Raw genomic sequence first — 51,263 nt, forward strand, 5'->3', positions numbered from 1 at the left:
ACTCCCAAGGAAAATAATACAAATAATACTACAGGCGTGTGCTGCCGTGGAAACAGGTGCATCCCCTCAGGTCTGGCTTGCTCAAATGGACGGCTGATAGTCAAAGACGGGAAAGTCGCAGCTGTTAGCCTATCAACCTAAGACAGGAGCCAAGTAAAAAGAAGGACTTGGTGATCCCATGATGGGTAAGAAAACTAATGAGATTGGAGACACCTAAGACAGGCACAGTCGATCTGATATGATGGTAGCCCCACATATCCTAGGTTTTTCTTTTTTCTAAAATAAAGATGGGGGAGATGCTGGGAGCCAAGTAACGCTATGTTTAACTTTGAGCTACATCATCAGTATTGTGAATCACTTTCTGCTGAGAGGCAGGGCAACACGCAAGAGGCAAGGGGCAAGAGACAAGGCAAGGCACAAGAGGCAGGGCACAAGACTTGATTACCATTGGTTACAGATGTGTTATTGTTTATCACTCTCTGCTGGGACCTACAGTGAGGGCATATTAACTGGAGGGACTTCCTCAAGAAATTGGGGTTAGAATTCCTGCCTTGACGGGTCTCCCTGACATGTCTGTTTGTCCTCCAGGGAAGGAGGACTGGGTGTGGGTGGTCAGTGGGCCCTCTCCTCTCTTGGCTCCTCCTGGTCGGGGCATGTTCTCCCTATCCCTCCTGCTGGTCTAGAGGGAGCGGGGATGAAAGACCCCGACAGGATTTGAACTCGGGACCTGTGCTTGCTAGGTAGACATTGTACCTCTTAAGGCATACCTCCAGCCCTTTTTTTTGCCTTAGTTATCTTTTGGATAGGGTCTCTGTCTCTTTTTTATGGTGTTTGTGATAATTCCCTTCCTCTTCTTTTGTGCCTCCCCCTCTTTCTAATGGAATTTGAATTCAGAAGCAGCTGTCTATTTGAGCATCTCTGTCAGCCCTTTTGGGTTGGTTATATTTTGAGACAAGGACTTGCTTTATGCCTCAAGTTCCCCCAATCTCTGCCTCCTAAGAAACCTGGGATTACAGGCATGAGCCACCATACCCACTTTGTCCTCTTCTCCTGATGAATTGTTTCTTTCATAGTAGCATGTGGCTTTCTTTGTCTCTTCTGACTGATTCATCATGGTTAGAAGTCTGTTTCATCAGACTTTCTACTTGCTTTCCAGGTCCATTTGGAATTTTTTTTCCCAAAGACAGCTGATGTCTGTCTTTGTCAGTGAGATGGTATGTATGTATGTATGTATGTATGTATGTATTTATTTATTTATTGGTCCCTTGTGGGGCTTGAACTCTGGGCCTGGGCACTGTCCCTGAGCTCTTCAGCTCAAGGCTAAAGCTTTACTGCTTTGAGCCACAGCACCACTTTGGCTTTTTCTGAGTAGTTGGTTGGAGATGAGAGTCTCCCCCAAACAGCCAGAGTCCCTTGTCCACGTCTGTGCTTCTAGCACTATGGAGGAACCCTTCTTTGTGTTCTGGGCTCTGTGGATTGTTGAAAGTTTATACTACTGTGGGCTAGTGATGCCACGTGCTCCACGTGCCTCTTGGCTGGACCCCTGTGAGGATGATCAGGAGCAGACAGGACAGAATTCTGCAGCCCTGATGGAGAACGGAGGAGCCTGTGTGCTGGGTTCAGCCCCTGCAGACTCCGGGGGCAGTGGACGGCCTATGGGAGGGGAGCAGCAGTGCAAATGACACACACTCTGCATGTCAGCACATGCATCCCCGAATCAAGTTCCTGGGAACACTCAGGGCTTTGGTCCTCGCTGGACACTGACTGCCCAGCTGAAGGAAAGGGCTGTGGGGTTGGGTGATCCAGAGCATGGGCCCCGGCCCGTCCCTCAGCAGGCAGCACAGGCAGCCTGGAGCCTGAGCCTGGATCCTAAGCCAGCCATGGCTTCAGCATCTTCTTTCTGCTCTACCCGCCTGCAAGCAAGAGGACTCCCTCCAGGCCAGGTGTGGTGTGGTCTCCAATTCTGACTGTACCCTACACTGCTGGTGTTGGGGACCGACTGTGGGGTCAATGACCTTGGACCTGACCTTGGACCTACACAACTGTATACACAAGGAAGTAACTCTTATCATGATGACTTTAAGCAATGTCAATCAGTTCTTATCATGATGACTTTAAGCAATGTCAATCAGTTCTTATCATGAGGACTTTAAGCAATGTCAATCAGTTCTTATCATGATGACTTTAAGCAATGTCAATCAGTTCTTATCATGATGACTTTAAGCAATGTTAATCCTTTCTCAATTATCCTATATGTGATTTGTTTACTATTTTGTATGAATGTAGCCTCTGGCAGTTCCCTAGTTTTAAGAAGAGTATTTAAGGTCGGAACTTAAAATAAACGACACAGTCTTAGGCAGCAGTCTGGAGCTCACAGACTTCTTGGACCACTGACTTGGGCTGTAGTCCTCCCGAACTCCATCTGTTTGTCTCTCTTCTATTTTTTCCTAGTCCTTGCCCCTATTTCAGGAATCCCAATCCACGAACCCTGGTTTGCTGCCGGCTGGCCCCGGCAACTGGCGCCCGAACAGGGACCCTGAAAATCTGGGACGAAGGCGGAGGACCCCGCTGTGGAAGAAAATGATGCCCGCTGGCTGCCTGAACGCTATGTTCGGATTGTGGAGAGTGACAGTGGTCATCCAAGCAGCGACCCACTGGACCTTCACCCCCAACCCTCCAGTAATGCATCCAGTAATGCGGAAAAGATCTGAATTCATGTTTTTGTGTTAAGTGTAAAAGTCTCTGTTTCTTTGTCTTGTTCATGTTACATATTTTTTCTTGTCCAGTTTTGTCTTTGAAATTGGTACCAGTTTTAAATATGGATCCTTATGTTTTTTCTAAAGTTTTGTTTTGAACCTGGTTCTCACCTGCAAGAGTAAAATTGGCAAAGCTCTCTTGACACAAACTTCCGGAAAATGAATGGCCAATATTAATTTTGTGCACTTTAAAATCTTTGAGTATGAATGTGTGTGAATGAGTGAGTGAACATGTTCAAGGTTTAATCAAGAAAATCATTTAGGTTTGAATTATTGCATTGTTTTAAAGAGGGGGGAGAATGGAATGTTAGATAAAAAAAAATGAACTTGATGCTTGTATGACAACTCTTAAGTCCCATTTAGAAGGTCGAATCAGTAGATTGGAGAGAGAACTCCGAGAGCATCAAGGGAGGCACTTAGAGCCGAAAAAAGAGCCTCAAGAACCTACTAGTAAGGTCCCAGAACAGCAGAGACAGATCACGTTGAAAACTACTGCAGCTTCTGAAGAATGAGGAATTGCCAGCACTTCAGATCCACCAACAGCCAATATCAAGCCAACTGCTGTTGTTTCTACTCCAAGTAAAGTGACAACTGAAGCTATGGTTGGGAACAAATCAACACCTATGGCCAGTAGCCGTCCAATGGTCACATCTGCAACAGTCACCAATCGAACAACTCCGCAGATCTAAGCCCCAGATGGATGAATCCCCCCCCCCCCCCCCCCGAGAGGAATCGCAGTCAAGGATGGGATAAGAGGGGACGCTCTCTGACCAACCTAAGACAGGGCCTTCAGCTTGATCTGAAGAAGTTCCCCATGACGGGTAAGGCAGAGTCAGCGATCCACCCAACCTAAGACAAGCAAGTCGCATCTTTTAAAAGAAAGACGGGGGAGATGTTGGGGACCGACTGTGGGGTCAATGACCTTGGACCTGACCTTGGACCTACACAACTGTATACACAAGGAAGTAACTCTTATCATGATGACTTTAAGCAATGTCAATCAGTTCTTATCATGATGACTTTAAGCAATGTCAATCAGTTCTTATCATGATGACTTTAAGCTATGTCAATCAGTTCTTATCATGATGACTTTAAGCAATGTTAATCCTTTCTCAATTATCCTATATGTGATTTGTTTACTATTTTGTATGAATGTAGCCTCTGGCAGTTCCCTAGTTTTAAGAAGAGTATTTAAGGTCGGAACTTAAAATAAACGACACAGTCTTAGGCAGCAGTCTGGAGCTCACAGACTTCTTGGACCGCTGACTTGGGCTGTAGTCCTCCCGAACTCCATCTGTTTGTCTCTCTTCTATTTTTTCCTAGTCCTTGCCCCTATTTCAGGAATCCCAATCCACGAACCCTGGTTTGCTGCCGGCTGGCTCCGGCATGCTGGTGCCATGGTTCACATCTTGTTCTCCTTGTTAGGGCTATTTCTTTATCATTTGTTGTTGTTATGTACGTGCACAAAGGGGTTACAATTCCCTAAGTCAGGTTTTGAGTACACGGCTTCTTCGTGTCATCTTTTTCCCCTTTCCTGTCCCTACCTTCAAGTTACATATTTCTAGTCCTCTGCATCTCCTTCATCCTCTCTTGTGGCTATCTCCCAATCAGACTCCACAATGGAGGCGCAGAAGCCTCCCTGAGCTGTGAGTGTTTCCAGAGTCCCAACAGCACATCCCTTCTTAAGGTGGCACCCCACTGCTGCAGTAAAGGGACTGACAGGATAGCTTTCTTCACTGAGTCTGGCTTTCCACATTAGAGCGGTCACTGCCTCACAAATCTGTACACTGGGTTTAAGGCTTACAGAAGGCATAGGCTTATCTTGTAGCTACAAATGGCTGTCTGTCACCAGAGCCACCTATTTTACCTTGTGACAATGTCTTTAGCATCTCTTCACCTGCCTAGGAAAGCCCAAACAACTCCAAACTCTTGTTTTTTTCCTTGTTGCCTCAGTTTCTCTTTTGCTGCAAGCCTGTTCTCTCTTTTGTGATTCCTGATGTGTGTTCTCTCCCTCCCTCTCTCCCTCCCTCTCTTTCTCTCTCAGAACATCCTGTGTCACTTTACTCTGCTCATTCATAAAGTCCTCTATCTTGCCCTGCCTCAAAAATCAGCTTTTGTTTGCATGTTGTGTAGTGTGTGTGTGTGTGTGTGTGTGTGTGTGTGTGTGTGTGTGTGTGCTGGTACTGGGGCTTGAAGTCAAGAGCCAGGGCACTCTACCTGAGCTTTTTCAATCATGACTAATACTTTATTACTTGAGTGATCTCTACTTCCAGCTTTTTGCTGGTTAATTGGAGATAGGAGTCTTTTAGACTTATCTAACCACTGGCTTTGAACCAAGATCCTCGATCTCAGCCTCCTGAGTAGCTAGGATAACAAGCATGAGTCTCTGGTAACTGGCTAAGAGTTTTAAGGTTTTTTTTCTCTTCTTTTCTTCTTTGCCTGTCCGGGAGCTTGAAAATTGTGCCTGGGCTCCTTTTGCTCAAGGCTAGTGTTCTACCGCCTGAGCCACAGTGCCCCTTCCAGCTTTTTCCTGTGGTTAATGGGAGATAAGAGTCTCACAGACTTTCCTGCTCAGGTTGGCTCTGAAGCGTGATCCTCAGACCTCAGCCTCCTGACTTGTGAGGCTCACAGACACCAGCCATCGGCATCTGGCTGAAGGTTTTAAACTATGTATTAGATTATCAAGGCTTAGGATAAAATTATGCTGACCTTTGCATTTCCACTGTGACTTGTGGATGGGATCTACGATGGGATAAAAATACAAAATAAGCTGTGCAGGTCTTCATCATACTGGAGGAAAAATGGAGGAAGAGAAAGACTGGATGAGGGAAGCTGGCCTCTCTTACGATCTTGGTCTAAGACCTGTGCTGACATGTCTGCAAAATCAGGCTGTGTCCCTTCCCTGCCTGACTCAGGAAGCCTACACACTAATCAGTAGCAATTAAAAGTTTCACTGGGCACTATTAAAAGTTTCAAAGTCAATGAGCTGGAGTCGCAGTAGCAAATGAGTGGCAGTGGGGGTTGTTAAATTGTTAAATAGTCACTGTTTGCAAGACACATCAGCCGTAGGAGTGTGCAAATTAAAAGATTTCTCCTGCGACACCGAGTCACTATGAAACTCATTTAATCACATCCCTAAATAATTAGAAGCTCGGTGCATTCATTAAGAACCAAAAATAAGTGCTTGCTCCATGTACAGGTAAATGACAACGGGGACGTGCAAAAGTTGTTTTCTAGTTCAGGCTCAGGCAAAAAAAAAAGTGTCATTTTTATGGGTGGGAGAAAAAAATTCCCTGTAATAATTTTGTGATTATGCACTCGTTAGGAATCACAAGAGAACTCAAGAAGCCCAGAGCTCTCATAAAGTATCCTGCTATTTCCATCTCCTCCTCAATAGTTTTATGGCAAAACTAACATAATGAGACTCAGTACTCTCTAGGCTTTCTATCTGGGTTCACAGTGACACTGTACATACTAAGGTGAAAATGAAACTTGTACCAAGATATAAGGTGACTGGTGATCTGTACAACTGACACTGGCCAGATTTTCAAAGAAGTGGAGAATAATGAGGACAGAAAAGGAAAGGAAATGTGTCCCTTATAGCCATTCTTTCATAAGAAGGGACAGTTAGCCTAACAGTGTCACTTGGTTGGGAGGCTATGACACACTGATTTCCAAGCTGTCTTGACCACAGCTTCAGGTTGAGTAGAAGCAGGAAGAGGAGACTCATTCTTGTTACAGATGCAAAAGCAGGTCGGCATGGTGGCTTACCTGTGAGCCATTCAGGAGGCTGAGATCTGAAGATCATAGGTTAGAAGTCAAAGCCAGCCCAGGCAAGAAAGCCAGTCTCCATTTAATTACCTAAATGCTGGAAGTGAAATTGTGGCTCAAGGGTAGCATTTAAGTGGCAGAATGCTACCTTTGAGCAAAAAAGAAAAGCTCAGGAATAGTGCTCAAGCCCTGTGTTCAAGGACCAATATAGAAAGAAAAGAAAAGATTTTCAGAGCTTTTATTATGTACCAGACTATTCCTATATTTTATTACTTCTTCTTTTCTTTCTTTCCTTTATTGCCTTCTTTCCCTTCCCTTTCTTTTTTTCCCTTCCCTTTCTTTTCTTCCTCCCTCCCTCCCCCCCCTCTCTCTCCTTCCCTCCTTTCCTTTCATCCTTCCTTCCTTTTCCAGGGCCTATGCACTGTCCCTAGACTTTTTTGCTCAAGCTAATACTCTACCAATTGAGCCACAGCACCACTTTCAGCTTCTGGGTGGTTAATTGGAAGATGAGGACCAAGGGCTTCACAGCCCAGGCTGGCTTTCAAAAGGCAATCCTCAGATCTCAGCCTCCTGAGGAGCTAGAAATACAGGCACAGTTTGACCAATTTAAATCTGATTTCTCTTGGAAAGAGGTTTCTGCTTGAGCCTGTGAGATGGCAAGACTGGGGGAAAGCTGAGTGGGGCAAGAGGGCTTTGACTTGCTTCTAGAGGTCAACTCTGCTTTATATCTGAAGCCAGCACGGCCCATCCGACAGGTCCACTTGCTGACTTTGGCACCCGTGAGCTCCTTTGGGGAATATGGCAGCTGTGTTATGGCTTACGACTGAGCTTTACTTTCATGCAGTCTGAGAAAGCAATATTTTAAAATGTCAAGATAAGAATCGACTGAGCATAAACAATGAAACAGGCATGACTGTGCCTACTAATGAATTTTGAAAACGTCCACTCATACTAAATCTTCAATTTAGGACTTCTTATAGAATAATAAAAATGCTTCACTTTCCATCATGCTTCAGTTTCACAGAGAAGTACTTTTTTTGTGGTGGACTTGAACTTGGCCTCACCCTCTCCCTTAGCTTTTTCTCTCAATGCCAGCACCCTCATTTGAGCCACACCTCCACTTCTAGCTTTAGTCTACCAGATTTGTCTGTCTGGGATCAGCCTTAAACCTCGATCCTCAGAGCTCAGCCTGCTGGGTAGCTAGGATTACAGGCGTGAACCACTGTGCCTGGCTCATAAGCATTCCTGTTCAAGCATTGGCACATTGTTTGTGCAAGGAGTGTTGATGATCCCCAGGTGTGTCTGAGGTCTACCTACATCATGTATTTCCTTCACCAACATCACACCCAGGATAATACCTCCAGCCTGTTTCCTTTACTTCTTGCCAGGCCACTGAGCTTCTGGGAATTAGCCCCAGCCCCGCTCCCAGGGTCCACTCTGTGCACGCTTTTCCCTCCTCTGTTGGGCTCTCACTGCTGTCGGTCTCTTTACCAGCCTATCACTGAGTGGCTGATATGTTCTTTAGGAAATCTATTCTAATTTGTTTCCAGATGCCTTAAAAGCCTCTTCTCCCTCTATCCCTCCTTCCCCAGGCCCACACTCTCCTTAGCAGAGGGTGAACTGAACCCTGCCTTCAAGTGATATTCTCCCTGGTTCCCACCAGAGAGACCCGGTTTCCATGGTAACTACTGCCATGCTTCGGTTCATTTCCTCAGAAACCCCAACTAAGAGATGGTTGAATTGGCTGGCACGTGCGCGCGTGACCGTGTGTGTGTGTGTGTGTGTGTGTGTGTGTGTGTGTGTAGGGTAATTTCCAGAAACTTTAGGTACTGGGAGCAGAAATCTTTGAAAAAACCATTTTTTTTCTTTTTTTGGTATTATAAGGGTGATGTACAGAGAGATTACTGGCTACGTAAGTCCCGTCAATAGTATATTTCCTTCTGGACGTCACCCCTCCCCTAGCTCTCTTCCAGTTTTTCCCTCCCACATGGTGTCTAGTTCATTTTCCACACGGTGTCTATGTCTAGTGGATACCACGGCTGTATTTGTTCATCCTTTCGGGAGCTGAAATCCTAATGATAGCTCTAAGTTTAAATGACCAGAAGAAAGGTGATCCATAAGCATAAAGAAGAAAAGTCTAGAAACTGAAACCTGTCCAGATAGCTGCTGTGGGGCTTACGGATCCCACGAACACAACAGGCAACAGAGATGACCGTATTTTGGTTAGGGTTATTTACAGGCACTGTTAGCTCATGCCCATAACCCTAACTACTCACAAGGCTGAGCTCTACAGATCATGGTTCAGTCAGCTCAGGCAGAAGTCTGTTGCATTAAGCTATGATTAACCACCTCCCTGCCTCCTCAAAAAAAAAAAAGAGAAAAGAAAAAAAAAGCTAGAAGTAGAGCTGTGGCTCAAGTGGTAGAGTGCCAGACTTGAGCAGAAAAGCCAAGTATGAACACAAGGCCCTGAGTTCAAGCCCAGGTACTGGAATAACATCAAAAATTAAAAATAACTGAAAGCAACAGTACATAGAAATGAGAACCCAGAGAAGAGGGAAACAAATGCTAGAAGCTAATTCCCTTATAACTTCACAAGCTTTTGTCTAGGCTTGCCAAAAGATCTTCGCATGGTTATGGGTTTAATAGTTTTTATTTTTTAAGACAGTCTGAGCTAGAGCTCTATTCTTCCTTTATCCCAGAAGGCAGCAGGCAGTCACTCGTCTCCTCTCCTCATCCCTTAAGCGTACATGACTTAATTTCTTTTTTTTTCTCATTAAATTAGAATAAAAAAAATCTCTTTATTAGTTTCCTCAAAGGAGTTTTGGGAAGATAAAGGAAACCATTAAGTCTTAAGAGTGTCATAAACCTTGGGGACACACATGGCCCTCAAATACTAGAGATGATAGCTAATGATACCATTTTTTAAAATGTCTTTCATTATTTTGTCTTGTCTTGAAATCCCATAAAAGTGTTAACAGAAATGAGTTTGGGAATTTTACTAAATTAAAAATGTGTAAAGAAGAAGGAAAAGGGATGATGGCTTCCTCAATCTTCATTATTGTTCACTCCAAATGCCAGGAAAATTAAAATAGTCATCCATTGGCACATTTGAAGGCATTTATATACTAGAAGTCATGGCTGAGTAAACCAGAAGTCAGTAATCAGTATCTTAAGTTTCTCATTGCCAATACTGCCCAAAATATCTTCCTAGGACTCCACCCATGAGAGTTAGGGTCATTAACATTGCTAATGTGGGCATGGTGGCTCATGCCTGTAATCTTAGCTACTCAGGAGGCTGAGATCGGAGGATCTCAAGTTCAAAAGGCCAGCCCAGATGGACAAATCCAAGAGACTTTTATCTTCAATTAACCAGCACAAAACCAGAGCGGTGGCATGGCTCAAGTAGTACAGTGCTAGCCTTGAATAGAAAAATCCAAAGTAAGATCACAGGCTGTGAGTTCAAGCCTCGGTACCCACACAAGGGAAAAAAATGCTAGAAGCTCTTTAGAAGTCTGGCCTATGGCTGGGCACTGGTGGTTCCAGTCCTAGCTACCCAGAAGGCTGAGATCTGAGACCGGCCATATGAAGATAGCCCAGGCAAGTCTGTGAGACTCTTATCTCTAATTAACCACCCCAAAACTGGAAGTGGAGTTGTGACTCAAAAAGTGTTAGAGCGCTATCCTTGAGCACAAAAGCTCAGGGACAGTGTCCAGGCACTGAGTTCAAGCCCCAAGACCGACCAAAAAAAAAAAGTCTGACCTACTGTCTAATAAGACATGTAGGCTATCATGGTAAAGTGGAAGGGGCTGGGTACCAATTCCTTTGATGACAAGAAACCAAGAGAGCACAGAGGGGTGCTTTGTCTTAAGACATTTAAAAGGCAGATTGGAAATGACAGCTAGACTCAAGTTTGGTTCAGCCCAGAGAATACTGTCACTTCATTCACTGACACCAAAATATTTGCCTGCATCTACAACAATTATTTTTCCCCCTTAGTTCAGCCTTAGAGATAACACTAACGGTTAGCGGTGATGGAAGTGAGAGCCAAGCTTAATCACCATAATTGACAATTAAGTTGGGTAACAACACAGAGACAGGTGATTTCACACAAGGCTAATGAAAATGGGCTATTAAAATCCACACACGTTTGGCAGTTATGAGCTCCTGGAGCCATTTGCTTTGAAATGTGCACATTTCACAGGCGGCTGCCTGCCAACAAGACAACTCTAAGCAGGACCAAGAAAGAGGAAGCGAGAGCTGCCTGCAAATGTCATTTCTTTTTAGTGGCTTGCCGAATGCTTCGTGACTGATAGCTTAAAGCTGAAGAAATGCAAAGTTCACAGCTCTAGAGAATGACACCCCGTTTTCCTCCTGAACCACGATGGGATGGCTGAGGTCAAGGAAACACATGCAGAACAGAGGGAGGGAAGCTCAGGAACCAGTACTGGACTGCATTGACAGAGGGTCAGATTTCCTGTACACCTGAAGGCACTTGACGAGTGGCACAAAAAATGGAAGTGGCAATGAATCTCTGCTTTCTAAGGAAGACAGATCAGTTAAACGAGTTCAGGATTTTAAAGCAGTTGCCCTAAAGTGCTGGTGGTCCATGCCTGTAATCCCAGCCACCAGGAGGCTGGGATCTGAGAATCATGGATCGTGGCTTGGGGCCAGCCAGGGTAGATAACTGTGTAGGACCCTTATCTTCTATTAACTACCAAAAAGAGCCTGAAGTGGGGCTATGGCTCCAATGGAAGAGTGCCAGCCTTGAGCAAAACAGCTTAGGGACAGCACCCAGTTCCCTCCCCACCTCCAAATTAGGAGAAAAATGAAAGGAATCATGAATCTGAAGTATAAGATCTTCAGTACAGAGGCTAAATTGCTGAAATGGGTGGGGGTGGAGGAATGGAGGGAGTCCAGCAGAACCATACAAGCCGAGGGCTAAAGGGATTGGAATACCTTCCTCATCAAGCCCCACCCTGGGGCTGCTGAAGAGACTCACACACTTGAGTGTTGTAAACATTTGAGACTTCATATACCAGTGTGAACGGCTACCACTTACCTGATTCTCCTTGAAGGTTCTTGGTCTTCTCCAGGGTCTCTATTACAAGTCCTTTGGATACAGGCTAAACTGGATTTGGTCAGTGGGAAAAGATCTTCCATTTTCTCTGATTTCACACCGACAGTCTCTAAGGCTAGGCTACTATGGCCTGAGGCTAGCAGTGGGAGGGGGAAAAAAGGGCAGACACTCTGCATGTCTGAATCAGCTGGGCGCTGGTGGCTCACACTTGTTAATCCTAGCTACTTGGTAGGCTGAGATTTGAGGATCATATTTGAAGCTAGCTAGGGCAGGAAAATCCATGAGACTGATCTCCGATGGATCAGCAAAATACAAGAAGTGGAGCTGTGGCTTAAGGGGTAGAGTGCTAGTCTTGAGCAAAAAAGTCAAGCAAGAGTGCAAGGACCTGAGTTCAAACTACCAGCACAAAAATAATGTTACTTCGGAAGGCATGATTCAACCTGAAGGGGATCCTCTTCTGTTCTATTGGTTTTCTCATCTCCTTAATCCAGGCCACCTCTCCACTGAAGAAATCACTTTTATTTAGGAAGCTGAGATCTGAACCACGGTTCAAAGCCAGCCTGCAGGAAAGTTCATGAGATTATCACCAACAGACCAGAAAAAAGCTGGAAGGGAAGATGTGGCTCAAGTGGTAGAGTGCCAACCTTGATCAAAAAGAAGCTAAAGGACAATACCTAGGTCCTGAGTTCAAGTTGCTGGCACCTAAGTTCAGTACACATGAACACACACACACACACACACACACATGCATACACACTTAGCCTATTCAAGGGTAAGAAAACTAGAAATAGGGGAAAGAAAGCACCAAAACTAGTTGAGATAGAAAATTTATTATTACACCAAGTTATGTGAAGCCAAGCAGTACATTCCTGTATTACAGGTACAGATCAGAGTCACCCACCCAGGAAGACAAATGACAACCCAGAAAATGGACAATCCCAGAGGCCAACCTGGTCCCAGGTTCCTCTTGGAGTCCTCCATGGCAGTCACTCTGGGGATGGGGTGGTGGAGCCCCAGGTTGGCCTTTAGGGCAGCAAACGGGTGGAGGAGGAAGTGGAGGATGGGGAATGGATGCCAGCAATCCTGCTTCTAGGAAAATAGTATCTGATAAAGGTGGTCAAGGAAGCATGGTCTCCACTTTAAACCACTGTTTTTCTCTCTGAGTGACTGTGCAATTCACTCCTAAACCTGTAGAATCCCTGGATTTCTTTCCTGTGTACCACACATACTTCCAGTGCTTTTAAGACTCGTGGCTATTTCTGTTGTCTGCTGCCCCAAACTCTTCACCTTCTGCCTCTGTTGTGGAAGCATACAACACATGACAACATGACTGCTCTACTATCTTCTATAGTAATTCAAGGGTTTGCTGGTTTTTTGTTTTGGGGTATGTGTGTGTGTGTGGTCCCGAGGTCTGAACTCAGGACTCACATTTGCTAAACACATCCAGTTGAGCCATGCTCCCATTCGTTGTTACTTTAATTTCAGATGAGGTCTCAAGGTTTTGCACTCTTGTTGAGCTTCATTTGCTCAATGCTGGTGCTCTACCACTTGAGCCATAACTCCACTTCTGGTCTTTTGTTGGTTAATTGGAGATAAGAGACAGATGGCTTTTCCGGCCTAGGCTGGCTTTGAACCATGATCCACAGGTATCAGCTTTCTGAGGAGCTAGGATTACAGGTATGAGGCACTAGTGCCACGGCTTCTTAGTTTGTATCTGGAAACACAGGACGGGACCAGGCCTTAGACTGAACAGCAGTCCCGGGAGACAAAGCCCATTTTTCTTCTTGGGCTGGGTGAAGGAACTATGAAGATCACTAAAGGATACATGTACGTTGGGATGCCTTTGGCAGCCAAGTACTTCCGAATAAGACGCTCGGTCCCATACCAATTGAAACCCTTGGTGGCATGTCCGATGCGCGGAAGATGAACACTTGCTGTGAAAAAGGAGAGACGAAATCATGGCATCTTTATTCCTCAAAAGCTTTTGGATGGGCCAGGAGTTTGGCCTAGTGGTAGAGTGCTTGCCTAGCATGCATGAAAACCCGGGTTTGATTCCTCAGTACCACATACATAGGAAAAAAAAAAGCCCGATGGACGAAAAATAATATACACAGGAGCCAGGGACTGGAGCTCACACCTACAATCCTAGCTACTTAGGAGGCTGAAATCCAAGGATTACAGTTCAAAGCCAGCCTGGGTAGCGAAGTCCATGTGACTCTTATCTTCAATAAACCACTCAAAAAGCCAGAAGTGGAGCTGTGGCTCAATTGGTAGAGCATCAACTATGAGCACAAAATCCAAAATCATGACAAAATACCTAGTGGATAGATGTGATCTCCAAGTGTTGGAGTTACAAAGGATTCCCAAAGGAATCATGTCGACAGCTACACACCTTGGTTCTCACTTCACCCAACAAGTCAGGGGGGCGTAGACTCCCACAAGAGACACCCGCATCTACACTGAAATGCCTCCCTCTCAACACAGATGGAAGAGCTCACCTTTCTTTTTCTTTGCTGCTACATAGATCTTCTTCAGGCCTGCTTCTAAGGCTGCCATCCGAATGCCAGAGAGGGTGTTGGCACGATCTCGGTGTTGAGCCACAATCAAGGCCAACTAGGAAGAACAACCATAAAAGCAGCCATGAATAAGAAACTGCCATGGTGGCTCGGGAGTTTGGCCTAGTGGTAGAGTGCATGAAGCCCTGGATGTGATTCCTCGTTATCACATATACAGGAATAAGCTGGAAGTGGTGCTATGGTTCAAGTGGTAGAGAGTTAGCCTTGAACCTCTAAGGACAGTCCCCAGGCTCCGAGTTTAAGCCCCAGGACTGCCAAAAGAAAAAGAAAAGAAAAAAAAGAAACAGCCACAGTCAACCAACTGACCTGCCCGTGGAAGGGAGATAGCTTTGTGGGGCCCTTGGAACATGATTCCATCTCATCCCAATGTTCCGCACAGATAACAATGCCCTATTAAATGTATGATTTTGTACCCCTTTATAACTGCACTATCTTATTTAGTGGTCACTCTCTGAATAAACTTTTCTTTTTCACTCAATATAGGTTAAACATCTAAGTCAAAAAGCCAGATGCTAGAGGCTCACACCTGTAATCGTAGCTATTCATGAGGCTGGGATCTGAATGATCGCAGTCCAAAGCCACTCAAGGTGGGAAGAAAAAGGCTGTTGCTCTCCTTCTCCAATTCATCACTGAAGAGCCAGACTGAAGCCACAGCTCAAGTGATGGTCAGCTGTGAGCAGAAATGAAAGTGAGGGTGCAAGGCCTTGAGTTCAAGCCCTGGTACCAACACATGCAGCGCATGCATATGCATACACACACACACACACACACACACACACACACACACACACACACACACACACACTATCTAAATCTCTCAGGCTAAGAATTCCAATACAAGCCAGGCACTGGTGGCCCACACCTACAATCCTAGCTACTTGAAGTCTAGTATCTGTAGGATCATTGTAAGAAGGATGACCAGACAGAAAATCATCTGTCTGTCTGTCTGTCTGTCTATCTATCTATCTATCTATCTATCTATCTATCTATCTATCTATCTATCTATCTATCCAGGGGTGTATCTATCTATCTATCTATCTATCTAGGGGTGTATCTATCTATCTATCTATCTATCTATCTATCTATCTATCTATCTATCTATCTATCTATCTATCTAGGGGTGTATCTATCTATCTATCTATCTATCTATCTATCTATCTATCTATCTATCTATCTATCTATCTATGGGTGTATCTATCTATCTATCTATCTATCTATCTATCTATCTATCTAGGGGTGTATCTATCTATCTATCTATCTATCTATCATCTATCTAGGGGTGTATCTATCTATCTATCTATCTATCTATCTATCTATCTATCTATCTATCTATCCATCCACCCACCCACCTATCTATCTATCTATCTATCTATCTATCTATCTATCTATCTATCTATCTATCTATCTATCTATCTATCTATCTAGGGGTGTGTGTGCCAATACTGGGTCTTGAACTCAGAATCTGTCCTCTTGCTCAGTTGTTTTTCCACTCAAGGCCGACCCTCTACCACTTAAACCACAGCTTCACTTACATCTTTTTGCTAGTTAACTGGAGATAAAAAGTCTCATGGATTTTCCCGCCCTGGCTAGCTTTGAACCATGATCCTGAGTAGCTAAAATTCCACCATGAACTTTTTTTTTGTCCATGGTGGGACTTGAACTCTGGGCCTGGGCACTGTTCCTGAGCTCGTCAGCTCAAGGCTGACCCCCTTACCCCTTGAGTCACAGCGCCACTTCCAGTTTTCTGGTGGTTAACTGGAGATAAAAGTCTCATGGACTTTCCTGCCCAGGCTGGCTTTGAACCATGATCCTCAGATCTCAGCCTCCTGGCTAGTGCCCAGCCTCCACCACGAACTTTTAAGAAGAGAAAACTTGGTCGCATGGGAAGAAGCAGGGATGCTCATGAGCAGAGTGTGTGATCACATTACAGGAGGCCACCCACAAACAAGGAAAGGCTGAAAGAAAGCCCTGACCAGGGTCTATGGGCCGTAGCACTGTGGGAAATACATCCAAACACTGTAGCACCATATCACGACAGCCCTGCCACATGACCCCACCGCAGGCCAGAGGCCAGACAGCTTTATAACAAGTTCATATGAGCCTAACTTTCATCTTTCATTCTGACTATTCTGTGTGTGTGTGTGTGTGTGTGTGTGTGTGTTTGACTTACCAAATCCTGCCCCTTGTCTCTTGATTCTTTATCATCAATGGGAAATAAAAGGACACCCCCCAAACACAAATCTGAGGAGAGAAAAAAAAACAAAACAAATCACAAAAACAACCAAAAGAACATTACATTCCCAAGGTCTATGGCACAGGGTCTACTCTGAATACGTCTGGGCTGCCCAGCTGTGTACGCTTTGCTGGGCCCTCCTGCAGAAAGGAGGCCTGCTCTAACTTCCACGTCCCACAAGCCCAAGTCTACACAGACAGCAGACCACCCCTCACAGCCAAAGGGTCCCAAAGCTGTGTGACTGACCTTGGTTCAAAGCCAGTGGTCTTTTCCTGTTCTTATCCTCATTTCAGCATCTCATACTAAAGACTACTTTGCTAAGTGAGTGAGTGTGTGTGTGTGTGTGTATGTGTGTGTGTGTGTGGCCCTGGGGCTTGGACTTAGGGCCTGGTGCTATCCCTTAGCTTTTTTACTCAAGACCATGCTCTACTACTTAAGCCACAGCTCCACTTCTGGCTTTTTTTTTTGGCCAGACTTGGGGCATGGACTCAGGGTCTGGGTGATGTCCCAGAGCCTCTTTGTGCTCAAGGCTAGCACTGTACCACTTGGGCCAAAGTACCATTTCCAGCCTTTTCAGAATAGTTTATTGGAGATAAGAGTCTCATGGACTTTCCTGCCCAAGTTGACTTTGACCTGCAAATCCTATCTCATAGCTAGGATTACAGATGTGAGCACCAGTTCCTGGTTCATTAATGATGTTTTGCATTTAAACCCAGATTTCACTTCCACACACATGCCTTATTGTATATGTGCAAATACTTCAACAGCCTCCTCCTCATCTGAAATAATTCTGGTCCCATACATTTTTTGAAAAAGGCTATTCAACTTTTACCTCAAAACACTATGTCTTCAAGCAACTCAGTCTTGCCTTTGTTCCTCTAAGGAAATATTTTCTACTTTGTTCCCTGCCCTCTTGTTTTACAGGCTGTTAACACTGGATTAGATCTCTCTCCTCTGCTTTTCCAGCTGCTGAGTCAGCTCCAGATCTGGGCTGAGTGTATCCACCCTTGTGAAGGTGCCAATCAAACAGCACTAAAAATCCATCAGAAAAATCCAGAGGGCCCCATATGATCATGATGATAATGTTACCTCTTGTATGTTGTGCTTTCTGCATGCCAGCGGGGTGACTTTCCATTCTTCTGTGCCAAGGGATGCTATTTGCTCAGTATTACAACCTCCCCTGGCTCCTGACTTCTGTCGCAGGTTAAGTTAAACCTGGTTTAACTTAACACACCCTCCCATCTCTCAGCACCTGGCCCCATCTACTGATCTACATGTAGCACCTCAATAGTGGGGTAAGGGGGACTGGGAATGTGGCTTGTCTAGCATGCATGAAGTGCTGGGCTTGATTCCTCAGTATCACATAAACAGAAAAAGCCAGAAGTGGCGCTGTGGCTCAAGTGGTAGAGTGTTAATCCTGAGCAAAAGAATCTCAGAGACAGTGCCCAGGCCCTGAGTTCAAGCCCCAGACTGGCAAAAAACAAAACAACAACAAAAAAAATTCAATAGTGCGCATGGTTTCTCTCCATAGGTTTGAGGCCTTCATGAGATTCTCCCTAAGGAAGAGGGGCTGAGCTGGAAGCAATGAGATAATCTTTGTTCTAAGACCTGAAGACAGATGTCACGAGTGACATTTTTCAGAACACATGCGCACTCAGGAGCCCCATTATAATTCCATCAAGGTAGGTGGAAAAATATCACTCGCCAATCACAGATGAGGAAACAGTCAGAGGGAAAGGGACCATCTCTAAATGACATCACAAGCTAACTGATGACAGAACTCAGGCCCTAAGCAGCTCTTCTGACTCCTTACCCATCTAGTATTATGTGAAGTGTCCTTTCCTCACTATTCCATCTTGCCTCTTTACCTTGCATTTTCCCAGCCAACTCGTATTGTTTTCGTGGCTCAGCTGATCTTGCTTCCAGGGCTGTGAATAAACCACCTCGGCCCCAACGGCCAGAGTCATCTGACAGAGGAAAAGAGAAAATTTTCATTTACAGAAAGTCCAGTTGAATTGTCAACTAGAATACAAAACAGGCACACCCAATAGGCTAGAGAAAAGGGATCTGATCCAGAAATTTTCTATTTGGATTTCCCAAATACACTGAGGACTTCTAGGAGACACAACTAACCATCCTACCAGGTCAGCATCTCCAATATGTGTCTGTGACTTCCAGGAGGCAAGTGAAAAAGAAAGGGCAGGAGCAGAACCTCCTCCCTTAGTCCCTTGAATTCCGATGACACATACTATAAGGACTGTCAGGCATTGCTGTATAAGCAAGGGTGACAGCAGTGAAAAAAACACAGCCCATTTCTGCCCAGGGCAGCTTCTTTTCTGATGCAAAGCTATGGGCAAATCAAAACACATGCTAATACGACAGGTGGTGATCTAGAGTGACAAAGGAAGTAGAGTAGGAAGAGGAGGGAGAACAGCACAGAGGTGGAGACTGTTTTGTGAGTGTTGATCAGGAAGCCAGGAGCTGAAAGCTCAGATCTTGTCATTCTGGCTACTCAGGAGGCTGAGATCTGAAGATTATGATTTGGAGCCAGCCCAGGAAGAAAGTCTGTGACACTCATCTCCAGTGAACCAGCGAAAAGCTGGAAGTGGAGGTGTAGCTCAAGAGGTAGAAGAGCAAGTCTTGGGCAAAAAAGAAAAAAAAGCCAAGGAGAATGCAAGGCCCTGACTTCAAGCCCCAGTATAAGTGCATGCGCGTGCGCGCACACACACACGTGCACACACACACACACACACACACACACACACACCACACACACACACACACACACACACACACAGTGCAGAAGATGAAGCAGGCATATTCCATTAGATGGCTAACGAAGTTGAGGCTCAAGAGAGATTGGGTGGAAGGAAAAAGAGTCAAGTCTGTGTCTTGATTCTGAACCCTGCTTTTCTGGAATCACTACACTTACGTGGCCATTTTCCATGTCCTCCCCACTTCTTGGTGCCATCCAGGCTCCAGGCCCTGTCACCTACCTACGCAGTGCACGATAAGAGCGTCTTCTGGCCCGGCCTGCGGGTGGGTAACATCTCCACTGACATACTTGATGGAGGTGGAGTCCAGGTCTCCATCATCCAGGTCAGAAGAGTCCTCTTCGGCCTCATCCTCAAGCTCCTCTGCCTCACTGTCCTCCGAAGGCAGGCACGAAGACTGGTAGCTGTTGGACTCCCACCAGGCCATCCTTCAGGAGGCCAAAGAGAAGAAGGGAATCAGCTAGCCCTGAAACATTCTGCGCTGCCAGTTACAAACAATATGGCCATGTGGAAAGACAACGAGAAACTTGCCTGGATTGAAGTTTTCCACTCATTTGTAAATAAGTCACTGATAAGCTCACTGCCTCCTGACTACACTTCAATAATTAGCAGCCAACAAATGTCTCTGATTCTAAGAAAATGACTACAAGGGACTGTTCAAATAAATGACTTCTTGTCAGCTACAATAAAACCTTCCAAATTTCTTATTTCCTCTGGTGGCTCATGCCTGTAATCCTAGCTACTCAGGATCTGAGATCTAAGGATCATAGTTCAAACTCATCCAAGGCAGAAAAGTCACTGTGAAACTCTTACCTCCAATTAACCACCAGAAAACCAGAAGTAGAGCTGTGGCTTAAAGTGGTAGAATGCTAACCTTGAGAGAAAAAGCTCAGGGACAGAGCCCAGGTCCTGAGTTTAAGCCCCATGACTGTCAAAAGCAAACAACCAAAAAATTATTTCAACAGAATACATATCTCTGCACTCAGGGTGTCTCACTGAAGCAGATGAAATGTTCATCTTTCGCATATGTTCTGATATGAATAGTTACAGCTAGTTTTGATGAACATTTTCTGTGCTGTGCACCTGTGAGCTCTGCACTTTCGTTTGGCTTTTTTACTCACAGCTGGTGCTCTACTGTTTGTCCTATCTCCATTTCCCATTCTTCGCTGATTAACTGGAGATGACTATCATGGACTGGACTGGGGAGTTTGGCCTAGTGGTTAAAGTGCTTGCCTAGCATGCATAAAGACCTGGGTTCAATTCCTTGGTACCACATACATAGGAAAAGCCAGAAGTGGTGCTGAGGCTCAAGTGGTAAGCTCTAGCCTTGAGAAAGCCTGAGGACAGTGCTCAGGCCCTGAGTTCAAACCCCAGGACTGGCAAAAAAAAAGAAAGAAAAAAAGAAAAAGAAGATCATGGACTTTTCTGCCCAAGCTGGCTTCAAACCATGATTCTCAGATCTCAGCCTCCTCAGTAGGTAGGATGACATGTGTGAGCCACCGACAAATACTACATTTTCTAGTTTTTGAATGTGACATTCAGCTATAGAGTCCAGCTATGCAACAGTGACCCCTTAACAAACCATGACCCTCAGCTTGGTCGTAGGATGCGTACTTTTTCTTATGCTCAGCTTCTTCCTTTGCCTGCCTCCTCTCCTCTATCTGTCTCTTTCTCTTGGCTGCTGCTGCTTCTCTTTTCTTCCGTCTCTCCTCCAGTTCTTCTGGGCTCAGAACTCGCTTCCTCTTGGGAGTCCCCTCCACAAGACCGGGAATTAGAACCTGAAGGAGAGCAAGGGCTGTAGGTTGGAACGTCAGGCACTATGATCATTACTCAGCCATGTAGAGAACAACATGCTGGGTGCTGTCTCTGTATTACCCACATGGTTCGAATTACTGTTACGCAGTAAGATCACAGGGATGGTGACCACCGTGACAGGCTCTATCCTTTCCACTTGCTTCATGGGAATGAGATACTTCTGCACAGGACTTGTTTTCCCCCCTAGACTGAAAGTATATCTTGCACCATGGTATTTTCATGGTATATTCAAATCTTTTCTACAAATGTATCGCACAATTCCTTTTCAAACAAAGATTTCTGTTGGGCGCTGGTGGCTCATGCCTGGAATCCTAGGAGGCTGAGATCTGAGGATCATGGTTCAAAGACAGCTTCAGCAGAAAAATCTGACACCTCTATCTTCAATGAAGCGGCAAAAGGCCCAAGTGGTGGAGCGTCAGCTGTGAGAGAAAAAGCCTGAGTATTTCCTCACACACAAAAAAGCAAAATGATGCATCATCTTGATTATCTTAATGATAGCTAAAATTTAGTGAGCACATATTAAGCAGCCAACATTGAACATTACTTGTCATTTATGACATAAGGTCACAATGGTCAACAGTGGGTGTTATGATCCTCTGGGGTGGCTTAGAAAAGAAGGGCCGCAGATGCCTGCAGCAGCAGTGAAGGATACAGTATATGCACCTTGCTCTCTTTTCTTTTTGTCAGCTCTAGAGCTTGAGATCTGGGACTGAAAGCTATCCCTGAGCTTTTTTACTCAAGGCTAGTCCTCAACCACTTTGGGGCACCGCTCTACTTCCAGTTTTCTGGTGGTTCATTGGAGATAAGTCTCACAGACTTTCCTGCCTGGACTGGTTTTCAACTGCAATCCCCAAATCTCAGCTTCCCGAGTAGCTAGGTCTATAGGCATAAGCCACCAGCACCTAGCTTGCCTGCTTTTATACTAGTTCTGGGTCTTGCATTTAGGACCCCATGCTTTCCCTTAGATTTTCTGTTCAAGACTGAGTTCTTCTTGAGCCACAGCAATAGTTATGGCTTTTTGGTGGTTAAATGGATAACAGTCTCTAATATTTGTCTGCCTAGCTGGCTTTGAACCCTGAACCTTAAATCTCAGTCTCCTCAATAGCTAGGATAACAAGCATGAACCACTAGCACCCAGCTTTGTTAGTGTTTTATTATGAGAATATTTTACACGGCTCTGGGATCCAGTTAATTTGTTGCAGTCAATAGTTACTCATTTCTCAACAAATCACCCTAAGAGAATAAAATGATCCTAGCTTCATTTTTTTTTCTTTTACTATGACAGTTTGGAAGAATTTATACTATTACATTAAATTAATAGTTCTTACACAGCCTTTCTTTCGGAGTGACCGTCCCTCTTGACTCATTTTCTCCAAAAGAGTTTTCTGAAGAGTTACCAGCTGCTCAAATGACTTTTTGTCTTCTTTACTGGGCTCTTTAGAATAATCTTTACCTTCAAATAAGTACATATGGTTTTCTAAGAACATAAAACACAAAGAGAGAGAGAAATGTTAAAACAATGAGAAACCAGCTGGGTGCTGGCAGCTAACTAGGAGCTGGTGGCTCACACCTGTAATCCTTCCTAGCTACACAGGAGACTGAGAACTGAGGATCATGATGCGAAGCCAGCCCAGGCATACAAACTTGGGAGGATCTATGTCCAATTACAGCAAAAACAAAGTAAAGAAAAAAGCTTATTTTCTATTCAAAGCTGTGAGTATTAAGGTGACTAGGTTGCCACCATGTTTTGAACAGGCTGAAAGCAGCTTGTGATGAAATGGCTTCCTTTCCCATCATGCTCTGGTATGCACAGAAATCCATATTTCTGCAAGAACAGGACTTGGTCCACATACAACATGGGGCTCTCTCTCTCTGGCTATTCTTCATCATTGATCTCAATGACCTTAGCATTCCCCCATACAATCTCTACTTTTTTGATCAAACACATCTTTTCCCCATTCCTATATAGTAAAAGGTACAAATGGGAGATGGAGAAGAAAAAAAAAGTGTCACCACCAAAATAATCTCTTAAATACAGTTTTTCTGTTTGTTGTGTGTGCATGTGTGTGTGTGTGTGTGTGTGTGTGTGTGTGTGTGTGTGTGTATGTGTTGGTCCTAGGGCTTAAACTCAGGGACTGAACACGGTCCCTTAGCTTTTTCCCTCAAAGCTGGCATCTACCACCTGAGCCATACTTCCATGTCCAGATTTTTTGGTGGATAATCATAGATGAGAAGTCTCACAGACTTTTCTGCCTGGGCTGACTTTAAACCTCAGACATCGGATCTCAGCCTCCTGTACAGGTAAGATTATAGGTATGAGCCACCAGCTCTTGGGGCTGGAGCTCAGAGCCTGAACACTGTCCCTTGGGGCTTTCTCAAGGCTAGCCCTCTACCACTTGAGCCACAGCACCACTTCCAGCTTTTTCTATGTATGTGGTACTGAGGAACCGACTCTGGGTCTTTGTGCATGCTAGGCAAGCACTCTACCACTAGGCCACGCTCCATGCCCTTGTAATGTAATCTTTTTTTTTTTTTTTTTTTTTTTTTTTGCTTGAGCTCAGGGCCTGAGCACTGTGCTTGGACTTTCTCAAGGCTAGAGCTCTACCACTTGAGCCTCAGCACCACTTCTGGCTTTTTTTTTCTACGTATGTGGTACTGAGGAATCGAATCCGGGTCTTTGTGCATGCTAGGCAAGCTCTCTACCACTAGGCCAAACTCTTCGCCCTTGTAATGTAATCTTAAACAATGTGTTCACCCCTATCATCTCGCCTGACTTTTGTAATCAGGTAAGAAGGCAAAGCAGGTATTACTAGCACCGTTTTGTAGACAAGGATACAGAGGCTCTGTGAAGCTAGGTCATCTGCCAAGACTGTGAATCAAGTGAAAACCAGCCAAGACCAGCAACCACAGATAGGTAAGAGAACGAGTGGAAACTGAAGTGTATTTAATAACACATGTTAACAAATAATGTATTTCCCCAGCTTTATGAAATTAGCTGTAAGTATGTTTTCCCTGGGGAAAATGAAAGCAAAACATTTTCATTCTCAAGAGATCAACTGCTCCACACTTGTACCCAATCTAGCCAGCTGTAATTCTAATTGGCATTTGCTAATTAAATCAGCAGGGGGCTTGCAATGAGGCTCTCTATCAACAAGTGAGAGAAAAAAAATAAGGAGCCAGGAAATGTCATATATGATCAACGGACATAGCTGCAGACTGCATGAAATTTTCAACTCAAAAATGCAAGGTTTGTTTGGTTGTTTTTTTTTTGTTTTAAGATAAAGCAATCCTGCTTTTGATTTACTTTTGACAGAGGCTGTTTCAATTTCTACTCTTTCATATTCATTCATGAAATGCTCACTGTGTTCTCCATCTTAATTTTGTAGCCATGAGGAGGCTGAAGCCCACAGGAACATCTTCCACTCAGGAAGCCAGACTCGCCCCTCACAGCCAGCATCCTACAGTGTTCAATGTCCACATGTAGAGGTGTGCCCAGGGAACTTGGGGGACGGGTGGGGTGGAGAGAGATGGGGAGAAGGATGGAATGGGTGACAAGGATCAAGATGACCTGTACTCAGAAACTTGACAGGTTGACTTGAAACTCCTGTGTACAACTACCTAAAGATAATGTCTCAAAAATATTTCAAAAAGAAAACATTACAAATTTTAATTCAACTGAGGGGTTTTTGGTCTGAAGAAAAATATAGCTGGGCGCTGGTGGCTCACACCTACAATCCTAGCTAGTCAAGAGGCTGAGATCTGAGCATCATGGTTCAAAAAATGGGCCAGAAGGAAAGTCCTTGAGACTCTTATCTCCAATCAACCATGAGAAAGCCAGAAGTGGAGCTGTGGCTCAAAGTTGTAAAGTGCTAGCCTTGAGCAAAAGAACTCAGAGACAGCACCAGGTGCTGAATTCAAGCTCCACGACTCATAATGAATCTATGCACAGGGAAAAATGGGATATAAGCTTTGATATTTAAGGAGATCAAATGTAACAAAAAAAATGAGCATATATATCCATTTCTTCCCTAACCTGAAATCCCTCAATGACAGTGAAGACATTCTGAAACAGAAACCAGGCATTGGTGATTCACTCCTGAAATTAATCCTAGCTACTCAGGAGGCTGACATCTGAAGACTGGGGTTCAATGGCCAGCCTGGGGCAAAAACGTCCATTAGACTCTTATTTCCAATTCACTACCAAAAAGCCAAAGTGGAGCTGTGGCCCAAGTGGTAGAGCACCAGCCTTCGGTAGAAAAGCCAAGTTAGGGTGCTAGACTCAAGTTCAAGCACTGGTCTCAGCACATGCACACACTTACACACATACACAGTTTGCACAAGTTGGCAACAGGGAAGGAAGTGATTTCTGAGAGCAGGATGTTCCAGGGGCCCCGTACCCTAGTTCAGGCCTACGTTATGTCATTTGCTGTCTGTTCCGACTCACTTCCTTCCTCTGGCTCTCTGTCCTCTCCTCCTTCAGCAGGCAGGGCGTCAGGGACCCACTGGCCATCCCTGGTTTCTCCCAGGATGCACTCCAGGTCTGTGTCATCCATAGTGCTCCCCTCAGAGGACAGCAGTTTATCCAAGCCGAACTTGAGAATCTCACTTAACTTCAGTGGAGGAAACAAGAGTCCAGTTAGTTCTGAAGAAAGCAAGTACCAGTGCTCAGTGGCTGAAAGAGCCCAGGCACGTTCCTTCCCCAGCCAGCCGGCCTTTCCCTTACTGAATCAAGATGGCACCAATCAGACTGTTCGATCATTGCACGATGGGTAAACAGAGGTGATAAACAACCAGAGTTGTGGCCTTTGACAAGTCTCCATAACAACATAACACTAATTTATAGGCCTCCATTTTTTTTTTGTAAGAACAAAAGCAATTAAGAATAACAACCCTTCCTGGCCTTCCCAGAAGCCTTAGTCAGAGACTCTGTCCTAGCTTTTTCACTGCTAAACTTCATAGAATGAAAAGTCTCCTCCAAGTACTCGATCTCCAGATAAGCCAACTCCTTCCCTTTGGCAATCTGTTCTTCCCTGCTTCCTCCCCATCCCAATCCCTTCTTTTGTGCTGGTTGTGGGGCTTGAACTCTGGGTCTGGTCACTGTCCCCAAGCTAGCTCAAAGCTAGTACTCTAGCACTTGAGCCACACCTCTACTTCCAGCTTTTTGGTGATTCATTGGAGATAAGAGCTTCACAGACTTTCCTGCCGGGCTGGCTGTGAACCGTAATCCCCATTCTCAGCCTCCTGAGTCGCTGGGATGACAGGCGTGAGCCACTGTCACAGCTCCCGGCTGTGTCCTACCTGGAGATCCGCATCAGCTGCTTTCTGGGTTCCTAGAGTCAAATGGCCTCCTTCTGTGACCTTGTTGGTGAGCTGCAGTTTGGAGGCTGCCTTCCTGTAGACGATTTCTTCCACAGTGTCCCGGCCGATCAGCCGAATAACTTTAACAGACCTGCAGAGAAGTCAATGACAATGATGAAATGAGCGCCTACAAATGGGGGGAACGAGCCAGGTAAGTGTATGTAAAAGGAAGCAAAACCACGCACCCATGCCTATCCAGGGGACAATTAAAAGAACAGGTGCTAGTGGCTCCCACCTGCAATCCTAGCTCCTCAGGAGAATGAACTCTGAGCATCTCCCTTGGAGTCTGCCCATGCTCGAAAGTCCATGAAACACTTATCTCCACCTAACCAGCAAAAAGTCAGAAGTAGTGGTGGGGTTCAAGTGGAAAAGTACCAGCCTGGAGCCAAAAAGCTACACAAGAGCAGGAGGCAATAAAGTCACACCCATCTTTTGGACAATATTTCATGACCCCTCAGCACCACCCCTGCTTTTTTTTGGCGGGGAGGAGTGCCTGTACTAGGGTATGAACTTAAGGTCTTGTGCTTTCACTTGGCTTTTCCCCTTAAGACTGGTATTCTACCATTTGAGCCTGCCTCCACTTCCAATTTTTTGCTGTTTAATTGAAGTCTTGGAGATGTGTCTGCCAGGGCTGGCTTGCAACCTGGATCTTCAGATCTCAGCCTCCTGAGGCAAGCCACACCCATGCCTGGCTCACTCACTTGTCTTGGCCAATCCGGTGAGCCCTGGCAGCCGCCTGCAAGTCATTGTGAGGGTTAAAGTCGCTGTCCACAAAAACCACGGTATCGGCCGCTGTTAAGTTCATGCCCACGCCACCTGGAAGCAAAGGATAAAGGAATACACCGTGGTGCACAGGTGAGGAACTGGAAGAGAGGCACAGGCGGGGCTACCCTGAAGAATCACAATCAGTCGAGCTGAGTGCCTTCACACAGGAGGCATCCTGCCCTAACTCCAGAGCCTGGAAGTGGTGACGTGTGACCTCACACTGCCTGGCCTGGGGAAAAAGAACTATTAAATCTTAACAGAAGGAAGGAGGACTTGCAAATGAGTGCTGAGAAACTTGAAATCTCTTTTGCTTGAAAACTTTAGTTGGATTTTGCTAGATCAGCTTGCAAAAAATAAATAAACCGAAGCCAACTGCTGGTAGTTCACACCTGTAATCATAGCTACTCACGAAGCTGAGATCTGAGGACCAGCAAAGATGGCAATAAACTCTGTGGGACTCTAATTAACCAGCAAAAAGCTGGAGAGATTGTGGTTCAAGTGGTATAGCACCAGCCTCAAGCAATAAAGCCAAGCAACAGTGCAAGTCTCTTAAGTTCAAGCTCCGGTACTGGCACAAAAAATAAATAACATGCTCTTTCAGAAAACAGAAACAAATGTAAGAGACTTGCTGGGTCATTCATAACACAAGAGCATTTGATCACACTTGCAAACTACAGTTAGGCAATCAGATCAACTACCTCCTTCTGACATACTGTCTTTTGTGCTAGTACTGGGATTTGAACTCAGGGCCTCACATCCTTGCTTGGCTTTTTTACTCAAGGTGTGAGCTCTATGCTTGAGCCACATCTACTCTTCTAGCTTTTTGCTGTTTAACTGGAGATAAAGGCTGGCTTCAAAGTTCCTGTGATTTGAGCCTCAGAGTAGCTAGGATTACAGGCATGAACCACCAGCATCTGACATTGATGATTTTTCTCCTTTTTTTTTTTTGGCCAGTCCTGGGGCCTAAACTCAGGGCCTGAGTACTGTCCTTGGGCTTTCTCAAGGCTAGAGCTCTAGCACTTGAGCCACAGCACTACTTCTGTTTTTTTCTATGTATGTGGTACCCAGGTCTTCGTGCATGCTAGGCAGTCATTCTACCACTAGGCCAAATTCCCAGCCCAAACACTGATGATTTTTATCAATAAGTTCTAGTCAGCTGTTTGGGAAAGATTCTTAAGTGATTACTGCCACCTAGTGGCAATAGGAGTCACTCACAGAAAAACACTTGAACGTTGAGGGGGAAACCTGCTAAATAGGAAAATGTGCAAAATTACAGCGAAAAAAGGACAGCAAACAGTCCAGTTCAACTGGCTTTGAACAGTGAGCCTCAGCTTCCTGAGGAGTTAGGATCAGAGATGCAAGCACCTGACCTCGTTGCTCTCTTATCCCTTTTGTGCTCCTCATCTATTCCACAAGGATTTAAGAGAGATGATAGACAGACAGATAATGAAACTAAGACTATAAGTCCAAATGTAACTTCTGGTCTGCTGGATCTAAGCTCTCTGTCTCTCCAGATTGACTTCAGCTTCCCTGCTTGTACATGGCACTGTACATAGTAAAACACCACCAATGCAATGCATGTGCTTTGAGATGCACATCACATGGGGACACGTGATTCTTCTACATGGCTGGTGGTTTCATTAGATGTAAGTAAGATGTCGGTAAAATGTGGACAACATGCCTGCAAAGTATTCTTGGCAGGAAGAGCAACCAGCAAAAATCCCACTTAGATTCATGGTTGGGAAGGGGTGTGTCAACAAAGATGGCACAAAATCCCAGGAGTCCTCCAGGACATTGTTTGGCCAGTGGTGAAAAGAGACCAGACTTCCTGCCAACTCCGTGCCTTAAAATGTACTTCTCCCATGAGACTAGACTCAATGGATTGATAAAGAAAACACTATCATGCCAAAACTCTGGAAAATGGACAAACTATAGTAATGACCCCCAGTCCCCTCCTTTTTTGGCACTTATTAGTTAGCAGACTTGTAAGTTCCTGTCGTCTCACCTTGAAGAGGCTTACAGGAAGATGCGTGGACGGTGGGTAAAGGGACTGCCTGTAGCCTACCTGCTCTGGTGCTCAGGAGAAAAGTGAACACGGGCTGCTGTCCGAAGTTCTTAATGGCCAGGTGTCTCTCTTCTCCTCTCACTGAGCCGTCCACACGCTCATAGCTATAGCCTTTAGACAAAGGAGCGGGGTTAGAAAATAAAACAATAAAACAGAGAAGTTTTAACTCTTTCCAAGAACACTTGGGGGAATTAAAAAAAAAAGTCCAAAACCAAACACGCCATCAACAAGCATGTGTCTACTTTAAATAAACCCTATGCAAAAGACCTAAATTGAGAGGGGAAGCTCATTTTACAAGTGCGCTCAGGGGGGTTGGTTTTGTTTTTGTCTTTTAAATTACACGCAGTTAGCCACTGGCACTGATGCAAGGAATACTTGCCTGCCACTGTCCCCGGTCCCTTGACTGTTCATATGCTTTCTGTGCTTGTACTGAGGCTAGAACCCAGGGCCTCCTGCTCTCACTGGGCTTTTTCATTCAGGGCCGGTCCTCTACCACTTGTGCCACACCCCCCACTCCCAACTTTTTGGTAGTTAAGAGTCTCTCAGGTTTGTCTGACTAAGCTATCTTCAAACCAATCCTCAGATCTCAGTCTCCTGAATATCTAGGACTACAATCATGAATCACCAGCAACCGACAGAGTTTATGTGTGTGTTCCTCTGCTAGGTGTCCCATTCTCACTTGGCTTTCTTGATCTTGGCTGATGTTCTACCACTTGAACCATGCCTCCAGTCTGACATTTTGCTGGTTTGTTGAAGACTTTTCTGCCCAGGTTAGCTTTGAACCTTGATCCTCAGATCTCAGTCTTCAGAGTAGCTGGCATTACAGGCATGTTCCACCACTTCAGACTCATCTATTTAGTTCTGAACAGGATTCATGAGCCGCTTTCTTTTGTAAAATTCTTACCCACCCCATATTACTCTTCATAGATTGTCTAAAAGATGGTTTAGCAAATGAGTGGCTAAGGGGAGTTACCTCTGTAATCCATATAGTCTTGGAGAATATCTAACATCTGGGTCATCTGAGAGAAAAGCAAAACCCGGTGGCCCCTGGAAAGAAAGAAAAAAAAGTAGGAATTCTTTCAACATGTGATCATTTAACTTGTACATCCCAAAAGTTGGAAAATATTGCCAATTCTGAAGTGTTAGGTGCCTGAGGCCACCTCTGGTGTGGTGGTGTAAAATCCTTGAGAGTTTTCCTAACTGCGGTTTTTCCCTCTGGTAGACTAGCAAGACCATGGTACAAGCTCAGATCACCAAACATTAAACATGTTTGGGGGATATTTTGTAGTGATGCCAGTAGTAGAGCTTGAGCTCAGGACCTGGACACTCTTGCTTGGCTTTTTCTCTCAAGGCTGGTCCTCCACCACTTGAGCCACATCTCCACTTCTATTTTTTTTTTTTTTTTGCTGGTTAATTGGAAATAAGTCTCGTAAACTTTTCTGCCTCGGCTAGCTTTGAATGTTGATCCTCAGATCGTAGCCTCCTGGGTAGCTAGAATTACAGGCATAAGCCTCCAGTGTTTGGCTACACCTGGTCTTTGGGGGCCCAACTCAAATTTCTGGGAAAGAGACCCCCAAGTTTCCCTTGCATGTAAATCAATCCCCAAAGGCTAACATAAAGGATGTTTTGAGAGTCTTTATGCTGATTCACTGCAAGCTGCCAGCAGTCAACTACAAAAGACACCATCCGTGTGAAGCCAAATGATACGGCTGGAGCACTCCAGTTAACCAGCTAGCCAAGGTAAGCAGGGCATGGCCAGTGCTGGACCAGGGCCCAAGTCCTGTGTAAATTCAAGAAAAGAACAGGGTGATCATGGAAAGTGGGGAGAAAAGAGGTCAAGAAGGTAGAACTTTAGTCAGGCTCTTGAAAAAGGAAAAACCCAAATCAATCCCAAGAAATCATTAACTAGACCTGGTGTCAGTGACTTTGGCCTATAATCCTAGACTCTAAGGAGGCTGAGATCTGAGGATCCCAGTTTGAAGCCAGCCAGGCCAGAGAAATCCAAGAGACACTTATCTCCAATTAACCAGAAAAAAGCCACAACTTCAGATATGGCTCAAATGATAAAGCCCCAGCCTTGAGTGAAAAAGCCAAGTAAGAATGTGAGGCCCTGAGCTCAAGCCCTAGAACAAAAAAAGACCAAAGAGCAAACCACAGAAAAAGAAATTATTAAGTTCCTCATGACTCAGGTCTGGATAGTCACTAGCTCAGAAACCTACTGCTGACCTGGAATACAGGAATGCAAGGAGCTTGTCCAGTAGGTGAAGCTTCCCGCTAGCTTCAATCAGGTGGTCTCCAATTTCAAAAGGCTCTGGTTCCACACCTGGGGAAGAGAACCCATTGCTCAATAACGTACCATATGTCAGGCCAGATTCCTCAAGTAGGAAAGCCACCAGCCACCAGGCGCTAGTGGATCACATGTATAATCCCAGCTACTCAGGAGGCTGAGATGTGAGGAACCAGGTTCAAAGCCAGGCCAGGGAAATAAATCTATGAGACTCTTGTCTCCTATTAATCACCAAAAAGCTAGAAGTGGAGCTGTGGTTCAAGTGGTAGAGTGGGAACTTTGGGCAAAAAAGCTCAGAGAGAATGAGCAGACCAGAGTTCAAACTCCAGAAGGGGGGCACACATGCACACACACGCACAGACTGAAACATACACACTCCCACACATGCCAATATTCAGGCTGTAACAGCATCCATATCTCTTTCTGATGCCCACTGTTGATCTAGGCTCTTTTGTTGGAGGCATTTGGTAACTGTTTGCATAAATATCTCAATGCTGCTTGACACCAACCACAGAGCTTAACCAAACAGAGCCTAATAAACAGCAATCTAAAGAACAAACCCAATCCAAGCTCATTCTTCAGGAAATTGAGGCACAACGAGACGCTAGCAGCCAAGAAGTTCAGAACTGAAATTATGAGCTTCTCATTCTAAGTCCAAGGGGCTGGTGTGAGGATGCACCCTTGTAATTCCAGCTACGTGGGAGTTGGAGACAGGAAGATCTTGCCTGAAGACAAGTTTGGACAAACATTGACACTCTATCTCAACAAAACAAAACAAAGCCAATAGGCTGGGGCGATGGTCGTTCCACCTATAATTCTAACCATTCAGGAGGCTGAGATCTAACGACTGCAGTTTGAAGCCAGCTCAGTCAAGAAAGTCTATGAGATGCTTTATCTCCAATGAACTACTCAGCAAAAGCTGGAAGCGGAGCTGGGGTTCAAGTGGTAGAGTACTAGCCTTGAGCAAAAGCTTAAGGACTGTCAAGAAGCTTAACCAAACAAAAATAGAAAGCCAGGGCATTTGCCTGGGCTTCTGGTCCAAGGTCAGCCTGGGCAAAAGCACAAGACCTTATCTGAAAAACAACTAAAGCAAAGGGGGTTGACGTATGACTCCCAAAGTGGCCTAGCAAGTGTGAGACCCTGCAAAAACGAAACAAAGCAATAAAAAAGAATTGAGAAGTAGAATTAGAAACAGGTGCCAGTGGCTCACGCCTGTAATCCTAGCTATTCAGGAGGCTGAGATTTGAGGATCACAGTTCAAAGTCAGATGGAACAGGTAAGTCTGTGAGATTCTTATTTTTAACTATCCAGCAAAAAGCTAGAAGTAGAAATATGGCTCAAGAAACTCCCCCCTGCATCCCTCTCCCCAAGTCATGGAGCTTGAACTTAGGGCCTGGGTGCTGTCTCTGAGCTCTATTTGCTCAAGTCTAGTGCTCTACCACTTTGAGCCACAGGTCCTCTCCTGCTTTTGTGACGGTTAAACGGAGGCAAGAGTCTCAAGGATTTTCCTGCCACGGTTGCCTTCATGATCCTCAGATCTCAGCCTTCTGAGTAGCTAGAATTACAGGCATGAGCCACACCAATGCCCAGCTCTAGCAACTCTTTTGAAGAATTTCAAAATACTTTTGACCACAGAACTTTCTCAACGATGGTGCAGAACAGGGCACCACTCACCATCAAACAAGTACGGGTGATCCACACACTTTCGAAGCTGGGACAGGATGTTCTGGAGTCTCACTTTCTTTGCCGTCTCATTTTCAAATGCATCTGCCAATTTAAACAGAGAGAAGACAGATAAGTAAAGGTAGATAAACAAACCTACCCATAACTGACAACCAAGTCTCAGGAATTTTCAGAACACTTGGCCACTGACCAGAGCTAGTGGTCACCCTTATAATCCTAGCTACACAGGAGACAGATCAGAGGATCATGTTTTGAAGCCAGCCTAGGCAGGAAAGTCTCTTGTGACTCTTACCTCCAATTAACCAGCAAAAAGGCACAAGTGGAAATGTGGTTCAAGTGGAAGTACCAACCTTGAATAAAAAAAGCTAAGGGACAGTGCCCAAGTTCTGAGTTCCAGCTCTAGTATCAGCCCATATACAAAATTGTTTTAATAATGGCCAATGTCAATGGTTAACGCCTGTAACCCAAGCTATTCAGGAGGCCGAGATCTAAGAATTGTGGTTCAAAGCCAGCCCAGGCAGGAAAGTCTGTGAGACTCCAGTTAATTACCAAAAGGCCAGAAGCAGCACTCAAGTGGTAGAGGGCTAGCCTTGAGCAAAACCAAAGCTCAGGGACAACGCCCAGGCCCTGAGCTCAAGCCCCAGGACTGCCTGCCCTTCAAAAATAGAAGGATGAGTGCCTTCTGCTTACCCAGGTCTTTCATCAAAATGGCCTTGTAGTATTTCTTCTGCAGGGCTGACAGGCCATGGTAAATCACTACTTCTGTCTTCCTTGGAAGGTCGGCAGCAACCTCGGCTTTCACTCGCCTCAGCAGAAATGGCTGCAGGAGTTTGTATAGCTCACTCGCTGTGTAAGAAAAACACAAGGATCATGAGGCAAATGTAGGGAACATACAGCAATTTATTATTTAGTTAGCTTCTCATTTTCACACTCATTCTGCAGGCTGGATCAGTAGAGTGATTTTTCACAGTACTCATGTACATGCTAGTCACCTCCCTGTAACGCGAACCCAAGTTGTAAAAGCGTTAGAAGAAAGGAAAGGAAGGAAGGGAAGAGAGAATGAGGATGAGGGAGGGAAGGAGGGAAGAAGGGAAGGAAGAGAGGGAAAGGAGGAAGAGTGAACAACTGGAGATCTAGCACCTGCCCTGTCTCTCTTTGTTCTATCAGTAACTCTTACACATCAGGGCAGTTTCTCTGCTGAGACCCTTCTGCAGATGATTTGTAGAAAAGAAACTTGCAGCTGGGCCCTGGTGGCTCACACCTGTAATCCCTGCTACTCAGGAAGCTGAGATCTGAGAATTGCAGTTCAAAGCCAGCCTAGGCAGGAAAGTCTGTAAGACTCTTTATCTCCAGTGAACCACCAGAAAACCAGAAGTGGAGCTGTAGCTCCAAGTGGTAGAAAAAGAGCTCAGGCATAGCAACCAGGCCCTGAGTTCAAGTCCAGTGACTAACAAAAAGAAAAAGAAGGAAACTTGCCTGATGTGGACTCTTTCTGAATGTCCTGGTAACGTTGAACAAAATCTTCCACCTGCTCTCTGGAAAAGAGATCAGGCTCCACAAAACTGAGAAGGGAGTAGAGTTCTGAGAGGCTGTTCTGGATAGGTGTTCCAGTCAATAGGAGCCTGAAGACCACTGAGAACTCAAGGGCAAAAATTAAAAAAATGAGATGTCTCTGACATGGGTGAGCAAGATTGAGAGACCCAACAAAAACCCAACTCAGGATGGCATGGAATGACCATGGAACATGAAATCAGAAGACTCAGGTTCAAGTTGCCAGCTAGCCTTCCCCTTACCCCCTCCCCCCCCAATGCTGGTACTGGGGCTTGGACTCAGGGCTGGAGCTTCCCTGAGTTTTTACATTCAAGGATGGCATCGACCACTTGAGCCTCCCCTCCAATTCCACTTTTCACTAGTTAATTGGAGATGAGAGTCTCATGGACTTTTCCACCTGGGCTGGCCCTCAAACTATGATCCTTAAATCTCCCCCTGAACAGCTAGGATTACAGGCACGAGCCGCCAGGACCTGGCCATGCTCTGTCTAATGGCTTCAAAGTTAAGAAGGGGACAGCAGTCTGGTGAAGGTGGCCCTACTGTAAGGAAGGAAGGATGTTCAATTTGTGAACCTGGGTGTGTTCATATGGTATTCAATATGGTTACTGCCATGTGAAGATTCAAACTGTTAAGGACCAACGAAGCACCTAAGACACAGGCATGCACACCTGGCATTTGAGATGCCAACCCTACAGCCTCAGACTTTCCACAACAAGCAAGAAGGGCCAGACTATAAGAACACCTTTTTGTGAAACTTTATGAGACATTAGGACTTTCTGTAGCTGCTGGATATTGTGTCATGCACAGCCCCAAATGGAGTGATTGCTTACAATTCTGAGAAAGAAATAAGACCGATAAGAATAAGAAGCTTCCTATTAGTAATTAAATACTCATTAGTCAGTATAAAAATTTAGTCAGAAATAAAAATGCAGGAAAAATAGCCAGGTACTAGTGGCTTATACCTAGCTACACAGGAGGCTGAGATCTGAGGATCACAGTATGAAGACAACCTAGGCACCACCAAAAAGCCAGAAGTGGAGGTGTGACTCAAGTGGCAGAGTGCTAGCCTTGATTGAAAAAGCCAAGCAATGGTGTAAGGCTCTGAGCTCAAGCCCCAGTATTGGCACACACACACAAAAAAAGTGGAGGTATATAAAAACCAAGTCAAGGGGCTGGGAATTTGGCCTACTGGTAAGAGTGGTAAGACCCAGGTTCGATTCCTTGGTACCACATAAATAGAAAAAAGCTGAAGTGCTGCTGTGGCTCAAGTGGTAGGACTCTAGCCTTGAGAAAGCCCAAGGGCAGTGCTCAGGCCCTGAGTTCAGTCCCCATGACTGGGAAACAAACAAATAAACTAGTCAAGCCAGGCACTGGTGGTTCACACCTATAAACCTAGCTATTCAGGAGTCTGAAATCTGAGGATTGCAGTCCGAAGTCAATCCAGGCAGAAAAGTTTAGGAAATTCTTTCTTTCTTTTTTTAATAGTAGTAATTCTTTTTTTTCCATATATTTTTATTGTAATTATTAGAAGGGTTACATTATATTCACCAGATAGAAGGTGCATTACTTCACAAACATTGATACCCTTTCTCATGTCTTGGTCCCCACTCCCGCCTCTCATCTTATTTTCCCCCCTTCCCTATTCTATTTCAAATAACCAAATAAGCATATATACAGTATATCAGATAACAAGGTAAAGTACTATAACAATATGAGATAACCAAGGGATAGCAAAAGTGATGAGATAACATAGTACATTAAGGACAACAATCATTCATTATATGGCTTTTGTTTCCATATCCTCTATTGTAAATCTCTGCTAGGAGAGCCCAAGGTTTCTACTGATTATGACGAATGAAGGAAACCATTGAGCCTACGTTCCTTTGAGTCTGGCTTACTTCACTTAGAAAAAAATCTAAGTCTTTCCATTTCCTTACAAATGGGGCGATGTCGTTCTTTCTGATGGCAGCATAGAATTCCATTGTGTATAAATACCACATCTTGTTGATCCACTCATCAAGTGAGGGACATCTGGGTTGGTTCCATATCTTTGCTATGGTAAATAGTGCTGCAATGAACATTGTTGTGCTAGTGGATTTAGTATGTCCTTGTTTTTAGACGATTGGGTAAATGCCAAGTAGTGGAATTGCTGGGTTATAGGGGAGTTCTATGTTTAGTCTTTTGAGGAATTGCCATTCTGCTTTCCACAGTGATTGAACAAGTCTGCACTCCCACCAACAGTGTAGTAGTGATACCTCCTGGCCACATCCCCTCCAGCATCTGTTGTTATTAGATTTCTTGATCATGGCCATTCTAACTGGAGTGAGGTGGAATCTTAAGAATTGTTTTTATTTGCCTTTCTTTCTTTCTTTCTTTCTTTCTTTCTTTCTTTCTTTCTTTCTTTCTTTCTTTTCCTTCCTTCCTTCCTTCCTTCCTTCCTTCCTTCCTTCTTTTCTCTTCTTTTTTGCCAGTCCTGGGCTTGAACTCAGGGCCTGAGCACTGTCCTTGGACTTTCTCAAGGGTAGAGCTCTACCACTTGAGCCTCAGCACCATTTCCGGCTTTTTTCTATGTATATGGTACTGAGGAATTGAACCCAGGTCTTGGTGCATGCTAGGCAAGCACTCTACCACTAGGTCAAACTCCCAGCCCCTTGATTAAGCATCAAAAAAAGCTGGAAGTGGAGCTGTGTGAGTCAAGTGGTAGAGTGCTAGACTTAAGCAAAAAAGCTTAGGGAAGTCGGGTGTGGTAGCTCACGCCTGTAATTGTAGCTACTCAGGAGGCTGAGATCTGAGGATCAAGGTTCAAAGCCTACCCTGTCACAAAAGGACCTGGGATTCTTATCTTCAATTAACCTCTAGAAAATGGGAAGTGGGGCTTGGCTCAAGGGTAGGGCAGTAGCCTTGAGCTGAAGAGCTCAGGGACAGCGCCCTGGCGAGTTCAAGCCCAATGACACCCCCCCCCAAAAAAAATTAAGGAAGCTAAGCCTATCCTACAAAGTTACCTCTGTGAGTGTCTTGTGCAGCTGTGAGTTTTGGTTCTTCAGTCTGTGAGCTTCATCCACAACAAGAACACTCCAAGGAAGGCTGGGAGGGAAAAATGACACTTTCAATCGGAAATAAACATAATCATAACTAAAAAAGATTTGAACATTATACATCTTTTGTAAAAAGAGGCAAAACTACAAAACATGCAGAATCCAGCGGGGACCAGTGGTTCACATCTGTAATCCTAGCAATTCAGGAGGCTGAGATCTGAAGATTACAGTTCCAAGCCAGCCCAGGCAGGAAAGCTCGTGAGCCTCTAATCTCCAATTAACCACCAGAACACTGGGCTGGAGGCAAGTGGTTCAAGTGGTGGAGTGCCAGCTCTGAGCAGAAAAAGCTAAAGCATTGTACCTAAGCCTAAAGTTCTAGTCCTAGTAACAACACAAATAGAAAAATTTTGTAGCTTTTAACCACCAACCCTTCCATTTAATCTCAACTTCCAAATCAGCCATTCCAGCTAAGAAATTTAATAGTTCCCCACTGGCCAGATAAAGATGAAGTTCACAGCAATCAAATATATAACAAAGACATAAAACAAGTACATAACCAGAGAGCAAAGAAGAATCTGGAGCATGAGATTTCAGCCTTGCCATACAGGTTCTCAGTGACAATACAGGAGGACAATACAACATAGGAGGAAAGCACAAAGTACCAGTTTCTGAGTTAGCACAACCTACTCACGATTTCAGAAATGCAGCATCTTTCAAGCAAATCTGAAAAATTAAGGACAATTTAAGGATATTAGCAATTCTTTCGTGTGTGTGTGTGTGTGTGTGTGTGTGTGTGTGTGTGTGTGTCTGTCTGTCTGTCTGCTGATCCTGGAGCTTGAACTCAAGGCCTCACTCAAGACTGATGCTCTACCATTTGAGCCATAGCTCCATTTTTGCCTTTTGGCAGGTTAATTGGGCATAAGAGTTTTGTGGACTTTCCTGGCAAGGCTGGCTTCAAATTTCAGTCCTCAGACATCAGCTCCCTGAGTAGCTGGGATCTCAGGTGTGAACCATTGGTGCAGCTCTGGTATTACTTCTGGTAAGTAAGCTAGCTTCCTGTTTCTGTTGGTGAACTTAAATTACAGTATTCGGCCAAGTCTTTCCTGCTCATTAGATAAAATTCTTCGCACTGTCCTTGGGCTTTCTCAAGGCTAGAGCTCTACCACTTGAGCCACAGCACCATTTCTGGCTTTTTCTATGTATGTGGTAATGAAGAATTGAACCTGGATCTTCGGGCATACCAGGCAAGCACTCTACCACTAGGCCAAACTTCTGGCCCTCTCCTCATAATTTTTAAGTAGCCAAGTTTGAAACAGAACTGAGGCACCATTAAGTGAAAAATATTGCTTATACTAACCCAGTCTCAACTTAAAGAACAGGATTGTAAAGCCAGGCACCAGTACCTCATGTCTGTAATCCTAGCTACTCAGGAGGCTGAGATCGGAGGATCCCAGTTCCAAGCCAGCCTGGGCAGGGAAATCTGTAAGAGTCTTATCCTCAATTAACCAGCAAAAAGCTCAAAATGGAGGAGAGGTTCATACCCCAGTACTGACACATACCTCCCCACACAAGATTTTAAATATTATTAGAAAAAAAATTTTAAATGAGGAGAGCTAAATGCCCCCCCAACCCCTACATCCCCATCCACTACCTTCTCCTTATGGGCCAAGAAGCAGCTCCAGGGTCACCATCCTAAGATGCCTGCTAGAGCCACCAGGAAAGAGGGGGAAGGGGGAAAACCTGAGCCTTCTCTTCCCTCTCTGAGAACAAGACACGGACAGACTCTCTTCCCAGAGAATGTGTGTTATTTAAAGTAAAACTCTAAGTTTCTAAGTGCCTGGGTTAGGGTACCTCATAGGTCGTCAACAGCACATGAAAACGTAACTCTTCCTTCAGGCTGCACTGAAGGCGGGCTCTCTCCTCCTTAGCGCCCACGTAGGTGATGCAGGAAAGATCTGGAGCCAATCTAGATCCAAGAAATGGCGGGTGACCCCAAAGACAGGGTACACGTTATCCATAAAGTTACTTTTCACAGAAGTTGTGTAATGCCAAGCTCAGGAGGTCCTGTACACAGAGTCCTGGACTCCCAACTAGAGTAAAATATAAACCCCAGGAAAGGCCCCAAGGCAGCCAATGAGAGGGTGAGGTCTGAGAGGACTCGTGCTTACTCTAAGAGGTGAAGCCTATTTTTCTTATCAGTTATTTCTTCTGTCATTAGAAAAAGAATGGTTCTCCCTCCTCCCCACAAACCACCCAATTTGACAATGCTAGAGACAGAGTTTGAATTCGGACCTTGCACTCACTAGCTAAGTGCTCTACCACTCAAGCTACAACTCCAGCCCTTTCACTTTTGTGTTTTTATTTTGATTTGAGATAGTGTCTTGCTAACTTGCCCAGTCTTCCTGTGGAGCTGAGATTACAGGTCTGCACCACCATACCAGGCTTTGTTTCTCCGTTAGAAAAATTTACTAAACCTGAGTACTGATCTTTAAATTGCCAAATAGTGCCAGGCACAGTGGTACAAACTTATAATTACAACTACTCAGTAGATAGAATGGAGGTTCATGAGTTTTCTAGTTCAGCCTGGGCAAAGTTAGCAAGACTCTATGTCAAAATAATATGCAAACAAAATCATGCTTGGGTTCTGTCCTTTGAGTGAATGAATGAATGAATGAATAAGTGAATGCATGAATGAATACATACATACAGTAACTGCTGAACAGTCATATAATAGACACTGTTCCACCTGTCAGATCCTCAGTGTTACCTATCTTGTATCAGTTCAGAGCCTTCTGGCATAAATAATCTTACTGATTATGATAAGGTAGTTTTATCATATAGTCTACATCATCCAGGAAAACATCATCCATAAAGTTCCAGCTACATCTACTATTTACCTCTCCATCTCTTCCTTCCAATTGTTCAAAACAGACAAGGGACAAAGAATCAGAAATGGTCCTTCATCATTCAACCTTCCTGCCAGATAAAGGAAGAGAGCAATCGTCTGAAAGAGAAGAGGACATCAAAATTCTTTTTGGTTGACTTTTTTTTTGGAGGTAATAGTATGAGGCTTAAACTTTGAGCTTGAGCACTGTGCCTTGGCTTTTTCACTCAAGGCTAGCAACTCTACTCCTTGAGCCACAGCTCCAAGCTCCACTTCAGTTTTGATCACATTTCCCCAGGAGGAACAACCCATGATGTCCTCACTACCAGATTCCTACATGCAGCTTGCTGTGTAAGGAAGTTACACAGTCTCCTGCACATCAGGAGAGCAATCCATTCCTGCCTCAATAAACATGCCACAGCAACTCACAGTGCTCATCCACTTCAGTAATTTGCAAGCAAAGAGGCTCAATATTTACGTAACCTCTCCTTCAATGAAAAATAAAAGTCACGGAGGAAGAGAAATCAAAGGTAGCAATGCAACTCATAAAAACCAGACACACGCTGTTCTGTGACAGTGTAGCAAGAGAAAGTCTCAGTGTCTCTACCAACCATCCTCTTGTTTTCATAGCCTTAACCTGCCTTCAGTGTCCCATGCATCCTTCCCTAACTCCATCAGTCTTCTATCATGGTCTTGAATTGAGGGGATTTTATCATTCCTTCCTCCTGGGAAAAGAGCACTCATATACAGAACATTGGCTTTGGGGTCCTTTCCTTATCACTATTCTTGAATTGTTTTGTGACACTGAAATAGCTCCCCAACTCCATCATTGGATTTCTGAGTCATTCAGATATTAAGCTCCTTTATTGAGGAAAGGAGAATCATTTTCTTGGAGATCAAACATGTGAAACATTCTGTGTGCTGGTTACTCATTCCAAAAATGCTAGCTACTCAGGAGCCTGAGATCTTAGAATTTAAGTTCAAATCCAAAGACAATGAGCCTCTGAGATGCCTGAACAACAATCAAAAAGTAGGAAGAAGACTAAGGACAGTGCTCAGGCTGAGTTCAAGCCCCAGGACTGGCAACCTCCCCCCCCCCAAAAAAAAACAAAGTAAAAGTACAAGCCTGTGTTGAAAATGATCTATATAACTTGTGGGTGGGGGTGGGAGAGAAAAACTGGATGAAAGAGAGGGAGGGGTGACACTGTCCAAATACAAATATACTCTTTACCTGACATATATAACTGTAATTCCCCTATATATCACCTTTATAATCACAATAAATAATGATTCAAAAAAGTGCAAAGCCCTGAGTTCAAGTACTAGCATTCACACACAAACCACAGCCTCAGTAAGGAGATCAAAGTCAATTTGATCTTTGTGCAGATGTGTTTGACTTTACCAAGAGACAGAAAAATACGAGGCCAGGCCTATTAACTATACTTCTAACTTAGGCACATCTTTTGCAGGCTAGACATACTACTCAAACACCCTCAAACTAAAGCCTGGTGGCAGTGGTCTTGTCACTTAGGAGGCTGAGATCTAGAGGATGGAATTCAAAGCCAGCCCAGGCAGAAAATCCCATGAGACTTTTATCTCTAACCACCAAAAAGCAAGCCAACCAAAGGACAACGCCAAGGCCAAGTTCAAGCCCCAGGACCAGCAAAAGAGGAAGGAGAGGAGGAGGGAGAGGAAAAGGGAGAGAGGGGGGGAGATGGGGAGAGAGTGTGTGTGGGGGAGATTGAGAGAGATGGGGAGAGAGAGGGAGAGGGAAAGAAAGGGGGAAGAGGGAGGGAGAGAGGGAGAAGGCAGAGAGAGGGAGGGAGAGAGGGAAGAGGGAAGGAAGGTAGGATATAATCCCTTTTTTTTCTTTTCTTACGATCCAACTTTTGCTTAGAATTAAGCAGGCTGAAGAAAAAGAAGGAAGCAGCCTGAGTGGGACAAGAAGAGACATTTAAACATTTCATTCCTAAAGGTTCTGATTTTTTAAACCTACAGGCATTTCGCATGCTGTTTTCTATACAAACTGTAACTGTTATCTGTTGGAAACAAAGCGTGTTGTAGATAGTAGCAACAGACAGTAAAGAGGTGGCGAGGAGGTACTTTGGTGGGGTGAACAGAGCCATTCCGCAGTCCCATACCTGGCAGGTCTTGCCCAGACCCATCTCATCCCCCAGGATGCAGCCATTGTGGCAGTGGAAGCACTGGGCCAGCCAGTTGACCCCCTCCAGTTGGTACGGGCGGAGGTGAATCCCTAGAAATGAGAGGCACAGCTAGTCAAGGTGCAGGCGGATGCCCGCGTCACCACTAGGGTTTTGTCCCCACACTCCCAGCGTCACTGACCACTCGGATCCACTGCGGGAAAGTTGTAGGCACTCAACAGTTACTGGTTTCCAAGTCACTCAACGCCTCCCACCATCATCCTCACAGCCCTGCAGCTTCCCTTTTCCTTCCCAGAAAATAAGGCAGGCAGGACAAGCTGTCTTATACCTTGTCCCTTTAGACTCTGTGTGAGTGTGTGTGTGAGTGTGTACGTGTGTGCCAGTGTTAGGGAGAGCGTGTGCATGTGCGTGCATGGGAGCGCGCGCATGTGCGTGCATGCGTGTGACAGCGTGCGCGCGCACGCGCCCGGCGGGCTCATCCGTGGCCGGGGCCACAGCGCCCCTTCCGGCCTTGGGGATCCCTGCGCGTGCTTGCGCTCGGGGACGAGCCGCAAAGTGGGAGCGGAGTTGGGGAGTTTCCCAAGCGCAGCGCAGCCCGCGAGGCCCCGCCGCCGCTCCTTCCGCCCGCCCTCTTCCGAGAGGCCTCTTCCAGCCCGCAGCCCCGTGCACTCCCCGGGTCTCTCGACCCGGGATCCCGCCACACTTCTCCTCGCCTGCCCCCGCCCGGATGGGCACTCACCGGCCAAGCCCCATTGGCGCAAGTCCTGCGCCTGCACCCGCGTCCGCATGGTCTCCGACCGGCCCTCGGCCGGCCAAGCCTGAAGGAAGCCCGGCTCGTCGCCCGCCATCCCGGTGCGAGAGGCCACGCCCTGGCCACGCCCCTCGCTAGCCTTGCTCCGTTCGTCCACGCCCATTCACCTCAAAGGCCCCGCCCCTTCGAGGTCCCGGGTCCAATAAGGCTCCGCCCCTGGAAAGGCCACGCCCCTTCAATGTCCCCACTCTCCTGTCTTTTCCGGAGCCCCCGCTAGGGGAGTTTCTCTGCTCGGATGGGCGGCGGGCATATTTAGGAATCCCTGTAGGGCTGGTGCTGCAAAGGACGTTTTCTTCCTATAACAAGCCGTTAAATGGGTTGTTTTCCTAAATGCACTGATGGTTTTGTTGAATGCACTGGGTTTTCCCAGTTGGTGTTTTCTGATAGCTTTGAACACTTGATGCCACTCTTTAAGGCCCTCTGCCTCCTCCTGTGACTACTCCTGTGAGTAGGTTTGGCTTCTGGTCTCCTAGGTGTGACCTGTTTCTTTTGCTCCAGATCTGCTAAACGGATCTGTTAAAGCAACCATATAAGCTACCTGATACTGAAATCCAAGAGTTTCATAACTTCAAATACACATCAGAGATAGGATCCTAGCTACAAGATTAGTCGATTGCTGATTTATTATGCGTATTATTTATTATTACCTGGAATTTAAAATATAGCTAAAAATATGGTATACACAGGGGAAGATTCCTACTTAACTAACTTAGAGCAACTAATTTACAGTTTCACAAAGTTCTAGGAAGTTCTATGTCAGCTTCCTTGAACATAGGGGTAATTTATAAGAGGCAGACAAAAAGGACAAATAAGCAAATGCAAACATAATATTCAGTGTTCACACACGAAACTGGATCCAGGCAACTTGAGAGGTTGCGTGAGACAGGGAGAGATGGGAGAGTGACGGAAGGGTACCACTGACCAAGAGGCATTGAACTCTTAAATTGGCGTGTTGGTTTAAGATAATTATTTTTTTATTGTAATGTATACAGGGGAAGATCATTTTTATTTATGTTTGTCAGTCCTGGGTCTTCAACTTAGAACCTAGGTGCTCTCCCTGTGCTACTTTTTTCTCTAGTGCTCTACCACTTGAATCAAAGTGCCACTTCCAGCTTTTTTGGGTAGTTTATTGGTGATAAGAGTCTCATAAAGACTTTTCTGATTGGGCTGGCTTTGAACTGCAATCCTCAGATCTCAGCCTTCTAAGTAGTTAGGATTACAGGTGTGAGCCACCAACACTTGGCTCAGATAATGTTTTTTTTTTAAATTAAAAGTAAAATTCAGGCCCAGATTTCAAGTTCCACAACTAATCCCTTCCCCACCCCCCCAAAAAAAATAAAACTAAGAAAAGTAGCTGAGGGACTTCAAGTGTACAAATAAAGTAACAAAAAACTTTTTCTTGGAACACTGGTGGCTCATGCCTTAATCCTAGCCACTCAGGAGGCTGAGCACTGAGGATTAAGGTTCAAAGCCAACTGGGCAGAAAGGTCCATGTGATTCTGAAATACCCAACTTGAGCCCTAATGAAATACTTAGCCCTCCTCTGGCCCCAGATTTACAGCAAAGGGTCATGCAGAGTTTTATGATAAGGGAAAAATTTGGAGACTAAATACACCTGCAGAACAAACTGTTAACCTGTGATGTCCTATTTTACACGCTATCTAGCTCTGTCACTTTTTTTTAAATTAAGAGATACCTGCTGCCATCTCCTTGTTGATATAGCCTTCTCTAGTCAGTACCTAATCTCCCTGTTACAAACTAAACATACGTAAAAAGGTCAATTTCGGCCTTTAAAAACCTCACTTCACTTCCCTCAGAGCCAAGGGATCTTTGCTGGGATAGCTCCTCTTGATCACTCTTGGCTTCAATAAAAGACCTTCAAAGTGTTTAGTGTGTGGTGTTATGCTCGAGTTCAGGAAGCCTTGTTCCAAAAGACCATCAGAGACCATCACCAATGTAAAAGCAAAGGAGTCTTTATTTCAAGCTCGAGCTTGGGTCACCCACATACACTGTCGCAGCCAGTGATGCTGAGAGGCCTGGAGCCCAGGGGTTCAGCACCTTTTATACATTTTTGGGGGGAGGCAGGACCTGAGCATACATCATAGTACTTTGAACTGGTTGGGACACCGCTAGGGTGACTCAAGAGGATGCGTGCTAAACTTGAGGGTTTGTGGTCTAGATAATGATTACCAGACTCCAGGAAGGGCTGTTCTGGTATTGTAGAGATGAGTGCCATCTGTGGTTCTGGGAATAGTTTTGCACTAGGCTTTTTCCTAGTATTAGGGCAAAAGTGGGTGAAGGGTTACAGCACAACATAGAATCTTCAACAACAAGGCAGTGAAGCCGGTTACAGAAGCAGAACTAGCAGTTCGTTAGTGACTACAAAATGGTGGTTACAATTTTTAGTTTCTCAGTGGTCTTCCTCTGTTTCGGTTCACTCAGGTGAGCTGAACTCTATTTTTTTTTTTTTTTTGCCAGTCCTGTGCTTGGGCTCAGGGCCTGAGCACTGTCTCTGTATTTTTCTCAAGGTTAGGGCTCTACCACTTGAGCCACAGCACCACTTCTGGCTTTTTGCTACGTATGTGGTACCTAGGAGTCGAGAGGAGTCGAACCTGGTCTTCGTGCATGCTAGGCAAGCACTCTACCACTAAGCCAAACTCCTGGCCCAGGTGAGCTGAACTCTTATCTCCAATTAACTACCAAAAATCTAGATGTAGAGCAGTGCCTCAAGTGGTACAGTGCCAGCCTTGAGCAGAAAAAGCCAGTGTGAAGCCCTAAGTTCATATCTCAGTACTGGCACGGGAGTGTTGTAGGGAGGACTTTGAATTTGTGGAAAGAGGGAAATTAGTACAGTCTTTACAGAAAATAATGGAAGTTCTTTCAAAAAACTAGAAATAAATCTATCATCAATTTTCCCACTTTTGATAGGTCCAAAATAAAGGAGGTCTGGCCATTGGCCAGGCTGGGTGGCAGCGGGCCTGTGGAGGTGAGAAGAAGCTCAAGGGAGGAGGCCAGCTGGTGGGGTGGAGTGGCCGGAGGTGAGGGTGTGGAGAAGGAGTGGTGAGCAGGATGGGGCTAATGCTAACAACAGTCTGAGGCTGGGAGGATGAAAGGTAGATGGATGGAGCTAGAAGCTGGGTCACCACACCATATGAAACTGTTGAACAGACTAAATCAGATTATCTACCCCATCAGCTACAAAGACAAGTTCTACCAGGATGTGCTGGAGGTTGGTGAGCTAGCAAAGCTTGCCTATTTCAATGAAATCCCTGTCAATGCAGTTACACTCCAGGGAGGATCACTCACAGAAGCACAAGAGACTTTACATCATGACACTAAGATGTCTTGCGCCTTACCAAGACTAAGAATAGGAATAAAAATGTTAAATCATGTCTTAAACGTGGGTGAAACAGATGGTGCTTTTGACAACACCTATGTGCATATCCAGATCAATAATGAGTCTGCAATCAACTTCAACAGGAGGTTTGGCTTTGAGATGGAGACAAAGAAGAACTAACTACTGTAAGAGTACAGAGCCTGCAGATGCTCTTGTGATTCTGAAAATCCTTAAGAGTCCCTCTGTTTAGAACACAGACATGCACAAGTCGGATCTCTAAACAAATTTCATGTGAACTTTCTTGCACTTGCTTGTTGCCAAATAAAAGAGCCCCATCGCTTGCATCCCCCTCCTTAAGCTTTCTCCCTCACTTTTGATTTTCTTTCTTTTATTCCTCTAAAAGACTAATACTTTCCCAGACTTTTAAAAAAATTCCTATTTGGATTGTTTCAATTCTCTTATTTTTGTGAGGTGGTTAGATTGGAAGTAAAAGGTAGATCTATTTTGTTTCAGTTAATAAGATGAACTATCCCCAAAATGTGACTATCAGAAGATTTGGAAATTTTTAGCTGATTTTATGCCCTGCTTTCATATTGAAGGTCAGAGCCTATAGATGCTGTTGCTCTCAAAATCCTTGTAAGAAATTATATGCCTACTTAGGTTTTTAAAGTATCATTTTCCTCTCTAATGGATGGGACAGTTTAGGGTAGGTAATATCATTGTTCAAGGGCATCTTTACACAGTCGTGGGACTAGAGGCGGGAGGTACTTTGGGTGTGCAGCTGGTCACGGAAGGACACGGTGTAGGCAGGGTGGAGTTTAGGTCTGGGTGGAGAGAAGGGAAGCATACCTATCTAGGAGAAACTGGCAGGAGCCCCAAGGAGAGCTTCTCCTTGCTTTGTGATGGGCAGGGTAGAGCTCAGGTCTGAGTGAAGAGTGTGCTGCTGATGCAGCAGAGAGCTAGCAATACATGTGGAGGGACTAGAATAGAGACAGACTGTCAAGCCCCCCTGTGTTGTTTAATAGGTACAGTTACCAGGCCGGGAGTATGGGCAGAAGTGGTTTCTCCTGCAGCTACTTCCTCCTGTAAAAGGGCAAAGTAGTCAGGGGTCCCTGGTTGACTATTGGACCCAGTACTTTTCTAGGATTATTTGGTTAAGGGTTTGATTGGTGAAGATCCTTATCTTTCTCACAAGAATATCTAGCAGAAATTCAAGTGGGCAAGATAATTAGTAAAAGGAAAGCAAACATTGCTGCTGCTGTCCCCAGAGAAGCATAAACCAGGGACTAATCCATCCAAATAGGTTCCATCCTCCTTTATCCTGTTGGATCTTTTCTACAAGCTCTCTAAGATGTTTGGTTTTCTCTCATATGGTGTAGCTGTTATTGATCGGATTAAAACAGCACCCCTGGTGGTGTAGTAAGAGTAAATGATCAGTAGCAGTGCGATTGTCCAGAATGGAGTGTTTATGTTCTTGCTGTTCTTGGTTTAACAGTGTGATGGCAAAGAAGGTATAGTTACTGGGTATTTTTTTGCGGGGGGGGGGCATTTGGCCACTATATATATATATATTATATATAATATATATATTATATATAATATATATATATATATAGGCTCCAACTACCAGTCCTAGTATCCCAGCCAGAGAAAAAGTGAGAATATTTTTTTAAAATTTTTTATTGTAATTAATAAAAGGGCTACATGATATTTGCCAGATAGAAGGTGCATTAATTCACATACATTGATACCCTTTCACATGTCTTGGTATCCATTACCCTCCCCCCCACCCCCCCACCCGTCTTGGTTTTCCCCCCTTCCCTATCAAATTTCAAATAACCAAATACAAATAAATTCAATATATCAGATAACAAAGTGAGATACTGTAACAATATGAGATAACCAAGGGACAGCAAAGGAGATGAGATCTAACATAGTACATTAAGGACAACAATCATTCATTATATGTAACCACATATTGTAATGTATGTGGTCCTGTAATGATTCCAGGGAGGACCATTCATGTTGTATTACACAAGTGCTTAGGAGAAACAAGCAATAAATTATAGTCTGGCACAGTATGTACAGCCATGGTAAGACATTCCCTTGTAGAAAGCCTAAGAAGAGTGAGAAGGAGATGTAGAAGATAGTATCCCAGACTCACCCATATCTGATGAGATGGAAGTCGGCATGGTGTGGCTGCCATTCCTAGATCCACCTGGGTGAAAAACAAATGATCACTAAACCAGAGTTGACTGAGGCACTCTTTTTAAGAATAACATAGCTATGCTGCTGTATTTCTATTGGAGCATATTCCGATTTTGTGTGTGGGGGGGTCATGGGGCTTGAACTCTGGCCTGGGCGCTGTCCCTGAGGTCTTCAGCTCAAGGCTACCACCCTACCCTTGAGCCAAGTCCCACTTCCTGTTTTCTAGTGATTAACTGGAGCAAAAGAGTCTCAGGTCCTTTTGTGCATAGGCTGGCTCTGAACCTTGATCCTCAGATCTCAGCCTCCTGAGTAGCTAGAATGACAGCTGCATATCCCACATTTGCTTATATTCTTGTGCCGATAATACTGAGTTAAAGAATTTGTAATAAGAACAATGAATGGTTAAACAAATTGTTTCTGTTCTTGCAGAGGTTAGAAGTATAAAGTGTTAATAATGTAGATATCAGTATGCGCTCCTGTACTGACAATTCTAGTTTGTGCTAGACCATTTTCTGGCTTGTAGGGAATCTTTAAAAAGTTGATATCTTTTTTGTAAGATGTATTTTTTTCATTGTTGCATTGCTAGTATTTATAAGCTTTCAGATTGACAGTAGTGATGGTTCAAGAAATGTCTCATTAGGCCCGGGAGTTTGGCCTAGTGGTAGAGTGCTTGCCTAGCATGCATGAAGACCTGGGTTCAATTCCTCAGTACCACATACATAGAAAAAAAAAGCCAGAAGTGGTGCCAAGGCTCAAGTGGTAGAGCTCTAGCCTTGAGAAAGTCCAAGGATAGGGCTCAAGCCCTGAGCTCAAGCCCAGGTCTGGCAAAAAATAAAAAAAAAGAGAGAGAGAAAGCCCAAGGACAGTGCTCAGCCTGGGACTGGAGAGAGAGAGAGAGAGAGAGAGAGAGAGAGAGAGAGAGAGAGAGAGAGAGAGAGAGAGGACTCATTAGACTTTGAAATAAAAAGCTTAGAAGACAAATTAGTATTAAGTACCTTTACCTTTATGAATCAGCTTGCTCTTGCCAAGAAAAAGAATAGGCCTATGGGCCTATGAATTTACGAGTAAGCCAGTGAACCCCTAATGATCAAAAGTGATTGAGGGAACACACTTGCTTGACTTACAGAAAACATAATTATTGTGAAGAAAGCAACCTTCATCTTCTTTTTTTTTCAAGTCCTAGGGCTTGAACTCAGGGCCTGGGTGCTGTACTTGAGCTTCTTTTGCTCAAGGCTAGTGTTCTACCAACTCTACCACTTGAGCCACAGCACCGTTTCTGACTTATTTTGTGTATGTGGTACCAAGGAATCAAACCCAGGGCATGCTAGGTAAGCACTCTGCCACTAGGCCATATTCCTGGCCCCTGAAATTAACCTTCTTGTATGTAAACTTCAAGATATCAAAATTGATTTTGATATATAAATGAGTTTTCTGAGATGATACTGCCTCTATTTCTAGCACCTTTTCACCTGGACTGTCTATACAGTCTTGTGAATGTAGTCCTAAGGGTGGTTATTGAAAACCCACATTGCTGGGCTGGGAATATGGCTTCGTGGTAAAGTGTTTGTCTAGCATGCATGAAGCCCTGAGTTCTATTCCTTAGTACCACATAAACAGAAAAAACCAGAAGTGGTGCTATGGCTCAAGTGGTAGAGCATTAGCCTTGAGCACAGATAGACTCAGAGACAGGGCCCAGGCCTTGAGTTCAAGCCCCAGAACTGGCTCGAAAAAAAAAAAAAAGAAAAGAAAAGAAAACCAAATAGCTGCCTCATGAAATTAAACCCACATTAGCAAGGCACAGTGGCTCACCCCTATAATCCTAGCTATTCAGAAGGCTGAGATCTGAGGATCGGGGTTCAAAGCCAGCCCGGGGAACTAAAGTCCGTGAGACTCTTAACTCCAATTAACCACCAGAAAACTGGAAGTGCTATTGTGGCTCAGGGTAGAGTGGTAGCCTTGAACTGAAGAGCTCAGGGACAGAGCCCAGGCCCAGAGTTCAAGCCTCATGACTGACAAAAAAGAAAAGAAAAGAAAGAAATTAAATACATGTTATATAAAGAGGGGGAAACCATTAAAGTTTGAATTGATTTTTTTTTAAAACAAAGTAGGTCAGTA

The 51,263-nt window shown here is 44.8% G+C and overlaps 1 protein-coding gene, 1 long non-coding RNA gene and 1 pseudogene across 2 annotated transcripts; 2 read left to right on the plus strand and 1 right to left on the minus strand.

Moving 5' to 3' along the window:
- Positions 1-12,425: 12,425 nt before the first annotated feature.
- On the minus strand, positions 12,426-43,640 carry Chd1l (chromodomain helicase DNA binding protein 1 like). The gene is made up of 23 exons (XM_090334167.1): positions 43,532-43,640; positions 42,772-42,884; positions 40,644-40,750; positions 39,598-39,712; positions 38,438-38,469; positions 37,714-37,795; positions 34,637-34,799; positions 33,851-34,006; positions 33,152-33,244; positions 31,417-31,513; positions 30,164-30,237; positions 29,191-29,301; positions 27,062-27,176; positions 26,301-26,451; positions 25,447-25,612; positions 22,331-22,479; positions 20,802-20,965; positions 19,410-19,615; positions 18,282-18,380; positions 16,351-16,421; positions 14,103-14,217; positions 13,430-13,538; positions 12,426-12,708 (listed from the first exon to the last, which is right to left on the minus strand). The coding sequence occupies exons 1-23, from the start codon at positions 43,638-43,640 to the stop codon at positions 12,630-12,632; spliced, it is 2,676 nt and encodes an 891-aa protein (XP_090190293.1). The 3' UTR covers positions 12,426-12,629.
- LOC150061293 (uncharacterized) lies at positions 23,830-24,468 on the plus strand. Its single transcript, XR_016535899.1, has 3 exons — positions 23,830-23,916; positions 24,124-24,249; positions 24,389-24,468. It is a non-coding gene; the product is annotated as an uncharacterized LOC150061293 (long non-coding RNA).
- A 2,978-nt stretch (positions 43,641-46,618) lies between the features above and the next one.
- LOC150061294 (N-alpha-acetyltransferase 50 pseudogene) lies at positions 46,619-47,355 on the plus strand (annotated as a pseudogene).
- The last annotated feature ends 3,908 nt before the right edge of the window (positions 47,356-51,263 follow it).

The sequence above is a fragment of the Megascapheus bottae genome, chromosome 6, assembly GCF_031878675.1.
Source record: "Megascapheus bottae isolate mThoBot1 chromosome 6, mThoBot2.hap1, whole genome shotgun sequence".
NCBI lineage: Eukaryota > Metazoa > Chordata > Mammalia > Rodentia > Geomyidae > Megascapheus > Megascapheus bottae.

What these genes read in the sequence shown, in the direction of transcription:
- Chd1l (XM_090334167.1), bottom strand. Translation starts at nt 43,640, where the DNA reads ATGGCGGGCGACGAGCCGGGCTTCCTTCAGGCTTGGCCGGCCGAGGGC. An exon ending in CACCGGATTGGCCAAGACAA is followed by an intron (nt 26,452 to 27,061) that starts GTGAGTGAGCCA and finishes ACTTCTCTGCAG; the next exon opens with GTCTGTTAAAGTTATTCGGC. An exon ending in TCTTATCGTGCACTGCGTAG is followed by an intron (nt 18,381 to 19,409) that starts GTAGGTGACAGG and finishes TTCCTCTGTCAG; the next exon opens with ATGACTCTGGCCGTTGGGGC.